This window comes from Fragaria vesca, unplaced genomic scaffold (genome assembly GCF_000184155.1).
Source record: "Fragaria vesca subsp. vesca unplaced genomic scaffold, FraVesHawaii_1.0 scf0512956, whole genome shotgun sequence".
NCBI lineage: Eukaryota > Viridiplantae > Streptophyta > Magnoliopsida > Rosales > Rosaceae > Fragaria > Fragaria vesca.
Window position 1 is genome coordinate 37,291 of NW_004443397.1, and position 68,394 is coordinate 105,684.

At 38.7% G+C, this 68,394-nt stretch overlaps 11 protein-coding genes across 11 annotated transcripts in view; 3 read left to right on the forward strand and 8 right to left on the reverse strand.

Annotated features, from left to right (window-relative positions):
- Positions 1-2,853: 2,853 nt before the first annotated feature.
- On the reverse strand, positions 2,854-5,763 carry LOC101313666 (calnexin homolog 1-like). The gene is made up of 6 exons (XM_004309439.1): positions 5,624-5,763; positions 5,456-5,525; positions 3,752-4,881; positions 3,580-3,651; positions 3,382-3,495; positions 2,854-3,288 (listed from the first exon to the last, which is right to left on the reverse strand). Exons 1-6 carry the CDS (start codon positions 5,711-5,713, stop codon positions 3,133-3,135), a joined length of 1,632 nt encoding a protein of 543 aa, XP_004309487.1. The 5' UTR covers positions 5,714-5,763; the 3' UTR covers positions 2,854-3,132.
- A 2,096-nt stretch (positions 5,764-7,859) lies between these two features.
- On the reverse strand, positions 7,860-13,921 carry LOC101313948 (staphylococcal nuclease domain-containing protein 1-like). The gene is made up of 17 exons (XM_004309440.1): positions 13,782-13,921; positions 13,238-13,427; positions 12,978-13,052; positions 12,761-12,874; positions 12,542-12,664; positions 12,232-12,438; positions 11,905-12,123; positions 11,719-11,826; positions 11,346-11,516; positions 11,022-11,219; positions 10,559-10,918; positions 10,195-10,425; positions 9,927-10,115; positions 9,747-9,824; positions 9,450-9,644; positions 8,738-9,109; positions 7,860-8,329 (listed from the first exon to the last, which is right to left on the reverse strand). Exons 2-17 carry the CDS (start codon positions 13,394-13,396, stop codon positions 8,141-8,143), a joined length of 2,988 nt encoding a protein of 995 aa, XP_004309488.1. The 5' UTR covers positions 13,397-13,427; positions 13,782-13,921; the 3' UTR covers positions 7,860-8,140.
- Positions 13,922-16,450: 2,529 nt separating this feature from the next.
- On the reverse strand, positions 16,451-19,549 carry LOC101309694 (glutamyl-tRNA(Gln) amidotransferase subunit A-like). Its single transcript, XM_004309507.1, has 12 exons — positions 19,503-19,549; positions 19,311-19,407; positions 19,000-19,224; positions 18,823-18,905; positions 18,644-18,744; positions 18,401-18,524; positions 18,141-18,295; positions 17,809-17,945; positions 17,545-17,715; positions 17,199-17,420; positions 16,648-16,881; positions 16,451-16,564 (listed from the first exon to the last, which is right to left on the reverse strand). Exons 1-12 carry the CDS (start codon positions 19,547-19,549, stop codon positions 16,451-16,453), a joined length of 1,710 nt encoding a protein of 569 aa, XP_004309555.1.
- A 497-nt stretch (positions 19,550-20,046) lies between these two features.
- Positions 20,047-23,384, reverse strand: LOC101314239 (glutamyl-tRNA(Gln) amidotransferase subunit A-like). Its single transcript, XM_004309441.1, has 12 exons — positions 23,183-23,384; positions 23,013-23,093; positions 22,707-22,931; positions 22,428-22,510; positions 22,234-22,334; positions 22,022-22,145; positions 21,678-21,832; positions 21,391-21,527; positions 21,138-21,308; positions 20,822-21,046; positions 20,505-20,738; positions 20,047-20,416 (listed from the first exon to the last, which is right to left on the reverse strand). Exons 1-12 carry the CDS (start codon positions 23,267-23,269, stop codon positions 20,282-20,284), a joined length of 1,758 nt encoding a protein of 585 aa, XP_004309489.1. The 5' UTR covers positions 23,270-23,384; the 3' UTR covers positions 20,047-20,281.
- Positions 23,385-23,667: 283 nt separating this feature from the next.
- Positions 23,668-25,839, forward strand: LOC101314526 (inositol polyphosphate multikinase beta-like). The gene is made up of 2 exons (XM_004309442.1): positions 23,668-23,706; positions 24,798-25,839. The coding sequence occupies exon 2, from the start codon at positions 24,801-24,803 to the stop codon at positions 25,647-25,649; it is 849 nt and encodes a 282-aa protein (XP_004309490.1). The 5' UTR covers positions 23,668-23,706; positions 24,798-24,800; the 3' UTR covers positions 25,650-25,839.
- A 580-nt stretch (positions 25,840-26,419) lies between these two features.
- Positions 26,420-27,082, forward strand: LOC101309989 (germin-like protein subfamily 3 member 4-like). The gene has a single exon (XM_004309508.1). It carries the CDS (start codon positions 26,420-26,422, stop codon positions 27,080-27,082), a length of 663 nt encoding a protein of 220 aa, XP_004309556.1.
- A 1,001-nt stretch (positions 27,083-28,083) lies between these two features.
- Positions 28,084-32,862, forward strand: LOC101314812. The gene is made up of 12 exons (XM_004309443.1): positions 28,084-28,152; positions 28,271-28,396; positions 28,472-28,601; positions 28,664-28,797; positions 28,893-29,037; positions 29,247-29,425; positions 29,917-30,157; positions 30,359-30,457; positions 30,684-30,829; positions 31,068-31,175; positions 31,505-31,593; positions 32,312-32,862. Exons 1-12 carry the CDS (start codon positions 28,084-28,086, stop codon positions 32,826-32,828), a joined length of 1,983 nt encoding a protein of 660 aa, XP_004309491.1. The 3' UTR covers positions 32,829-32,862.
- A 171-nt stretch (positions 32,863-33,033) lies between these two features.
- LOC101310280 (respiratory burst oxidase homolog protein C-like) lies at positions 33,034-38,637 on the reverse strand. Its single transcript, XM_004309509.1, has 11 exons — positions 37,889-38,637; positions 37,642-37,690; positions 37,390-37,503; positions 36,893-37,321; positions 36,383-36,769; positions 36,201-36,296; positions 35,992-36,107; positions 35,734-35,836; positions 35,281-35,351; positions 34,199-34,728; positions 33,034-33,647 (listed from the first exon to the last, which is right to left on the reverse strand). Exons 1-11 carry the CDS (start codon positions 38,635-38,637, stop codon positions 33,538-33,540), a joined length of 2,754 nt encoding a protein of 917 aa, XP_004309557.1. The 3' UTR covers positions 33,034-33,537.
- A 2,029-nt stretch (positions 38,638-40,666) lies between these two features.
- LOC101315108 (chaperone protein ClpD, chloroplastic-like) lies at positions 40,667-45,587 on the reverse strand. Its single transcript, XM_004309444.1, has 12 exons — positions 44,889-45,587; positions 44,215-44,357; positions 43,906-44,135; positions 43,703-43,811; positions 43,499-43,629; positions 43,265-43,366; positions 42,893-43,174; positions 42,711-42,805; positions 42,307-42,601; positions 41,691-41,924; positions 41,331-41,564; positions 40,667-41,205 (listed from the first exon to the last, which is right to left on the reverse strand). The coding sequence occupies exons 1-12, from the start codon at positions 45,560-45,562 to the stop codon at positions 40,879-40,881; spliced, it is 2,856 nt and encodes a 951-aa protein (XP_004309492.1). The 5' UTR covers positions 45,563-45,587; the 3' UTR covers positions 40,667-40,878.
- Positions 45,588-46,323: 736 nt separating this feature from the next.
- LOC101310569 lies at positions 46,324-53,325 on the reverse strand. The gene is made up of 12 exons (XM_004309510.1): positions 52,055-53,325; positions 51,733-51,867; positions 51,448-51,592; positions 51,018-51,333; positions 50,425-50,661; positions 50,067-50,206; positions 49,792-49,902; positions 49,594-49,645; positions 49,366-49,469; positions 49,153-49,281; positions 48,452-48,541; positions 46,324-47,503 (listed from the first exon to the last, which is right to left on the reverse strand). The coding sequence occupies exons 1-12, from the start codon at positions 53,323-53,325 to the stop codon at positions 46,958-46,960; spliced, it is 3,276 nt and encodes a 1,091-aa protein (XP_004309558.1). The 3' UTR covers positions 46,324-46,957.
- A 13,054-nt stretch (positions 53,326-66,379) lies between these two features.
- Positions 66,380-68,394, reverse strand: part of LOC101315397 (probable aquaporin NIP5-1-like) — a 5,536-nt gene continuing 3,521 nt past the window's right edge. Inside the window, exons 2-3 of the mRNA XM_004309445.1 lie at positions 68,011-68,394; positions 66,380-67,129 (exon numbers count right to left, since the gene is read on the reverse strand). The exon at positions 68,011-68,394 is cut by the window's right edge and continues 98 nt beyond it. Coding sequence (XP_004309493.1) covers positions 66,931-67,129; positions 68,011-68,394 — 583 coding nt within the window. The 3' untranslated portion in view covers positions 66,380-66,930. The remainder of the gene's footprint in view (positions 67,130-68,010) is intronic.

Sequence of the window (68,394 nt, forward strand, 5' to 3'; positions counted from 1 at the left end):
CCTCTTGCAAATTATCGGCAAAAGAGAATCGAGGGTTTCTTTTATAGTGAGATTAGCATTTGATCAGTGATTAAGGGGCGAGGAATTACAAATAAGCCCTCGTTTTACCTATTTAAGATTGGATTAAGGCAAACCCATTGGCCCATTAAACGTGGCACGTGATTTGCTCGTGGAAAGTTGGAAACTAAATAGTAAAATACAATCAAATATTTGCACTCCAGTCCACAATTCCACAAATATACATTCCAGGCCACAAAACAAAACCAAAAAGCAAATAACCATATATGCATCAAGACATATGGTAGTCCTCTGTGTTCTAGAGACCTTCTGCCCTCTGTTGTATATCAACCAGAATACAGATGCAATGTCCTTTCATTTGCAGCACATTTGAGAGATCAGCCTTCCCCATTTGTCGGAACATCAAGATAGGAGACTGTAATTAGAACATGGCAGTGATATGTCAGCTAGACAGCAACTCAGCATAAAATGGAAATAAAATCCACTATACAAGCGAGAGTTGTTGTCACTTCCATTTATCGATCAAGTCTTTGAAATACCTGTTACCCAAAGCTATATAACATGTATTACATTTTGTATGTTCAACTGTCAGCTCCAAATGGCAAATGTGTCTACATGAACAGTATGGCCTAGTAGCTTCACTAGCACGTTATCCAGGTAAAAAATATAAAAAGTTTGAATCAATAATGAAATAGTTTAAGAATGGAAATGAAGCTGACCTTACTCGTGTTCAAATTGGTTTCTTGCTCTACGCAAGTTTCACACTACATGGAACCATGTTGATTCAGCCTCAGGCACTCAAGCTACCTTGTGGGTTTATTGTCACACAAATTTGATAACTGCATATAAAACATTTGAAATTTCAGGTTCAAGAAGACCACAACATTAAACACTGGTATACCGGGACTATGGCAAATCATGCATCATATTAAGTATATTGTTTGAACATCTATTTTTGAAATGCAGAGACAGTAGCAAAAACCATCAGGCAAATTGAGCAGTCACTAGCTTATTGTGTTTCTAGTCAGGGTTTCCTTTTTGGTTCAGGCTTTCTATAGAGAACTGTGTGTTATGGATGCATGGATTTCTATATTTGTCCTCAATTGAATACTTAGAATCCTTGATTCCCTCATAGAGGTCCTCAGCCTTTTCAGTCAATTTTGCTGCAGCATAGCAGTGAAGGAGAGCAGTATATGTCTCACTAGTTTTTGCATTAGGAGGTAAACCTTCAAAGTACCGTTCTGCAGCATCAATACCAAAGACTTTTGCCATCAAGACAAGGTGGACTGCATAATCCGAATCTAATAACTCAAACTCATTATGGGCGAGCATCCACTCAGATACCTGCAACATCTGTATTAATTACAAAACAGAAATTCACTTATTTTTTAGGAAAATTTTGATTGCTACTGTAAATTGAAAGAGACATATGATGATTACAGTTACTATTCCAATTTTGATCATCGTTTGAAAAGAAACAAAACAAAAGACAAAAAAAGGAGATAAAATTTTTGTTTCCGAAAACATAGTTTGAATTATGAAAACTCCTGCACACTATGAAACTGCAAAGCAAAACCAATTGCTCAATGCCTCGGGTCAATACTGGACATGTCCTTCATGGAGGCTCCCCATGTAATGGTGCTGGCATTTTTTTTCCGAAAAGATATGAAAACAACAAACCTCTAGTTCCAGAATTTTTCGAATCTTTTGCAAACTTTAAGAGAATAAATAAAAAATCAAAAACAGAATACAAGAATGAAGCATAACTAAATATAACAATGAGAGTTACAAGGTAAACATCCGTGTAGGTTTTCGGAGACATTTAGGTTCATAGTTTAGGAGAGATGCCATTATCAATATCATTACTAATTCCTTGAAAGTAACTCATGTACATAAAAACAAAGTACATCAATTCCTAATGAATCCATTTCCTAGAAACACAGAAAATTCACAATATTTCACATAAGACATCGATTATTACCTGATACCCAAGACATTGGGGGTCGTCACCAAAGAGAAGGGTCTTGTAGTCCTAGACCTTGAGCTCATGGTGGAACCAGGTTCTTCTGAGTACCTGAAAAGGAAAGCCTAAACCCAAACCATCAAGCATATAGATGGGATAAAGTCCTCATGCCATCTTCAGTCATATTGAATAGGCCTAACCCCTCAAACCCACTTTTTGTTTGAATGAATGTGACTATCCATGCAATCATTCAAGTCCAAGTCACCAAATTTCACATTTTATCAAAGAGGAAATGCATCCCAGCAATCCCCTTGAATCGTCTCACAAACATTTTCACAAGCACTTGGAGTGCATGTTCCAATGGCTTTACAAAACCAACACAACTGAACCGAGTTCAACGCTTTGCGATGAGGTTGAATTGAATGAAGCAAATGAAGGTTTTAACGTCAGGTTTAACCCTTCTGGGCAAGCATGAGAAACGAACGCAGAAACGAAAAACGACGTTGCATTGGCGGAGCGAGAGAGAAAGGGTACCCAGCTCTGAAAAGTCAAGGCCTAGAACCTTCTCTAAAATATAAAAATATGAGGCGTGTCCACCTAATATTGTGGATTTTAGCACTCCAAATTTCGTTGGGAGCATTTCCTTTGTTCTTTTTTTTTTTTGGTTACGAGCATTTCCTTACTTGGAAGAGATTTTGTTGAACAACTAAACAACATCCCAATTCCAGCTTGGGTTTATAGAGAAATCGCCAACACCTAAACGAATTCAATTGTCAATGGAGAAAGAACAGTTCTAGGGTGTCGACTGCGATTTCCATCTGCTTTGCTCGATACTTTCATGTTTCAGAAACTAATCACTATCATTCTGGGTGGGGAAGAAGTATCAGACTACTACATTTCCAATTTGTGGCCATTCATAATAAACTTCTAGACGGTACATAAAAGAATCAAACTGTCGGAAGTAAATGTTTTACTTGGTCACTCGAAAGGAACTATAACAGCAATGTCATTTACACTCCTGATGCATATTACTGTCTCAACAGAAAAGGCTAAAAAAAACAAACCAACAGCCAAGAATGACCTACAAAAACACAGCTAAGCTCAAAATTTCATGTAATCAGTAGTAGCTAGCTTTTCCTCTCTCTTTTCACTCAGTTTTCACGTCTGGGTCCTGTCCTCCGACGAGGAGCAGCACCGGTCTCCTTCTCGTTCTCACCAGAAGAACCTTCCTTCTCACTCTCTTCTTTCTTCTCTGCACCACTTCCAGAAGCCTCAGCGGCAACAGCGGGTTTCTTCTCAACCTTGGCCTGCACAAGACAAACCAACATTTAGCAACAGTAACAACATCAACAACCAGAACAGAAAAGAGGTTGGCACTTATGAGGTTATTCGAGACTCACGGGTTTCTTTCCACCAAAAAGGATCATGAAAAGTGCTGTTAAGATGATCACACCAATGGAGCCGATCACACCAAGCGTGATATTGGGTTGTTCCTCTGCCTTCTCAATGAGATCCTGCAAAAGAAGCTTGGATATTAGGACACACTACACAAATTCATCATCAAAATGAATTGAAGAAACAATGGACTAATGACTTACAACTATCTTAGTCTTGTAAGCAGCTAAGAAGGGAACATCTGCAACCTTGTATAGAATGTCAAATATCTTCTTCTGCAGGAAGTTGACAATAACATATTACTCACTGTACGAGGCAACCATAATATCTTTTGGCATAAAAAATGTATCACTTAAAAGCTAAGAAACCACGTACCTGGACAGTGGCTAATAGACCTTCTGAACTAGGAACATCTTCCTCAGCCTTCTCTTTCTCCTTCTCAACTTCATATTTTGGCTTCCACAGGGTATCTCTGTATGAACTGGCAACTTTCTCATCTTTAGTAATCAAAATGTTGTCAAACAATATACCATCTTGCATGGTCCAGATCTCAATTCCGATGGCGGCAATGGGCTCAAAGTTGGGTTTCTCGAGCTCAAAGTAACTAGGGTTTGGAATCTCCTGAGGCTTCCAGATACCCTTGTAACTGGGGTTATCGATGAGTGGTGCGTGCCATTTTCCCTTGTAAGCTGGATTCCTCTTCATTGGCCTCTTCCATTCACCACAACCAGGGGCAGTCACACACTTGGGATTGTCAATCTTTGGGGCCTCCCACTCACCATCCTCCTCGTCATCCCAATCCTCTGGCTTTGTGGCTTCAGGATCCTCTACCTCCTCAGGTTCATCATCCAACCATCCTTCAGGTTTCTCTGCTTCCTCATCTTCAATTTCCATGGGTGCATCCTCATCCCAATCATCAGGTTTAACTGCATTAGGATCCGGAATTTTGGCTCTCTCATCCCAATCCTCAGGCTTCTTATCTTCTGGATCAGGAATTGTCTTGGTAGGGATAAGTGGAGGCATAAAATCATCAGCTGATAAGAAGTTGGCCTTCTTCTTCTCCTCCCCGTCGACCAGAATTATCAACTCGTTATCAGGTTTGATGATGGCAGTGTACACATGAGAAAGTTTGTCAGCTGGAACAGAGGGTGGGGTGGTAAGATGGTGTTCAACATACTCTCCACTCTTGGGATTCTTATGCTTAAAGATGAAGTGAACCTTGTTTGTAAGCCCACACTTGTCAGGTCCAAACATGATAGAATACGGAGACTCATTGTCGAATATCTTAGGTTCCCATCCAGCCTCCTGGGGTCGAAGGTACTTCAGATAGGCACCACCACATTCAAGCCCATTCTGGAGACGAGTCTCAAATTGGAGGACAACAGTCCCATCCTTGAGGCTCACAGGCTCATCAACCTCCGTAACTATTGCATACTTCTTGGCCTTCTCACTCACAAGAAGCCCAAAATCCTCATGGCCCTCACTCTTTGAGTGCTTCCAAACACCTAAACAAAAATAATAATAAAAATATAAATACTCGATCATGAAACATAGGTTCACAGTCTGCAAAAGAACAATGCAATAGTCCGGAAACATTTTCCTAACGAAAGAAAGTTTAAATCATTGGATCAGCAAACATTCCACTATATAAACCCCCATTCTATCACTACATCTATATAAAATCAGACAGACATGACAGACATTTGAAAGTATATCAAGTGTGGCATTATCATAGAGACTCAAGGCATGTGATTGGGTTCAAGCAATGACCAACACTCCCAATGTTTCATCACACAAGTATTAAACCTAATTCGAAATTGAGTTGTTGCAGTCAATTACTACTAGTCACACTGTGGATCATTCTTATCAACACAACTTGGATCTCATCTCTCTAAACAATGCCTAATAGCTCATTCCTAAATCAATCTAATAACTAGACTCCACGACTAAACAAATAGTAAAAGCTGCTACAGCTAAACGCAATGTTTGAGTTCGATATCCACAGATCATTCAGATCAATCATAACAGGATCCAACACGATTCAAAATCACCGATCTTTAAAGTGAAGGAAACACTGACCTTGATATTCGTCTTTGCCAGACACGGTCCATCGCCCCTCAAATGATTCGTCGAACGAATCGTAAAACACCTACAAACCAAAACCAAATCCATAAGCAACTGAAATTTGAATCTGAGAACTACAGATTCAAATCGGAAACAACTACTAAGAAGAAGAAGAATCAGTACCGTATCGTCGGAAGCAGAAAGGTGCTGGAAAGCGAAGCAGGCAAAGAGCACGAAGAGCACCGAAACGACGCCGGAGCGAATCCCAGCCATCTCTCTCTCTCTCTCTCTCTCTCTCTATTTCTCTCTGGTTCTCTCTCTCTGAGATGTTCAGATCTTTTTCTCGGGTCAGTTGTTCATATAGATCTGTAACGACACTGCTTTCGAGTAGCTTCGGCCAATCATATTACGCGCCACGTTCAGCGCGCCAATGCCGTGCCGCCACGTCAAACACTTGACGCATCGATTCTATTACTGTTGTTTGGACCGGCCTAAAGCCCAATTGACTATCGGGTCGGCTGTTTGTTATTTTAGTTTTTTCTTTTTATGGGGAAACTTCTATTTAATACAAATTATCTTCATTTTCAGACTTAAAACGGCAAAAAAAAAAAAAAAGAGAGAGAGCAAGTCTTTCATTTGAATAGTCCCACTATTGTTTTCTTCGTCGCCAAATAAAATTCTTATGTATCAAAAGTCTAGTCATTCTGTTTTACAAAAAAAAAAGTCTAGTCATTCTATGTAAAAAAAAGAAAAATAGTGAAGTTATATGAGAGGTGAGGTCAAAATTTTGTAGTTCAAAAAATAGAATCACAAATTTTTAGTTTATTTAACATTATTTAATGACTAAGAAGACATGACAATAGGTTAGTATGAGAATTTCAACCCTTGTTGTATAGAGCAAGATTTAGGGAGCAAAATTAGCTATAGGTAACATAGTTCGTCCAGGCATTTACTTAGGTTTTTGACCTCACCGACCTCATGAGGTCATCACCGGACGAGTATTCATGTAAGACGTCTATGAACCTAACTAGAGGTGGGATTTTTTTTTTTTTTTAAGGTCTGACCTAGAGGTGGTTCTTTATAACCTCTCACTTGGTTACTCACTCTCTCGATCCAATTGATCATTTATCTTATTAATTTAATGTCCTACTTAGTTATAATTTATAAACCTTTATAGTTAAGAGGCTCGGTATAACACAAGTATTTCATTTGTAATACATTTGTCTACAATAAGTAAGTTTATAACATAACCTATTAGCATATTGAAAATTCGAAGGTTATCCTCATCCATTTGATAATAGCTAGGAAACATTGTAAGAGCTTCTTCGGTAGAGCCTTGTAGAATACAATACAAGTTCATAATGTTTCGAGACCATACTATACTATAGTATTGATGAATTAAAATGACTTATAATCTATGACATTCTTCGTCTATCCTCAATTCTTTCAGGCTCTGACCAGAGATAAAGAGGTGCCTTCCACAATGCCAGCAGCCCACAAATAGGAACGATCATCAAGAACAACATCATTACCCTCATACGACATTTGTAGTGCCTTGTTTTCAATATCCACATGATAGAACACAAGATAACCTTTCAAGGTGCCCACAGTGACATCTTCATCGACCACCAACTCCAAGGAACGATCGTCGGCTACCTTGATTGTGACTGCTATTTTCTTAACCACGATGAGGACGGAACCATTAGCAATGCCGCAATGTTGCACACTCATTTCATCACTTAACAAGGCCCCGTTTTCCAGGTACAGGTCTTGCCTATCGGCAGCGATTGCGATTCTATCTATTCTTTGCCAAATCAAGACCTTCAGTTGCATAATGGTGGTGGAAGCTGGAATCGTCAGAGGGAGTTCTTCTTCTTCCCAACGAACCATGATCAAAATGCTCTATCAAACACGAATCCCAGCAATTTGTTAACAAAAGCGTTATTAGTAACTATAGTCTAAAAAAAATGAAATGATCAGTAATTTGAAAGACGAATTCAGCTTGTGGAGAGCTCTTACCGGGGAATTGTTCATTCGAGGATCCATTTTTGTATGGTAGATCGACAATTTTGTAGATAAGTGCTTGTAATACTTCTGTTCATGGCATTAGCATGAGCTGCTTGAATGTGTTCTATGTGATCGCTATAGGATTCCTCCTTCATACAACTTTTGTTCCAAGTCACACTGGGGAAAACCAAAAATGAGATTTTGGCTAATATGGCAATTGCGTACTAACATAACTATTTATTTTGGGGATTTTCTGTATGAGGTTTAGGGTTTAGGTTCAGGCACCTTCAAAGCCTAGACTTCAAATACCGGCGAAGCACACAAAACTGTATCAATATTCCACTTTCAATTTAAATGAAGATTGGAGCAAGCCTTACCGAAATCCATATTAGAATGTAAAGCACAGAATCCAAGCTTTTAGTCGGCAGACAAAATTGTCTATGCTGGCCTCAAAAAGGAGACTTACCACATACATGGGCAGAGTTCACAACTTATTAGAAATGTATAGAAATAATAGTTTCCTCTTCTAACAGAAAAACACAATCCGCATACTGAAAACAAAACTTAACCAAGTCTAGCTGCAACATTTTCCTTTTCTCTTTTTCTCTTGCTCTAAAAGCTGTGTATAACTTAACTCATTTTCGGTGACAGGGTTGCCTGTAACCTTAGTTTTTCACCACTAGTATTCTATGTTCATCGCTTGCCAACACCCTTTTTGACAGGAGGAACAATTTCCTCTTCTTCGGAATCATAATGTCCATACTGCCAGTTCCCTCGTCGATTAGTCTGTGCTTCTTCCTGGAACTTCTCCAAGTTGTCGAGTGCCGCCTTGCGATCCTTGGTGTCAAATTTCTTCTTCTTCTCTAGCCTAGCAAGTCCCTCCTGAAAATTACACAACATGAAGAAGAAAACAATGAGATTCTGTAGAACACTCCTATATGATCAGGATACTGATTGATTGAGAATGAGCAACATCAGAGCGAAAGGCAGTGTGATAGTAAAACTAGACTATGTAACAAAAGAAAAGTAACAGGCACCTTGAGCATAATGTGTGAAGTTCCCACAATACATCTTAAACCTTCCTATGATTTTTAAATATGAAGATGGCGAATATAAGTATCCAATCTTCATCAAGTGAGAGATAATATTTTCTTTTATGGATGCTTTTACAGGTTCTTTTTATGACGATGTGCATATGATGTGTAACAACAAAATAGTAGGTATTGTCAAACAAAAGATTACAAGAGACAAGCTTTACAAGTTACTCAAAAGAGGACTAGAAATTCATACCTGGAGCATGGCAGCATTTATACTGATCTCTTCATTAGCAGCAACTAGAGTTACCAAAAGAACAGGTCCAGTTCCCTGGCCTTTAACTTTGCCTCCTGTCAAGTCCCGGTCCTCAATCATGGCCGAAAACTCTTTGGATAATGTGTACTCACTCAAAAACTCTGCTGCTTCTTCACCATGGTCCTGGGTCAAGGTGGGGACCTTAAGATATGCAAGGCTGCAAAGTTGGGCAAGACCAGGTGTTGCGGAAACAGAAGAATCAAGAGGCCGTAACTGACTGTACGGGACAAACTCTTGATTACCATAATCTATGTAGAACACTTCAAAGTTGTCTTTAGCGGATTCCACTGGTCCTCGAGGACCATTGACAATCTTTGCATATCAATTAAAAAGCTTGTAAGACTTGGTCCAAATAAACCACAGATATTAATATATATATATATATATATATATATATATATATTTAAGAAAAGCAGGAATCTGCTCTGATAATATATGATATGAGAGATTTAAATCTAATTAAAAAGACTGAAAATAAATCTTCATAGTAATTCCTAGGGATTCAAAGTTACACGTTTAATATATGCTTAAAATTGATAATGTTTTGAAACTAGAGAAACAGAAAGGGAAAGAACAGATATACAACCACAAGATTTGAATTTTCATTTTAATAACTGAAAACTAAGACTGATGTATTACTGATGTAACTCACCATTGCTCGGTTCCAGGAATTATCTGCACTAAATTGAGCAAGGACAACATCACCCTTCTTTGGATTAAAAGCACCAATTAAAGGAGCTTCTTGAAGGTTCAAAGAAGCAAGCTGTTGCTGAATAGAAGATATCTTCTGGTCCCCAACTGTCTGAACATAAAATTTACCACCCTCCAGGACTTCTGTAACTACTACCTGAAAATTCAGAACAGGACAGATGATGCAATTATATTTTAACACGTTACACCACATGGAAAAAATGTGAAAATGTGTGCTAAACTCGGAGCAACCCCATACCTTAAGCACTTCCTTCTGTTTGGTATCAGTTGGTTTACCATTTGGAACTTCCTCTCCCTCAACATAGTTCTCCCAAATCTGCAAGAAAACGTATGCCAGCATCATAAACAGGAAGACAGCATTATAAAGTCTATCCCTATTTAAAAAATAATAATGAAACTAATATGCTGGTTCACATACTTTCAGTTTCTTATTTTTTGCATTTTTCTCAGCTTGTTCAAGCAGGTGGGCATCTGGGATCCTGTCACTGCCTGCAAAGGATGTATATTTTGCAAGACCAGCTTCAACGAGGGCAATCGCCATATTTGTCCTCGATTCCCATAAAGATCCCAAGAAAGTTCCAGTTCTATCAACAGTTTCCACCTCAATCTGCATAGTGATAACAATCTCAGAAAGTAAATATAGAGCAAAGAGGAAAGCCAATATATGAATGCTAAATAAGACTTACCTCAACATCTCTCTGCATTATTCTTCGCCTCATTAGTGCAATTGCTTCATTCGAATAGGGCTCATCACGACCAGGACATCTTACACCAGAGAACGAGAAAGCAATGCTACATGTTTCCTTAGGAACCAATAGTTTAAATCGATGACCACTGAGCACATATTCCACAACAGCAGGGATTCTCCTACTTCGATGTAAGAATGGCAAGAAATCTCTGGCCTTCTTGGCCGATGCCTGACACAGAGAGAGAGAGAGAGAGAGAGAGAGAGAGAGAGAGAGAGACATCAATCAAGGAACGACCGAGAGATGTTTACTAAATTACACGGAAAACATGGATTACTTTTAAAAATTATATTGTATTTCTCACCGTTGTTAGGTCTGTTATGTGCATGGCTGGGGGTTCCTTGGAAGAATGCATTCCTTTCTTGCCAGCAGTAGCACGTGCCTCCGCAGAAAGAAGGGCATCATAATAGCTTGATCTCTCCTCAAAATCTCGATGTCTAATAACACTACCAAAGCCACGTGCAACCACAAGCTCAGCAACATTCACCCCAGACTGCTGGCTGGCTGATGAAGCAGGAGTTGCTGCATCATCTCCCTCAGCTTTACTAGGGGTTGCAAGGAAGACTGATCCAAAATCCATTATCCTGGAATCTGTAGGTCCATTAGCAACTGTAGCTCCATCTGCTGGGCTGACCTTTCTCGAGTACTCCATTTGGACATTGACCTGGAAAAAATAGAAAAATAAAAATATAAGAATATACCACCAAAGATTAAGATTTTTAATATTATATCACCAAGGAAGAATATATCCAAAGTGCCTCTCATACTTGGCGTCCAATAAGGCGTGTTCTAAGGAACTCCTTTGCTTCACGGGCATATGCAGCTGGCTTTTCCTCTTTACGAGGATTACCCATTTTTGGACACCTAATACTCGAAAGATTTACTCTCCTCTCTGCTAGGGGACTACCATATGGAATAGAATCATCGGCCACAATAACACAGTCACCACTTACAACCTCCACAACCTGGAAGAAACCAAAAACCATTACACGTGTATATATGAAGAAGGGGCTGATTGATATACATAAGCATGCATTTGAAAGAGGATAATAAATACATAACTTTCCACACAATAAATTTTACGATATTACCTTTCCTGTAAAGTTCTGGTTATGAATTGGCTTCGAATTTGTTGCCGGAGGTACATAGTTTGTCCAAATCTTCAACTTGCTTTTCTTAGCTTGAAGCTCTGCAGTCTTCAGCCGCTTCTTTGGTTCTTCCTCCATCATGTTTGCGCTCCATTCAACATATTTTGCATAACCCTATAACACAAAATTCAAGCATTAACAGCATGCCTCTAGGAGAACTTACATAAGTTAACTGTCTGGTCTGAGAGAATATAAAAGGTCTACAAGATAAAATAAATGCACCAACAATTGAAAGCAAGCATCCTACAAATTCCAGTAATATGTACAAAATTATCATTGCTTATGTGAAATAAAACTCTACAGTTTATGTTCTTACATGTTCCACAAGCTCCAGCGCCAAGTCTTTTGCGGAGTCCCCATCAGGGTAGTATACTGACCCGATCAAATTGCTGAATTTGTCAACGCCTTCCAGAACAATGCGAACCTGTATATCCAGTAAAATATTCAGAAATTGAAATAAACTCGATGCGAAAAAGATAAAATTTATCATAAATCTGCTTACGTCTCTATTCAACACACGAATTTCCGTAAAGTATTTAGCTTCTAGTGCAAATGGATCCGCAACAGTTTCCGTGGTCGATACTGTTGAAGCTGCAATCCTTTGTGCAGAGGTAAGAGGGGCTCGAGGTTCAGCAGAGACATCTTCATTTGTTTTATCTGAGGTCGTTTCTGCTTCAGGGACGGTTTCTGTTGGGATAGATCTCCTTCCCACTGATGGGGCCTGATTTGGAAAAAAAAAAAAAAAATACATATGTTAAAGATTCATCCTAATATTAGAAAACGAAAGAGAAAAACCAGAATTTGAAGACGTCTGAATATTAATCCATACCTGAATTCCGGCTACAAATACTTGGACGAACTGAAACTCAGGAAGCAAGTAGACCCGGACTGTACTGCCATCACGAACCTGCTCAACAATAGCTTCCATGGGCTTGCCCTTGTTTGCATTTAACAGACTCATGGCATCTAATTTGCTAGGATCGCCAATAGCAGAGGGAGGTAGATTCCTAATAGATTCCTCAGCAGCACCTGGAACCTGCAATTCAGAACACAATGATCATGCTTTCGCTGTCATTCATTGCAAATTTTAAACTACGGATTAAGAGCACTAAAATGTGAATGTGTTAAAAAATGAAAACCTTGCTCCAGCGACCAAGGCCCTGGGTCTTTGCCTGCTCTTCGAGTTGGAGCAGTTCTGCAATGAAAGGACTGGCTTCTATTTTCTGTTGCCCCTGTTTCGGTTGGTTAGGTTGCTCCCGGACCTGCACAAGATTCAGTATATACTCAGATAAAAGGCAAACATTACATAAAAACTTAGCAGCATCTAACTTAAAAGAAAATTAAAAAGATCAACACACCTTTGCCCAGCCTTGAGAAACAACAAGCATGGCAACATTTTTGTCACCAAGGAAAACAGAGCCAAAATCACGCCCTATGGATGATACCGTATAGTCCACCTTGAAAGTCACCTCCTGTTGGAAACAATACAGAGAGTTGGATGCATTAGGTTATCACAGTCGAATGGATATGAATCATAGTACAGGAGGCAACAAGTGGATGATAAAAAATAGGTACCTTTCCTATGCAGAGCTTCCTCAGGTACTCTCTGCTCTCCCATGCAAATGGCTCATCAATGCCGCCTCTACGGGCCTAGCAATAACACACAACAAAACACACAAATCTCAGCAACCAAAACCACAAGCGATCAATGCAGAAACAATTAAGCAATTCAAATCCACAGTTGCACATAATCATAATAATTCACAAAAACCGAGCCATCACGAGAAAACATAAACATAAAACCGAAATTGCAAGAGAAAGACATGAATTGTTACCAGCTTGGGAGCCATAAGCGATGAGAGCGTGATGGTTTTTTCAGGTGGTGGTCCGGGCTTGCTAGAGGTAAGAGCCATGATGACAAGGCAATCGCCGGACGTAACGGCCTTCACCCTCCCTCTCAACCACCCCGTGGACCCAGCTGTTGACGATGCCATCTCAACAGCTTCTTATATTATTGATAGAGATCTACACCACACCAAACCAAAACACAATCCAATCATAAATCAAAAACAACATCACTATCTCCACCACAACATGCAGAGCCACACCTATCAAATCATCAACATCACAGATCCAATTGCATGCAAATCAATACGACAATGACATGCTCAATACGACACTACTCTGAATCACTATCTCTATCGAATTACAATCCAATCCATAACAGCTCGCCGGAGCGAGGAGTTTTCCGGTCAAAGACCTCGCAATTGCGTAACAAAAAACAACGAAATTCCGATGAGTGATCGGAGAAGACAGACAGATACATATAGAGAGAGAAGAGATAGAGAGAGATCTGAAAATGTGAGAGAGAAGGAATACCAAGCAGGATCGGATCCGGTGGGCCTGGCTGTCAGTTCCTGGTTCGGATCTAATCCAGGCGGATTTTGGATCCTCAGTTCGTGCAAATGCGTCGTCGGAGCGGCGGATCACAGCGGCGAGAGAGCGAGAGAATGAGAGAGATAAACACAGAGAGACTTCGTTATGGCTTCGGAGTTTCACATTATATAGTAGACGATGACGAGCTGAAGCCAGCCAGGGCCTTATTTTTATACCTCCGTTTTCGCTACTAATTACCCAAAATACCATTGTGATGTGAAAATGCCCACACGAAATTGCTTTCCTTTTCTGGAATTTCATCATTTATTACGCTGTGATTTAATGCGAATTACCCAAACAGCCCGTCGGCAACTAAATACTAATCCTGCATTCTAATCCCTAAATATATTCTGACAAGGATTGAGACAAATTAACCGGCCTGTTTTATGATGTCATATTTTTGCTAAATGCTAAACCTTGATTTCCTCCCCTCCACGGCTCATCGATGAATAAAGACGTCATCAAACTGCCCAACAAACACTATTAAGTTGGTCTTCTGCCCATATAAATGCTCAACAGGTAAAAAAAAAAAAAAAACATATTATGAGAAAGTAAAAATAAAGATTGTAGTAGACGGAAAAGGGGAAAAAAATGATCACCGCGTAATAAAATGGAGTAAAAAGTGAATTGTATATATGATCTTGCATATGCATGATTGGGCATTACTGCATACCTTATTTATGAATATAGATACGTAAGTGGTCTAAATTGGCATAAAAACTGCATTATAGAATCATATCTATGAACAAATTATGAGTACCCAAGTCAAACGTGCAGTAAAAATGCTTGATCAAAGTTATATAATTGAACACACGTGATTTGTGTCAACAAAACAAAATTTATTAATAATTGAAGATAAATGTAACGATCGAATGAAGTTACAACAAAACGTAGGTGGTTTATAACGCCTAAAACAACAAATTTGTGCATGTTATTTACTCGATGACTAAACTATACAATCTTTCACTTGTATGATTTAACAATAGCCGACAAAAAGTTTCGCATTGATTAACAACAAAAACTGTAATGATCATTCGGTCTGAAAAGACGAACCGAGATTAAATACAAGACACGTGTAGTAAATTGATATAAGAGGTGAACTACATGATCTTGGACATTAAGCATTGATTGATGAAACAATCATCGTTAACTAGAATAAAGATAAGTGTAACGGTTGAATGATCTTAGTAACCACATAAATCAAATCGACAAAACCAGTACGCGTTACTCAAAAAGTAACGAAAAAGTATGCGTCAGATTTGATTTAGTATTTGACTAAAAAGTATCATATTGACTTACAACGATATCTCTAAGGATTAAAACTATCTATCTAAAAAGACAAATTGAGATAACATACAAAACACATGAGAGAAATTAGCGTAAGGAGCGCTCTTGTGTATACATGATTTAGCATTGATAGAAGGAACGATCACTATGAATGAAATAAAGACAATTGCAACGGTCAGTCAAGTAGCCTAAGTCAAACAAGTTGATCAAATTAGCTAAAACACAAAAACTTTCACATTGACATAAGAGATTGAATCATGCCATAGAGTGGACGTACTTTAAAATTTAGAATCAATTATGAAAATACAATATTAAGTAATTACAATCTGCATATGCATAAGGATTTAATTGTCCACACCAAACAGTATAACATTTTGACATTCAACCCCTATTGATATTATGATTGACGTAATAACTATCATTTTATAATTTATACCAAAGACCAAATGAGAGAAAAAAGTAAGAATGATAATTTTTTTGTTGGGTCCAAAATTAAATGTGTCCGTTGTTTTAACCGAATTTCAGAATCCATAAATACTGACACAAAATAAATTTTCTAACGACATGAGATTAATGAAGATTTTCTTATGTGCTTTATTCTTTTTCAAGTAATCACGCTTTTAGACAACAGTGACATTTCACATATCTATGCAGGATGTGGCAGGAGCTCTTTTTTACCATTTCGGGTAAAAAAATCTGACCACGAGTAAAAGACAAAACTCAGAGTCTGAGTGAGGAAGAAGAAACCCGTGACAGTGCAACTGGTACTCTTCCAAAAACTGAACCGACTTGCTTTGCGTAACCGAAACAAGAACAGAGAAACGGCAAAGTACGCGTTACACTCACTTTCTTGTTGCTGTTCTTCTCTTTGCAGACAACCATGAATCTATGATTTTTTTAATTTCTGGGTGATTTGTTTTTTTTTGTTTTCGTTTGATTTTCGGGGTTGTTTGGAGTAATTTTTGGGAGGAGGAACCCTAATGAACCAATGTTTGGAATCAACACTCTTGCTGCTACACATTGAAGTGATTAAACGAAGATTCTGTGTTTTAAACTTAACATGGCTTTGATATTAACTATTCCTAGAAAAATAATAACCAAAACACCAACACATTCGATTAAAATAAGAAGCTACATGTCTTAAGCAACACAATAATTTCGTCACATAAAGGATTAGGCAAACAACACACACTTTACAGCATGGAACCTCTTCTATATAATAAGAGTTGTAAAGTACAAAATTAGCTTTAGCATCGAACATTTCCCAACAAGTGCAAGCGGCAGTTACATTGCTTTTGAAGATGCACTAGCGTGCGAGCTAGTGCTTAACAAACTCTCGGTCGCTTTTGGCTCAAGTCATTTGGTCCGAGATCATCAATGGGAGGTCTTTGCTTGTGGTGATCAGTCGCCGACTGGTATGCCATTGCCAATGCCAGGGCCTGCACAAGGAGTTTTACTTTTTAGTTCTTACTAGTTGGACTTGTTATTGCTAAGAATGTAATGTAAAACAAAGTAGACTCACAATGTGATCATGGTGAGGGGGAGCATAAATTCCGGTGGTGATTGTGGCTCTTCGACGACAGTCGTTGCAAGGCGGATCAGACACCTTGGGGAATCCAGATGGAACAACGATTACGGGCATCCCTACCAGGTTTCCCATACAAACTCTCTCCCAATCAGTGGCATTGCCAATGAATGCGTCAACAGTGAAGCCCTCTCTTACTTCTCGAATTAACTTCCCCCTTGCTCTCTGAGCCTGTAGATTATGAAACGAGTAATTAAATCTGTTATGAACGATGATCTTGAATGTTGACGAGCCTAACAGACAAAATTATGAGCAAGTACACTGGACGGCTAACTTGGCAAAAAAGTTGGCTAATAAAAGTTGACTATAAGGTTGTTTGGACCACTGTTTTCAATAAAAGATCTCAACTTTGGTATCTTCATTGAGTTCATTCTGGCTAAACAACTAACCTGACCAGACCACTAGAATGCCACTATAAAGGTCAAAAGAGCTCATCCACAGGATACACCAGAACGAGGTTTGTCATGACATGTAGATAAGCAACAAACCTGGACATAGTCCACTGCTGGAAAAATGCGTGCACGACGCAGCTCAGGAGGCCATTGATCTTGTGACTCAAAATCATCATCCTTCCCTGACCGCTGCCACTCATCAAAGTGAGCCAATGTATCCACATCCATAGTAAAGCTGGCAATACCAACTGAATCAACCTCATATTTCAGTTTAAAAGGGACCATATTAACACCTTTCGTTGCTAGAACATGAACAACCTGGCATAAGCATAGAGAGGAGGTTCAACAAGATTATTCCAAAGCTCAATAATGCCAAAACGTCTATTGATCATCTTGCCTCAGCCATAAATTAAAACAATAAAAATGTCAACAGACCCCATACCTCCTGCTCAGCGTCGTCGACATATCCAACAGTAAGCTTTGTTATGTCAACCAGGAAAGGATCCTCAAACGCAATGTCTCTTGATGAAAGATCATCTGGATCCTTTCCTCTAATAGCATCCAGAATTATAGCACAATCTGCGGCAGTTCTGGAGACAGGACCAAGCTTATCCTACATCAAACACATACAAAGAAGATCAGAACATAAGATTAAGATCACACATATCATTGGTACTGCAGAAGAACAAGAAGATCAAAACTGTACCAAGCTTTCTGATAGGCTCATAACACCGGTTCGACCCACACACCCAAATGTTGGACGCAATGCTGTCACCCCACAACGTGCAGCAGGTAGAGTCATGGAACCAACCGTTTCTGATCCAATCGAAAATGGTACCATACCTGTAAAAAACTCTTCTTAAGCAGCAACTACTACTAAAAGACTTCTCCTATATACACATACATCTATAAAGCTCATATAGATACCAGATAAGCACTTGAATAAGCTAGCAAAAGATTAGTTATCGATCGAAACAAAAAAGTTCAAGAGAAACAGAAGTAAATGACAATGCTGATCAGCTTGTATTTGGAAAACACCTGCTGAGGTGCAAGCAGCAGGTCCAGATGATGAACCAGTAGTGAATTCCTTGATATTCCATGGGTTCCTTGTCCTACCCCCAAACCAGATGTCATCATAAGCTAATGATCCAGAAGCAAGCTTCGCAACAAGAACTGCTCCTGCAGACTTCAGCCTACGTGTACACATATGAATGATAAAACATTCTTAGATACTAGAAAATAAAGTTTCCACTTGACCAAAATATGTAGCTGTTATTAATTTTTGAGAGATTTAGGACCTCTTGTAAACCCAGGCCTCCATGTCAAGAACTTGATCCTTGTAAGTTTTTGAACCCCATGTTGTTTTGTAGTGGGGAACTGATATTATATCCTTTAGTCCATAAGGAATCCCATGGAGAGGACCTAAAAACAAATGTGTATAATTAAGGCGAAGGTAAGCAAATCAGCATAGATTACTATAACAATTTCAAGGGCAATAAAGTGTGACGGTTTATCCGGTTATAATCAGAAAAGAAATGTACCCAAATACACCCCTTGGGCGAGCAATCCATCAGCCTCTTTTGCTTGCTGGTTAGCTAACTCTTCAGTGTAGGTAACCACTGCGTCAAGAACAGGATTGTGCCTATGTTTCCACAATGTATCAAGTCTCACATACATGATCACACATAAGAAACTCGTGTTTGTTACAACTCACACTTACCTCTTCAATCTTTGCATGAATATTTGAGTAAGCTCCTGGGATGTAATTTGTTTTGTCCTTATAAGCTCGCCCAATTCCAGAACCTGAAACTCACTCAAAAAGTATATATCAACCAATGTTGCGTGAATAGGCTCGCAATTAATTGTGACACAAAGAGCATGAGAGCCTTTAACTTACACTCATAAAGGCAATGTCATCATCACCATGTGGTCTTTGAATCCCAGAGAGAGAAGAACATTTGAACCTTTTGCTTGGGTTTTGTGCTTTGTCAATGCCCCAATCCGGAACAAAGACCAAACAAGACGGGTCATTCAACCCTCCATTAACAGAAGCAACAAGCTTTCGGTTGGCTCTGATTGTAGGGATATTGAACTTTTTTGCACCCTTCACAAGCTCTAGCAACTAAAGTTGATAAAAACAGAACACAATTATGAAAAATCTCAACATTTGTCAGCAGAACGAAAACTAAAAGCTTATGATCAAATCACCTTCTCATCACTAAAGAAGTTGGCATCTATTAACCCAAGCACCCTTTTGAGGGACGCAACATCTGTGATATTTTCAGGTGACTCACCGTTTTTCTCACTGTCCTGATCAACGAAACAGAATAAGAAACTTGCAATGAATCTCAAATGGGATTAGTACTTGAATGTCTTTGCCATTTTGACTGATACTTTTACCTGAACATATGCTTAGGCAAATGAGCTTTAACTTTCTGGGAGACCATTTTCCATACATTTTTAAAAGTTCTCACCTGTTTTGCATATGTTCATTAGGCTACAATCTATGATGTTACATTTTCAATGACGCTGAAAATAAGCTACAACATTCTACAATCTTCACAAGTTTGGCCTAAACTTCAGCAATCAGTTTCTACTCAAAAGTAATTGTCCGAGATTAAGAAAGCATTCTTACTTGACGAGGTGACAGAAAAACTGGAACTTGCTGATACACTAAATAGAAAGATAGAGAGCGAGTTAGACAATTACCATATTTAGAAAAGCTTTGGCCAGAGCGAAAGGTTGGTGACGCAGTCGAACAGGGAAGAAGTGGAGTTTACTGGAATTCATAGGAAGAAGGGTTTGGAGTACTGGTTGTAGGTTGTAACTGCTTCAGGATTAAGGAAATTAACTGCCCCAATTGACACATGTCACACCTCTAGTTTATAAGGATGGGACACCTGGTAGTTCTGCATGACTTCTAAACTGCCTTTTTCTTTTATTTTCTGTCCTTAATTACACTGATTAGCTAAACCTTAAGCAATAATGGATGCCCAATTGCCCGATTGATTATGATACTAATCATTTTTGTTTTGACAAACTATGAGACCTAATCACAAATCATTACACAGTGGTGTTCATACATTTTGGTGTTACATTGTTCCATACATAATAGTTGTTTTGCTGCTGCTTTGTTGTCCTAACGTGCTTGAAGTTTAAATATCTAATGACATAACATGTCAAGCTAGAGGTTGGATCATCTTGGTAACTGAAGGTGGATTTGGGATTACGTCATCTGGTCCAAGATCATCGATAGGAGGACGCTGCTTATGGTGATCGGTGACTGATTGGAAAGCCATAGCTAATGCTAGAGCCTGCACAAGAAAACCGTTGTAATAATACATTAACATTTCTTGACATAGTCCCTTGTAACAAGTATCAAGTTAACTGGGTTGAGCTTACAATGTGGTCTTTCTCAGGAGGGGCATAAATGCCTGTGGTGATAGTAGTCCTTCTCCTACTGTTGCTAGGATGTGGCTGTGATATGTTCTTAAAACCTGTGGGGACAACGATCACAGGGATGCCGACAAGGTTTCCAAGGCAAACTCTCTCCCAATCAGTCGCATTTCCGATGAATGCATCAACAGTAAAACTCTCCCTCACTTCCCGGATTAACTTTCCCCTTGCTCTTTGTGCCTGCACATTAAGTTTAGAGCCATGTAACTTATGCTGCACATCTGACATGTTATGTTCGTGCGTGACACTAGAAATGTGATTACCTGCACATAGTCTACTGCTGGAATTACGCGTGCACGACGCAGTTCAGTAGGCCACTGTTCTTGAGCTTCATAAACCTCATCCTGCCCCGAGCGCTGCCACTCGTCAAAGTGAGCCAACATATCCACATCCATGGTAAAGTTCAGAATACCTTGAACAGATTCAACTGTGTAATTTAGTTTGAAAGGGATCATTTTTACACCTTTCGCGGCTAGAACATGAACTACCTGTGAGAAAAGCAAGTCTGTCTTAAGCTCCACATATGAAATAGGATCCTAAATAAGTGTTAAGGTCTTCAGATGTTAATGCCTAACTAACCTCCATCTCGGCGTCTTCTAGATATCCGACAGTAAGTTTTGTGATATCAACTGAAAATGGATCATCAAAGGGAATGTCTCTTGATGATAGATCATCCGGGTCCTTCCCTCTAATAGCATCCAGAATAATTGCACAATCTATGGCACTTCTACAGAAAGGACCAAGCTTATCCTGTTATAGCAGTAAAGCTATAAATTCTAACATGTACTGCATCACAAAATAGGGGCATGAAAAATGAAGACTGAAGGAGTACCAAGCTTTCTGATATGCTCATTACACCTGTTCGGCCAGTGGTGCCAAATGTTGGCCGCAATGCAGTCACTCCACAGCGCGCAGCAGGATACGTCACAGAGCCAGCTGTTTCTGATCCAATTGCAAATGGCACCATACCTGTGAAAGATGTCTTGTTTAGAATGAGGTGGATTTTGAAGAGCAACATAGGACAATTGTTTCAACTTTTGAGTCAAGATAAGACCCCAAAAAGGAAAAAACCAAGTTTGATGGATTAAACCAAGATAAGACTACTAGTCTACTACAAACCTGCTGAGGTGCAGGCAGCAGGTCCAGCTGATGAACCGGTAGAGAACTCTTCAATATTCCATGGATTCCTTGTTCTACCGCCGAACCAGATGTCATCGTATGCCAGGGATCCTGAAACAAGCTTTGCAACAAGGACTGCCCCAGCAGACTTCAATCTGTTTATAGCAAGATCAACCATCAAGAAATATGTAAAAATGAATCTAGCTAGAGGTAAAAAAACGTTTCGCCATGCAAACTGAGCTTGTCACTAGTCAAAACAAACTATATGAAAATCTCTGAGGGTTAAGCAGATCCCAATAAGCCAAAGATTAATTAGAGTAAAAAATCAAAAAATTGTTTAGAACCTTTTGTAAACCCAAGCTTCAATATTGAGAACTTGATTTTTGAAGCTTTTGGAACCCCAAGTTGTTCTGTAGTGGGGTACTGCAATTATATCCTTCAAACCATAAGGAATCCCATGTAGAGGACCTAAAAACAAAGTCAATACGTAAATGTTAACAATTTATTTACTATAGCTGAGGAGTTGAAAGACACATCAATAAAAAAAGAGATGTACCCAGATACACTCCTCTTGCAAGCATATTATCAGCCTCTTTTGCTTGCTTGTATGCTAATTCTTCAGTATAAGTCACAACTGCCTCAAGAGCATGATTATACCTGCTATTTCAACAAGGCATCAGGTTCATATTAGCATGATAGGTCCTGGATATTAACGAAAATAGAAAACCAAGGAACTATTTGCACCATTACCTTTTAAGTCTTTTCAGGAAAATTTCTGTAAGCTCCAGAGATGTGATTTGCTTTGTCTTGATCAGTTCTCCCAATTCAAGAATCTGATGAACACCCAACAAAGATTTATGTTTTAAAGTCTCAATGAGACTCGCGACAATCAAAATTCTATAATTATCACCTTGTTAATCACATCTCTTAGACCTAATGAGGATATAAATTTATATGGTCTAGACATGAGTTAGTCATACAAATGTAAAAGAACACATAGATTAGATAAGAGTGAAGCAACTAACTTACACTCAGGTAGGCAATATCTTCTTCACTTGTCGGTTTGTGTATGCCGGAAAGAGATGGATAAGAGAATCTTCTTGTCACATTTTGTGCTTGTTCTTTCCCCCACCCAGAATTAAACACCAAAGAAGAGGGGTCACTCAACCCTCCATTCACTGAAGCAACCAACTCTCTGTTAGCTCTAATGATAGGGGTGTTGAACTCCTTCTCACCCTTTACAATTTCCAGCATCTAAAGCACACAATAAGTTAGTCTGATGAAACTTAACTATTCAATGGTGAATCTGAAGCATAGTGTTGTATTTAAAGTCACCTCTGTATCATTGAAGAAGGTGGAGTCAAACAACTCAAATGCACAATTAAGAGGCGAGAGTTGATGAACTCTAGTCCAGCACTGATCAAATATCACAAACAAAACCACATCAACACCAAGAAACTCTTAACAAACATAGATTTATGGGTTTGGAAAGAGAAACAATTTACCAAAATTTTAGCTTCAGAAGTAAAAACTGGGCAGCTGAACACTGCTATGATTGTGAAATAGGTGAAACCAGTCATGGTGATCCACATTAGTTATGAAGAAAGAGGAAGACGATTGTGTTTAAGCATGGGTAGTAGTTCTGGAACGGTAAGATCTCTCTCTTTTTTGAAATTGAAACAGCATCTTTCTCTTGTTCTGCTGCCCATTTGCAGAGCTTAGAGTCAAACTAGCTTTGTCTTGGAGTCGTTGTTGACCGGTATGCCACGTAGGACATGGTCAAACAATGACTAGAGCCAGAGACCTTGTCCTTAAAAAAGTAATTCTTTTCGCGGTAATATTCTCCCTGAAACGTAATTCTTTTTGCGGTAATATTCTCACTGCTTTACGTGATGGGGCCACGTGACGTGGCCGCAAATGCGTAGTTTACTGGGATTCAAACAAATATAAGACAGCCTCTGCCTCCTCCGCTCGTAGCTTCTCTGCGCGCGAAGATAGGGTTTTGCTTTTTGATCTCCAAAATTTCCAGGTACGTCGTCCCTGGCTTTCATTCTCGATTCACCGCTTTTCCGTTTCGCAAGTTTGGTTTTCGCTTTGCGTGCCATGAATGAATAGGAGATCTGATAACATTGGGGGCGATTCATACGAGGCTACGCAATTGTACTGTTAGAAATATGACGGATTTTCTAATATATGCGATTAGACTATGCAGCTGTAGCGTAATGTAGTTCGAATCTTCCTTTCGTTTGTCTTTTTTCTTTGGATAAAAAGTGTGCCTTTTGCTTTGCCCATTATTAGATCCAATGTCCCAGTTTCTGTTTTGATTTTAATATGGAATCTTTTTGGTAAATTTTGGGGATTCGATGTGATTCCTGTTTTACTGTTTGCGATGGCATCTTAGGCTCAAGCTAGTAGAGATTTGCACAATCAGCCTTTCGAATTTCAAAAACAAACTTAGAATGATTTATTAATAGAAGTAAAAGTTTCTAATTTGCTGGTAATGACTTTAGTTTACATTATTCGAAGTGTTTACAATGAGAAACTTAAACAATAACTTGTTCGTAGTCTTTCCTAGTTGTCTATGAAAGCTCTAGCTTTTGTATCTGCGTAGTTTTGCATCCGGATTGACCCCGTGTACATCAGGTATCATATAGGAATCTACTTTTATCTAGCAAATTTTGATGTGAAACTTTACGAGGAACCAAGGAAGTGCGCTATTTATCTTTGAGTTGAATGTGCTAGGTAGGGGAGTGTTAATGTGTCTGGAAACCTCTGTATATATGGTTAATGTGTTGTGGTCCTTTAAACTGGTTAAGAGCTAAAGCTACTAATTTAGTTTGTTTTGATGAGTCCATTGGTGTCGACTGCTGTTTGGAAAAGATTCTGAGCACCTTTGTCATCTCACTTCTTGAAAACAGGATGGCTAATGTTTAGTTCACTCTAATTGTTTGTACATTCCCAATGAAACATAAAGTCTTGGATTTTTAAGGGAACTATATTAATTCTTTATGGTGAACTTTTCAAAATATTCAGATCTTAGATTGTGTGCTACCTGCAAGAAAAACACAGGGAACTATCTATTGTCTAGCTAAATCTGATCATTCACTTTGTGTATTCCAGACAATGTTTAAGGTTCCAGACCATCAAGTTGCTGGCCACAAGGCCGGTGCTGGAGTTCTTGGCCCTCTTGTTGATGATGCAGGGAACTTTTACAAGCCTCTTCAAAGTGGTGACCGTGGAGCCAAAGAAGTGGCATTCTATACCGAATTTTCAACTGAAACTAGGATTCCAGACGAAATTCGCAAGCTCTTCCCTGCCTTTCATGGTACCCGGGAATTGGAGGCATCTGATGGTTCCGGCATGCATCCTCACCTTGTCTTGGAAGATATTGTCTCAAGCCGAACCAATCCATCTATATTAGACGTTAAAATGGGTTCGAGCACATGGTACCCTGAAGCTTCTGAACAGTATATTGCCAAGTGCCTTAAGAAAGATAGAGATGGCACGAGCCTGACATTGGGATTTAGAATATGTGGACTTCAGTTCTATGGAAACAAAGAAACTGGATATTGGAAGCCGGATAAGAAGCTAGTTAATGCTTTTACTCATGATGACGTTCGGTCAACTTTTAGGAAGTTTGTTTCTTCTAACTCGCCTTTAGCTTCAGATGCTGAACCAGATTGTGCTTATGCATCAACTGTCTATGGTGGACCTGATGGGATCTTGTCACAATTGTTGAAACTGAAGTCATGGTTTGAGGATCAGACCATTTACCATTTCTATTCTTGCTCAATTATGATGGTGTATGATAAGGAGTCAATACTGAAAGGGGAGAATCCAAACCCTCAAATCAAACTTGTTGATTTTGCACATGTCGTCGAAGGCAAGGGTATTATTGACCATAATTTTCTGGGGGGCCTCTGTTCCTTGATAAAGTTCGTGAATGATGTCTTGAACAATCCTAACAAGTAAATAACCGAACCAGAAGTCATCTACAGCTGTGGGAGAAGATCTCATAGCAGCCAAGTTGAAATTGAATGGACCAGGAGTAGCCTTAAAAAGTTAAGGCGGGTTTTAGTATTTAACATCCTGCATGTTCAATTTGTTTTCCCCTTATAACTCATTTCATTACTACTAAAATAAGAGACTGCCTGATGTTTGCAATTTGCTTATGTTTCTGAACCTGTTGGGAGAACAACAACAATTAAAACTATATGCTAGATGACTATTGAAAATACTTCCTTCAATTGCCTCCATACAGCACTGTTACTATGATCGTAGACAAGGATTACCTCATATTCTAGAATTCAGATGTCCCTTTCCTTAAACACTTTTATCAGTGTCGATAGCGATATTGCTTCTCTGAATTGTAATAAGAGTAAAGCAAAAGTCTTAGGCATGGTATTGCTGTATTGGCTGCAATAGTCATAGTCTGCAGCTATTTTCTTTCCTGTAATGGCAAGAATGGTGGTCTAGGGTCCATATGGAGACCCGAGAGCTGAAAAGCAAAATTCTAATACCGGGTTTCAATCCCATTTAGACTAATCAAAGCTAATATGGCTTCTAAGCAATGCACTTGTTATACTATAATCTATCCATTTCAGACCCATGCAGTAGGCCAGTAGTGAATTCCAAGCTTAAGAAATTACTTCCATTTCTTCCAACCTCATAGACATTACCTATATATACATGTTAAAACATAATCTCTTGATTACTACTCAACAAACACAACAGCCCCCAAGATGCATATTCCATCTTTTGCTTGCTGCATTGTCTTTCTATCTGTGATCTTCTGTTTCTGCACTAAAATCTCCTTATCGGATTCCGATAATCTCCAGGACACATGTCCTACCTCCCTAGGAAAACAAACCTTCTTCATCAATGGCTTCCCTTGCAAGAACCCAAACAACATCAGCGCCCCAGATTTCAAGACTTCCAAACTGACCCAACCGGGCGACATAGACAACTTCTTTGGCTCTGCAGTTACCCTTGTCACTGCCGCAGAGTTTCCAGGCCTAAACACACTTGGCCTCTCAGTTGCAAGAACTGACTTGAGAGTTGATGGTCTGGTGAGGCTTCACTCCCACCCAAGAGCTTCGGAAATGTTCTTTGTCAGCAAAGGCATTGTGCTAGTGGGGTTCATCGACACACTAAACCAGCCATTCCAGACGATTCTCAAGGAAGGAGATGTGTTCGTGTTCCCCAGGGGTCTGCTTCACTTTTGTCTGAATGCTGGTTATGACATTGCCACTGGTTTATCAGTGTTCAATAGCCAGAATCCAGGGGTGGTGAGCATTTCTGATGCCATGTTCGAGCCTAAGCCGGATGTGATAAAGAAGCTTACAGAGGGCTTTGTCACTAGTCACCTTAGAAATGCCACTTTAAGTGGATTTTCAAGTTTTTGACATGCAGTAATTCATAATTGTTTGATGAAAGCTAATTTATGGTTGCATAATGTCTTACTGTGTCAACTGTCAATACTCAATACTTCAATAGTGTGATGAGTTTGTGAGCTAAGAGCAAGAGTGGTCATATATTAGCCTCATGTAGTGTAAAGGCTTGTGGCTTGTATCATAGCAGATTGTATATTGCACAACCGTATGTATACTATTGTAAACTATTACAAAATGTTTAGTAAACTTTATGAAAATAACTAATGGTGTTTATTGTTTAAGATAGCGGGAAGTCATGACACAAAAGAACAATAGTAAAGATGAAGATCAATGTTACAATCCAAACAACTACATATGATATGTAGTTTAAGTCTTTGGAAGCTTGTCTATGATCCGAGATGTTAAAACTCTTGCCGATTCTTTTGTCAGCATCACTTTCTCCATATTTTTTGGAGATTCATAATATTCATCCAAACTTTTTTGCGGATGCTCTTGCTTCTGTTGGCCACTCTCTTTCCTTGCCGATGTGTTGGTTTGATCCTTCTCAAACTCAAATGACTATTTTGTTTGATTCTTCTTGTATTAGTCGTTTATGAGTTCTTTTTTTTGTAATTTTTTTTTCAAAGAAAAAATTATGTAACATTATATGTTATCAATCGTGAAATGAAATTAGTTTCATGATTATCATCTCTGCTGTTCAATTCTGAAGAACTGCAGTCTTCTTCCGATCAGAAGAATAATTTTCTTAAAAAAAAAAAGGCATGGAGAAATGAACTTTTGCGGGCTAGGCGGATTCTAGTTTGACTGGGCCCAGGCAGGTTTGTTGGTCCACTTAAAAAAACCGAGTCCACAACACAGTTTTTTGGGGGCAAAATTTCCAATTCTGAACCATTTAGCGCCAAACCAGTGAGCTCTTCTGATACTCGAGAGTCAGAGAGAGACCGAGAAGAAGAGGAACAACTTTTCGCCGGTGTTAGCTTTTCCGATAGCGATTAAGAAGGAGAAGAAGCTCAATGGTAGAGCTGTGCTTTGTTCTCGATCTTCGGAGCTTGCCGCCTCCATTTCTCAGAGACTTAAAGCTGGTAATCCAACTCTAACTGTTCATTTCAAATCAATCACACGATTCGTTCTTCAATTTATTCCTAAATCGAAACAAAATCACGATCCGTGCGCGTTTGCCCGCTCAATTTTTCGTCACAGTCGCTGTTGCAGCTCGCTAATCTCTACGCGATCTCGCCGTCGCCGGCTTGGCGCAGATCGGAGTCGCTCCGGGATCGGATAGGCCTGTGCTTCGTGTTCAAGAATCCGATGACCTCTTCCGATCAGGTACTCAAATCTTGCACAGAACGTGTTTGATTTATTGTCTCTGAGAGTCTGAAACTGACATGTCGTTTTTTGCAGCTGAAGATTGTGTACACGCCTAGTCCAAGCGGCAGCTTCAGCCTAAGGGACTTCCACCACGCCGTGAATGCCTTGCCGGAGAATGCATTCCAGCCTCAGATGGACGATTCCGGTGCTCTCCTTGTCACTGGCCTCTGATTTATTTTCGCATTTTGTTAGCTGCTTTTGTTGATTTTTTATAATTCATTGCAGATTTGAAGCTTTCGAGTGTTATCAATGATGAAGTGTTGTACCACTGGGGAGGTAGAGATATCATGAGGAAAGTGATTGTGATCACCTCCTGCTTGCCTCGAGATGTGGACTTTAGCATGCAAAAGACTCTCACTGTGAGCCTTTCGTTACCGTTTTCCATGTTTTGTGTCACCTGTTTGCTTATGTTGCTTAGTGTTCAGGGACTTATGTTGGCTTCTCTTGCATGCAGGCTGCCGCGGATAAGTGTGTTTCTGTTGAGTTTCTGTTGTTTGAGCAAAAATCAGCCCATCTCAGCAATGCAAAAGAGAATATCAAGAGTTTCATAACTTGCATCTCTGAGCTTGATAATTGTTCATTCCAAACATGTCTCCCAGGTGAACGACTACCTTCCTCTCTGTGTAGGACAGTAGGAAAGTATGGCACATCAAAATATTTCATGTAGTATGTTAGCTTAAACAGATAGCAGTAATTGCTCAACTCATTTGCAGTAGTACTTGGGCTGTTTTATGGTTTCAATGGTTAGAGTTTCTTACTCCAATGCAAAATTGAGCTTGTTACTGAACTTGAGTCAGTAAATTTGCAGATCCCAGAGTATTGCATGGCCTGGTAAACCGATGGTTACGGGATTTAAAGGATGACATTGAGGAACCGATGCAAGCTCGTTTTAACTTCAAGCAGAATCTTGTGGGCTCTGTGAACCAGATATCTTGCAACTTGTACGTATCTGTCAACCAGATTGTTGATGGTTTCTATCCCTGTGAGGTACATTATATGTAATGCTAATTGTCCACTTCATTGCTTTTTACTTATGAATCATTAATGTTGCCTAAACTATAGATACCAATACCATAGTCACTTTGTGGACCATGGAACTTATGGTGATACTTTGTGAGCTAAGTATGACTTTATGAAATCTTATACTGTGGTATTTGGCATTGAATTGTAGAAGTTTTAGAGATATTACAAAATCAGCCCTTAACTCAAGGCACTTTAATGTCCAATAACCTTATCACAAGCACTTTAATGTCCCATATTATAAGTGTCCAGACCAAAACCTAACTGAAATATCCAATGTGATTGATTCAGAGAAATGCTTCCAATATATATATATTAGGTTGATAATGTGACAATTGTTGCTTCAAGAACATTATGTGGTAATATTGAACCATAATCTTGGTTCAATTAGCTCTGTATTTTGCTTTCACACCTCAAGTCTATGAAGAAGATTTTGATTGTAGGGTTACTGCTTATAGACATGCAGATGTCATGCCATTTCTCTGGAAGATGCTGTTTTAGTAAAAATGGAGGAACCTTGTTGTCCAGTCACAGGGCGTAATATCGAAAGATCTGATGTCATAGGAAATTCTGTGAAAGTTGGAGAAAGAACAATCCTGTTGCTTCCCTCATTCAAGAGCCCTGTTAAGCTCAAGCGTGCTTCTTCACCAATTGATTTCAGTGTCATTGAGAGGACTAACTTGGGTGCCCTAAGTGAAGGTAAATGATAATAACTAGCCTTGTGATTAAGTAGTACATATATATTTTGGACAATACGGATCAATAAGATGAATATGCATTAGAGGATTAGAATCATGGCATTACAGCACTTCCTTTTCAAAATTATTGACAACACAGAACTTTTGTGTTTTATGTCAACATTGACAGTTACCTACCCCTTTTTATGGCATTTCCCCACAGGTGTTCTAATGGGAGCTTCATATGTTGTCATTCCATCAAGTTTCCAGGAAATGGAAACTGCTTCAGATGAGATCGATCAGTCAGATGTGAATACTGAGAGTATGTCGGAGGCCTTCCTCTTGTTTTCTGGTTTGGGTTGCATATGACTAAGAGTTACTTACACATTAATCAAGGACAATCAGATTTAGAGAGTTGTGTATGTCTAATTAGAGGCCTTACATGCAGCCTCTAAGTTCCATTTAGTCCTGATTGGCTGATTAATATGTCAGCTACCCTATAAATTCACTGCTGTTTCATTTTCTTAATCAGGCTACTCATGTTGCAGTTTTCCGAGGGATTTGCAGTGCTCTACATTCAATGGACCAGGGTTTGGTGTGTTCTTCAAATTGTAATATAGAAACTATGACCGAGGCCACTTTGCAATGCTATTATATTCTCCAACCTTCAAACAATGGGCCAATGCTTCTCAGGGTAAACATTAACATTTTCATACAGTGTATTAATTGCTATTTCATATGTTTAACATCAAAAGTTATCTTTTCATGTATGTGTTGTTCATTTTTGTACTCTTATCTTGGTCTCATTTTAATTCCACATGCTTGTGTTGTGTATCAGCATGCATGATGCCTTGGCTTATGTTTTTCGCATTTGTTTCTCAAGTGTGTTGTGTGACTTGTATGTATGTTAATCATTGTTATAATATTTGCAGCACATTGCAGGATCAGAGGAACTTTTGCACATTCCTAACCTCAATCAGTTAACTGTTTCCTCAGTGAGGAAGGACTTTGAGGATTCTGTTAAAGACTGCTTGTCAAGGGTATGCTCATCTTCTATTTGTGTATAATGTGAATAAAAAGTCTGGTGATAGCTATTTGACAAGCTTATCCAGCTACCCTATTGGATCTGGACAGATAGGGCAAATTGCTTGTAGTTCTTCATTGTTTAATATCTTAAATTTCTCTGTACATAGTTTGATTGTCCGAATAATATACTGTTCCAAATTCTTATTAGAGTTGCATGTGTGACTTTGCTATCAGAAAACACCAACAAACCAAGTTTTTATTGTGAAGTGACTTTAAGTAATATTAGATGAGACCTTGTCCAATGATGGTCTGACTGGCCTTTCCTTTTCTGACTTTCTTGCAGATTGACATAAGAGACTATAATCCAATGCTGCATGAGAGGGGCTTCCATCAGAAATTAAACTTGCTTGTGAAGGAGAGCTTACTCCTTGGGTAATTATTCTCTTAATCCAGATAAAGGAAGGCTGAGTGAGTAAGTGAATAGGAACAGAAACATAGAAACAAACTCAAAAGAAAGTTAAGATATTGAGAACCAATAAGTTATTTATGTTGCAGGCTTTCGACCCTGAAAGTCTCCCTCTCTCTTCTTTTTTTCCTTTTCTTTTTCAAAAAAAGAAAAAGAAAAAAGAAAGAATGCTCACTTGGGTTTTTATTTTTTTAGACCTGATTAATCTATTTGGAGTAGAGCTTCCAAAACTATTAGTTGGCTGAAAGAGATTTTCCTTTTCCATGCAATCCGTGTTGAATATAGGATCATTCGCAATATGTAGCACATAAGCTGGAACCAAATTTTCCGTAAGGCAACGCTTATATTCCTGACAGAAATTCTTCTTAAATAGTTCTAGTAGAAAGCAACCATCAAGTTTCATCATTTCTATCAAGTCATTTAGACTAAGATGATCAAATAGTTCTGCAAAAAATGCACATTTAAGTTTTCTATATTTCTTTTAATCTGCTATGATTTAGTTAGTCTATTGCAGCATTCAAATTGACTGTGTTCCTTTGCCATGAATGTCCATGTCTTATTTGTCTTCGTTGTCAATTGAAACATTTCTGTGTTGCCTAATTAAGTCATGTATCTACATACCTGTATTTGAACTCATGGTGAAAGCTTCCTCTAATGGTTGCTATCTTAATGTGAATATTTCAGGTCACTATCCCCAATCATGGAAGAGGAAATATATGAATCGAAGGCAACCCAAACAAAATTTTCAGAAGTGATAGGGCAGTCTGATCCAACAATAGATATTGAAGCCATCCAAGAGGAACCCTCAATGTTGGTGGATCTGACAGAGGAAGAAGACAAAACATCAACTTGCATTACAGAAGAGTGGGAGCAGCTGGTTGTGAATGATGTCTCCAAGTTACGTTCTCCACTTTGCACTTCCAAACCTAAGCCAGATCAGTCAGTTCAATCACCACCAGATGGTACCCGCCAACTTGATGCAAAGACATCAAGGATTTTAGAGAGACTTGAGGTGCCAAGACAGTTCAGAAGAGAATCACTTTTGCCAAATCTAACTAGCAAAGGTGTGATGAATTCACATGGTCAGGTAAAAAAGCCTTTGCTCCCTTACAAGCCTACTTGTGCCCCGGACCAAAGTATTGTGACTAGTTCCCAACTAATAAAACCAAACTTCCAGAGGCTAAAAAGGAAATTCAAATAAAAAAGAATTCTTCTCTGAGTGAAGTAATATAGTAAAGCTAGTTTCTTCTTAGTTCTCACCAGGATTAGCTTCAGGGACTCAACTCCATGTGAGAGTATATAATGTCTAATGTTTAGCTATAAGAGATATCAGAATGGTTCCTACTGTTTGGAAGTAAAGAGTGGTTCGATCATCATGTCCTCATGTCATGATCATTTCCAGAAATAATACATATCAGCAGTTTTATTAGGTTCTTTATTACATATATGTATATATTTTCGTTTAAATGTTGTCATACACAATTCTATATGTCAATATTACATAAAACTGAAAAATATGCACATATTGTGTCTTCACTCATTCTGCAACATGCTTTGCACAAGTCTGCCTGTCTTTCTCAGCTTGTAACTACTATTATAACAAACACTGTATATAGGCTACATCAGAATAGGGCATAATACACGAGGACCACGAGGCTTTAGTTACTGTCTTAACCACCATTTCAGCATTTCCTTTTGCCTGCTTTGCATATGTGTTAGTCTAGCTTCCGTTCATAAAAAGATAAGATAAAAAGATTGACCGATGCATATGCATATATAATTTACATAAAGCAGCAGTAGGAATCTCTTTCTTTCTGTGTGGAAATATATGACATGAGAAAGTGAAGGTGGGACTCTCAGAGACCTTGTTGTTGGTCTCTTTAGTTCTGGTCCTGCCCTTTGTGTTCATATCAGAAATTTTCTTTATGGAATTCAAATCTGGTGGAGGTTTTGTGGTTGAAATCCAGAGATAGCTGTCGTAGTTCTTCAGTTAGAGCAGGTGGCCCGCAGTAGAACACCCCTGCACGACACAAACTCACACACCATTAGATTATCTCTACCTCTAAATGAATGATTAGACCTGGAACATATATTTGTTTAGTGTTAATCATCTTTTATGTGCAGCGTGAGCCAAAGTACCACCCACTACTGGTTATAATATCGAAGCAGTGGCTTTCATAATCTTTTCTAAAGATAAATGTATCATTTTTAAGCAGAACATGCCAGAGAATTAGGAATATGCTATCGACTAATAACTAAAATCAAAGTATTTATAATATGTAATCATATGCTTCGAGATAGACATATAGTTTTAATAGTTGTATATAATATTAGAAAAGGAAATCCGACATTGATGGTTCACCGTAAAACTATATGCTGCATTATTCTGTTTTTACTAGACATGGTCAACTAGTGTGATGTAGATTCTATATGAACAGTATTATTTTGGTTTCGTTAAGTTTCTGATAGAGATCTGATACAGAGAATGAAAAATGAACAGTTTTGGTGATCACTGTATAGAGTGGAGGAAAAGAGTAGGAAAGGTTTGGTGGTAAAGGGAGGGGGACTCACCAACTTTGTCATTGGTGTGATCCAGCGCAATGCGCTTGTAGACCTCACGCCAGTTAGGCTTAGCAAAATGTGACTTCACCCGAGTACCCGACACAATATCGACCCCATTCTTGGCATGATTTAGTGACTGAAGCATAGCAATGAGGGCAGAACGTGCATCACCTTCCTCATAAACACTAGTGCAATAGTTGTGGAACTCTATCACTCTGTTATGGTCAAGCTCCGCCACCTCGTTCATGGCTCCTTTGAACCAGTCGAACGAACCTTGCTCTCGCGTCACCCAGTAGAAGTAGGCTCTCTTGGTCTTGAAGTTGCTGTGGAGGCTCACTGGGCTGCCAGAACCGGCCGTGCCGCTTTCTAGGGCGTTCTGTGATTCATCTTCTATGGCTTTGATGTTGTTCACTATGTCCTTGAGGATGCTTATCATTGGGGTTGCTCCTATTCCCAACCCTACAAGTAACACCACTTCATAGTTCTTGTAGTCTTGAGCTGGTGCTCCATAGGGTCCATCTATTAGCACTCTTGGAAAGCTGTTCACCATAATAAGTCGATTATTAGTCATTAGATCAATTATTGATTTCACCCCATCAACATTGGAGAAAAAGAAAATCCATTATGGACACAAAGCAACTTTCTCAAAAATTGAAGAAAGAAACAATTCTAAAGTCATCTTATCTTCTGCTTTAGTGAAAAATGATAATCATTTATCTGTTGCCCATCAAATCCCCTTTGGATGTTTGTTTAGAGGTCCCTGTCTAATATCTAACAAAGCACAATTATACGATCAACAACAAACAATTGCATCTACATTAGCTTCTTTTAGTTATCAGAACTATAAGATTATGATTTTCCGACGAATCACACGTACATCATCACATTATTGTAGTAACAACTAACAATTACTTGAAAGATCACTTTGCTATGTTTCTATTTATGTCTTCAGTCAGAATATTCATAAGTGGGCATTTTTCCTTTTTCTATACTTCTCATAGGTTCAAATAAAATTAGTATGAACTAAGTTCAAGTTTTTAGGTGTCGGATGAAAAGTAAAGGGTAAAGTTCTTTCACTAAGTTAAACTTACTTTAAGTCGTTGCTTTGCATACAGTCGGCTCTGAGGAGACCACTGTTCCCAGAAGGAGGTGGTTGGCATACCTAAAAAAAAAGAAGAAGAAGAATTAATAGAAGAAGATTAGCTAGCTCTAAGTATCAAGTACTCAAGTTGGTTTTAACTAAACTTGTTTTCTTAATCAACTAATTAAGTAAAACATACTCATATAAACGACAATTGTTCTTCTGTGATGGATAAGCTTTCTGTACCAAAACTTCTGCTGTTCCAACCATATTGGCTCTACACAACTTGGCTACTATTGATAATGCTAGATTATGCTTTTAAGACAACTTTTGTTTAGAGGAGTGGTTGGAGATTCATACCTAATTATATTTCCTAGTGCAAGCAAAATCTTCCTAAACTAAACTATACTATAACTTTTGTTTTTGTTAGGCCAAGAGGTAATGTAGTCACTCCAAGTCGTACCTGAGAAAACACCGTCTTAAGTTGTCGCGTCCAGTCGCCAAGAGTCCGGATATGAACACTGAGGTGGTCGTCTCCCGGCGCCGACGTGATCGAAAATGGGTGCCTATTTTGATATTAACCAAATTTATAATTAGCAAAATGAGAATATCCAAGCACCAAAAACTGAAACCGGGATTCTTGACCTAGTTTTAAGATACTATACATGAGAATAAATGGTGATTGCTTAACATGTTATATGTGTTTCATAGACGTGCTTACCATTCAAATGGGGAGACAGCAGCACAATTAACAAACATGTATTGCCCACTATGGTATCTGAAGCCCTGAGGCTTTGACATAAAAAGAGCCAACACATTTCCAGGATATAGAGCCACCTTCAACATTATTAAAGAGATGAATTGTGATTAGATACATCTCATTTGAATTTAAGAGTTAGTACAAATATAGGGTAGTATTGTTTTGTTTACCTTTACTATCTTAACCGGCTTGATGCTGGACCGGAGTGCCCGAACCAATCTTTCACCACCGTAGAGGAGAAGTGGAACAGCCAAGTACATCCAAGTCTGTCAATTCGGCACTAACATGTTTGAGATACAAATAAAAATGGCAATACTATTTACCATTAGTTTAGAAGGATGAAAGTTCTAACCGTTTTCTTGTACCATTCCTTGGTGAGGTAAAGGTATTCTCCATGGACAATGAGCAAGGTATAGACAATGACGAAGAGATGATGGGAGTACCAAAAGGCATTGAAGCCAGTGAGCCTTTTGAGAGGTTGGGGTAGGTTTTTGAGCTTACCTCTTCTAAAACATGGTGCTGCTAGTGTGAAGGCTATGGTCATCAACACTACCATTATAATGCCAGTTACACCTTCTACTGATTTCACAAAAAACCAATAGTTTGAAGGTTGTTCCCCAAAATATTGCCTCATCGGGGCGTATGTGACGCTGTCTGCTTTGATGAGACGAGGGAAATCGCACGCCAAATGGTAAATCGAGTGTATGCCAACTCCTACTGAAATTCCAATAGCTATCACCTAAGTTCACCAAAAAAAGTTGAATAAGATTTAGTTTTGTAATCGCCATATATGTAAAGAACAAAAATGAGCAACGTTATTCTGTCGCATCAGTTATGGAAATGTTGGTGATGAAATGCTTACCTTATGGAAATTGAGGTTATCATCAAAAGGAACGGCAACACCCAATTTGGTCTTGTTCCTTAGCAAAGTGATAGTGTTTCTACACACTGGAAGTAGAATAAGAGCCATGTTGAACTTGAGTGTCTCAGCTGCACCTTTGGCCATGGATACACAATGACCCATTACGTGATATGCAGCCCTATTTTTATACTGCACATACTTATAGGCAAACAGAGCAGCCATGATCCCAATCCACAATGCCATTACCCAAACTCTCTTCCAATTGTCTTCAAGAAAGTAGTTGGCTCTCCTATACCACCTTGTCAGAGGGTTGTCCTCCCTCACTGGCTTCAGCTTCTGGCTCAGCATTTTGCTCAAGTTCCGGCTCTCTTTTCCACGCGCCACCGTCTCCTCCGGTCCATACAGTAGGAGTGTCTCCAAGCTGTCTATCTGCTCAAAACTATGTCGTTTTAGACTCCTGTTTGAAATTAGTTTTCATATTAGTACAATTTCATTACCATGATGTATCCAAGATTGTCTGGATCCAACTCTTCCATGATCAATGCTGCATATTCCTGTGCTTGTGTCTGGATGTTTGATAGTTTATTGGCAGAAGCACTGAAGCTAATGATCTGCATTATTAATATAACAATGAATCAAACAATTCCATTATTTGGAAACTAATAATTCTGAAGAAAACTCACATGGTATAGCTAGCTAGAAATAGCATACATGCCATATTAGATCATATCATATGCCATATGCCATACCTCCTTGACTTCTTCCACACTGATTCTTCCATCCCCATCCTTATCAACCCTGAACAAACAAAACCAAGTTGCAGATGATCAATTACTTACCTTGGAAATAACCAAGCTCATCGGAGTTTTTTATATCGGATAACTAAATCAAATGCTACAACTAGTCTATCGTTATCGATTAAGATTAAGAAGATATTAGCTTAATTAGTCATTACTTACATAAGATTAAGAAGATATTAGCTTAGTTATTACTTACATGTCAAAGAAAATTTGCAGCCTGGAATTGAAGCCCTGCTCAGAAACTTGTGTCCACATCTCTTTCAACTCCTCCTTGTTGATCGAATCGCCTTTGATCCCATGCTTCCTGGCCAAAGCGTCGAACAGTTTTCCGGCGAACTCCTTGCAGTCTTTGTTCATCCCTATGCACTCCCCGAACGCAGCACGTGGCAGCATCCCGTTAGTCGAGCCTGTAAGCTTGTCGAACCTTTTCTCGACCGCCGGCCACTCAGCATTCCCGTCCGTTTTACTTATGAACTTGAGTCCCTTAAGAGCCGGAGCAGCCGCTGACTGCATCCGGTCGAAACGGCGCCGTTGCGGCAGCTGCTGCTTCGAGAACGACGTCAGCTTCTTCAGCTCCTGCTTGATCCGTACGGAGGCTGTACGTACGAACGACTGGTCGTTGTTGCTCTTCTGGGGCGGCTTGTCGCCGCCGAGAAGAGTGAGGGAGTCGTCTGTGTTGTTGGCGTCGCCACGTGGCAGGGGCTTGACGCTGCTTACGTCGACGGAGACGTCCTCGACGTAAGGCTCTTCTTCGTGGTTGTTGGTTCTCTTGCTGCCGGTTCTTTTGTTCAGAGTCCCGCTGAGACTGAGCGGAGCGGTGTAGCCGGCGCCGGACATTTTCTCGGGTGCGGGGAGCTCGTTGTCGGAGTGATACTGAAGTGGTGGTGCTACTCCGGCGGAAGTAGCAGCTTCTCCGATATGATCTTCTGGGGCTGTTTCCTTCATGGCTAGATTATATTGAGGATTCTCCGACAGAGAAGTTAATGCTGGAAAGCCGAGTCTGACCTAGATAGAACTTGTGCCGGTGTTTAATGTGTTCTAAATAACGAAATCTCTGTGAGTCTTAGTGGTCGGAGTGTAAGAGTACTGTAATGTCTCTTGCATTATCACCTTAATTCTTTATAGGTGATCATCTTAGAGAAAACCAAACGTAGCTTCCTGCTCAACAAATCATTCTTTTCTTTTTTGGGTTACACATCACTACATCAGACTATTTTTTTCACCCATCATTTTCGACATTTTTCACACCATTCTTTCAAAAGGCACACATAAGGTAAAATACAAAAAGCTTGGTAAGTTCAATTTAGAGTTGAACTTACTAAAGTGTTGAACTCGACGACTCACTGATTAAATGAAGTGTCATAAAATGTGTTTTAGATAATAGATGATTCGAACTTCGAAAGTAATGTAAAGTGGTGATCGATGAATATATGTATATTAAAAGCTCTTTCTTTGATTATTAGAAAACCGAATCCCACAAATAACTAAAACAATCTAGAATTGTCACCATTGTATTGGGCAAGTCTTTTGGCTGATGCGTCCTATCTTCCTTCTCCTTTCCGTTTTTCTTCATTTTTACTTCATACTTTTCCTTTATCACAAAGGAAAGCTAATGTAAATATCTAATACTACCAAACATACAATTTAACCAGCACACATGTATATGCAATCATGGACACCACTCCTCTTTACAGCAAATTTGCTGTCCCAAATAACAAAATTAAAAAAAAACAAAGTTGCAGAGTCCATGGACAGAGAAAATAGAAAAACACAACTAGCTAGGGGAGTTGGTTCTGGTTTATAATTTGGTATTTCGAAGAGGATGTTTCTGATTATAATTTATAAATGATTGATTGATATTTGATAGTGTCAAATGTGAAAGATGCAATGTATAGCCATAGCCATTACTCTTTCCCCATAACTAGACCAATCCCCAACTACTCTATGGCATTGGCTGCTGCCATAAAACCACTAAATAATGGAGTAATCTTGTGTAGAACATGGCAGAGAAAACATAGTAAGGATTAGCATTAGATATACTACTCAAATTTGTACAGAGTCAACACTAATATATAGTAGGTGCATAAAATAAGAACAACTCTATGTGACAATCTTCAAACCACATGGTTTTGAGGTTTTCTAATGTATATAAAGTTTATCTGCGTGATCATAGGGATCGATGTTTGGTGATTTTTTCACCTGTTCTGACCTTGACACGAATTTAACACGAGTTAAAAACCAGTACGTTAACAACCGGCAACTACTAATTTTGAACAAACACAGACTATTTTCAGTTTTAAAAAGTTACTGAATGTAACCCTGAGAATCAGCATTATGTGCAAAGTTATAACCAGGCAGTGGATTCAGTCCATCTCAAAACTCAGTGCTAGTTGTAGTGAAACACCTCATTTCAATACGTCCGGCATCACTCGATCATTTCCGACTTTGTATGAACTATGTTCAATTGTTCATACAATTCCAGCACATATCAAGCGAAGAAGGAAGATACGTATTCAGCATTGACATAAGTATTTTCAGTTCGACAAATAGGCGTAGACTTATATGCAACAGCGTAGACTATGTAAACAGTATGGTCTTTGTCAACGGCGTCTATTGCATCGCTGGAATATGCCGAGTATAAGCAGTGGATTGCACATCATAGAGGACGCTGGCCGGCACAGTTGGTTTTTGTACTAACCGGAAAAAGGCAATGATTTCTTCTCTTGAATTGTTCTTTTCTCTCTTGTGATCATTCAATCACGTTAAGCAATTATGCATGACCAATTATGTAAATGGAAAACAAACTCCATCCTAAGAGACAAATATCATCTCTAGCAAATTTGGGACCAATATAATCGAGCCTTTCATATCAGACACGACACAATTTTATTATCTGACCCACACTTCTCCCCGTTAACTTGACCTGATCTGTGGATATGTGTTTTAATCGGATATCAAAAGCAAATGAGGTACTGTCACACGGTGAAAATGCTGTAAATATATACTCATCATGTAAATTATGATGACTGATCCAGTTTATAAGTTACAACTCTCTGAAAGGGGTATCATATTTACTCAATGTTTCAAAGAATCATTGAAACTTATTACTTTATCTACAGTTAATGAATCAGATGCACTTTAACAAAACTATAGTGCATAACTATAAGAAATTATCAAGATTAGGGATTAATTACAAGATGGATGCTGTATACTGGTTTTAGAGAAAGGGGAACTACTCTGACCTGATCCATTACTTACAGAAGGGTTCCCAGAAGCATCTAAATCAATGACGGCAGTGTCACCAGGCTGGTAAACTCCAGAAAGGAGGGATTCACTCAATGGATCTTCAATTATTAATGTAATTGCTCGTCTAAGAGGGCGAGCACCATAAAACCGATCATAGCCTTCTTGGCATATGAGGTCCTTGACTGATTCAGACACGTCTAATCCAATTCCCAAAGACATTAGCCTCTGCTTCACTTCTTGTAGCATTATATTTACAATCTCCAGCATCTACAGTAAACGAAAGATATAAATTAATCAAAATTCTAGCATTACCAAGTCAAGAAAGCAAATGTCATTAACGAAAAACCTAGCGCTAGAGACATGATTATGTGAACTATGGGAAGATGGCAAACCTGAGACTTTTCAAGGGGATGGAATACAACTACTTCGTCTATCCTGTTGAGCAACTCCGGACGAAAATATGACTTGAGTTCTTCCATTACTGTTGCTTTTATCCCAGCATATGAACTAGACTCATCATCTGTAAGCACAAAACCAATGGAGCTTTGTCGACCCTTTGCAATGATAGTGGAACCCACATTGGATGTCATCACCACCAAAGCATTCTTAAATGATACTCTCCGTCCCTGTAAAACCCAAATATCAGATAAAATGAGACAATAATCTAAGATTATCTGATACAGAAGATGAAACAATGCAATCAGTTTCCTTGTCTTGGGCCAAGAGTAACTAAATGCCAAAAGACCACAAACCTGAGAATCAGTAAGGTGGCCATCTTCAAAGATTTGGAGAAGGATGTTGAATATATCTGGATGAGCCTTCTCGATTTCATCAAGCACAACTACTGTAAAAGGTCGTCTTCGGATAGCTTCTGTTAGAGTGCCTCCCTCTCCAAAGCCAACATAGCCTGGGGGTGACCCTATTAATTTGCTGACAGAATGCCGCTCCATATATTCACTCATGTCCAGTCGTACCATAGCTTCCTCCTGTAATAAAAATGTCAAGGGTCACGACATCTGAATAAGAATTTTGATGCATCAAACCACATGGAAACCGCAAATGTAACAAGTTAAAATCCACCAAAAAAAAGTAAAATGGGTGATAGCCTAATAGGGCCTCAAGCGGCAGCATAAACTTTAGCCTTCTAATCACCTCTCGTATATTCAATGTTATTCAAATGTTCATATCTTTGTCAACAGTGTCTGCTTACTCGGCCACTATATCTTTTTTAAGAAAGATTGATCCTTCCATTACATTAAATAAGTATGCCTAAGCCTCATTGTGTTCCTGACTGATTCAAGGATCCTTTCCGTTTTTAATATAGACTATTATTCAATGTAGAAATAGTATTGGATAGCTGAGACTTACAGATCCAAAATAAGATGCAGCCAAAGCTTTTGTCAGTTCAGTTTTACCAACTCCAGTAGGACCACAAAATAGCATTGTTGCCATTGGTCTACCTGGATCCTTCAATCCAACCCGAGACCTCCTAACAGCTCGGGAAATGGCTGCAACAGCCTCATCTTGACCAACAACTCGTCTTCTGAGCTTCTCATCAAGACCCACCAAAAGCAGTCGGTCATCAGCAGTGAGCTGCTGAAGAGGGACTCCTGACCATAGTGAGGCAACTGCTGCTATATCATTTGGTCCCACCACAGTAGGTCTGAAAAGTTTATTACCAAGAAATCCAGTTATATATCATTCAGGCCCTTGGGAAATTCAGGTGAAAAGCATTATCCTTTTAGACACATTTTCAGGGCAAGAAGTCATACTCATCATCTACTTTGGAAGATGAAACGGAGTCTAGAATATGTTCACTGGTATTGTCCACAGAAGCAGCTCCATATTTCAGTTCACTTGATAGGACCTGCTTATATTAATTATAAACACCAACATTAGTAGAAGAGAAATGAGCTAGGTAAGGTAGGATAGGAGTCGAGAGTAATGCTATTACCACTTCATGCATCGCCTGAACTGTACGAATTTCTTGCCAATAATCATCCGCTGACTTTGAAAGTATGCCAACCTGCTCTTCTTTTTTCTTCTTAAAGGCTTCCATACGAGCTCTACTTCCGGCCTCATCAAGGAGATCGATAGCTTTATCAGGAAGATATCTATCAGGAATATATCTTGCTGACAGGTACACAGCAGCACTAATGGCTTCTGGTGCATATATACAGTTGTGATGGGCCTCATATCTCTCACGCAGACCAAATAGAATCCTAACTGCATCCTCCTAGGAAATTTCAAACCATATCTAATTATGAACTGTACAGAAAATGACCAGTAGACACACAGTAAGATGAAAACACTTTTTGTAAGAGACCTGGCTTGGTTCATTAATCCAGACAGGTTGGAATCTTCGTCCAAATGCTTTATCCTTTTCAAGATGCATCCTGTATTCATCGGTAGTAGTGGATGCAATACACTGAAAAAAAAAATGTCCATGCAAACTGAGTTATGCTTTAAAGACTTAATAAACGAGAAGATTAAAAACACAGTAAGAACAGTTGCACAAATATTAAGAAACCTCTAATTTAAGAAAAATTAAAAAGATAACCTGTAATTTACCCCTCCCGAGTGCCGGTTTCATAATATTAGCAATGTCAAGACCAGACCCCTTATTTCCTCGTCCAACTGTGCCGGACTCAATAAGGGTATGAACTTCATCAATAAATAGAATAACATTTCCTGCAATGCAAGCGCATCTACAATCAGCCTAATGAATTTCTGTTCCCATAGAAATTCAAGAAGGTGTACTCACCTGATTTTTGTATATCACTTATTAAGGAGGTAACACGCGACTCCAACTCTCCCCTCTCCTTTGCACCAGCCATTAATAGTGCTACGTCCAAGGACATTACGCGTTTTGTCTGTGGAAACATAAATGCTAAACAATTTGTAAATATACAGCTTTTTCAAAGTGAATATAAGTAACTGCATTTGGATGAGATTGTGAGAACACACCAACAGATAAACAGGGACATCTGCCTGTGCAATACTAGTTGCGAGACCTTCAACAATGGCCGTCTTTCCAACCCCACTTTGACCGAGAAGAATTGGATTATTTTTAGTTCTGCGACAAAGTATCTGAATAATTCTCTGAACTTCAGTATCCCGTCCAATAACGGGATCAATGCGTCCCTCGCTAGCACGAGCAGTGAGATCCACACAGAACCGTTCCAAAGCGCTTTTTTCTGACAAGCACAATGTGTTAAACACCATTACCTTTGCCTATAATACTAAACAATAGAGATAAGCGAACTTACTTCTTACCTTTGGTTTTCCCAGACGATGCAGAAGACTTTTTAGAAAAGGTCTTTCGAGATCCCCCAGATGGCTCTCTGCCATCTTTGGCGAGCTCTATTTGAAGTCTGGAGGCTGCCTCAGCTAACAACTGGTTTACATTTACCCCCAGTCTGAAATCACATTAAAATAGCTGGCTTCAGAATACCATATTTGGCAAATTTTATATCCAACTTCAGATTCTGAATTCATCTACATGCAGCTCAAACAGATAGTAATGTGCTCTCTCAGGTCACAAAAACTTCATCACAAGCTACAGCAAAAAACAAGACTTCTTTGGCTACAACATTCATATATTACATGTTCTCTATCATGAACAAATATACTCCTTAAAAGTTTCTCTTTTTGTGACAAAACAAACGCAAATATGTAAATTGTGATGAAGATGAAACAATATGTAGTTCCTTACCCCCGAAACAACAATCAATCCTCATAATGCACATAACTAGATGAGAAGCCACTCCCATAGGATTACAAATAGTAGTACATTATATGCATATCATTATGAAATAGTTCATAGTGTTCTGAAGTCGAACCCGATTGACAGATGCAACTCATGGATAGAAAGTAGAAACTATAACCTGAAACCAAACTAAATGCAACAAAATAAACAAAGCGAAAAAAAATTGGGAAAAATGGGACACCTTTTAAGAACCTGACCAGCACTTCCATCATCAACAGTCAACAAACCGATCACAATGTGCTCCGGTGCAAGAAAATTATGAGCTCTACTCCTCGAATACTCCAGCGCAGCCTCCAGAACTCTCTTCGTGCTAATCGCAAACGACAGATCCGTAGCCGAACCCGAACCAGAGCCAGCAGAAGTACCTTGACTTTGACTTTGACTGCTTTTACTATTATGCCGCCAAATGCTCCGGACGGCGCGGCGGGCCTGGTCCAGGGTCATACCCGACCCGAGAAACCCGAGCGAATTCGGATGAAGATGGCGATGCTGCTCCTCCTCGGCGATCAAACCGAGCAGGAGGTGCTGAGTGAACACCATGTCCCTTCCCAAAGCCTTGGCTTCTCTCTGGGAAAAGATGACGGCTTTGATCGCGCGCTCCGTGAACCGCTCGAAGACGGCGGAGACGACTCGGAGCTTCGAGGTCTTTCTCCTCCGGCCGCCATGGAAGGGAGTAGCGAACAACGAGGAAGAAGAAGAAAATGGATTTACAAGGCGAATTGAAACGACGGCGTTTCTGCGTTCATAAGTAGTACTGGTGGAAGCAACGGCGGGAGTAAATGAAACGTGTTGAGATGGAGTTCTCCATCGAAGCGGAGATGATATCAGCACGGAGGATGATGACGACACATGCATTCTTCAGTTTCTGATGACTTTTTCAGGCGGAGGAAGAAGAAAGAGGGAGAGGTGGGAAGTGTGGTAGTTTTGGTTTTGCTGTGGTTTTCTTTTGAAATAGTATAATGAGAACAGTTAACGAAGCAACTTCATTTTTATATATACGTGTAGCTATCAGACAGTTAGAGCTGAAAATGAATGGAAATTGTGATTCTATTGTTAACCACGTCCAACTGTCCAAGCAAGATCACTTCGCAAGCAAACATCTCCTCTTACGGGGAATTACCTTCGGCTCAAATTTAAGTTCGTAAACGTAAAATGCTCTTAAACATTAGAGCTACAACGTCCGTCACAAATTAGTTACAAACGAAATATCTTAACTAATCTTTTATTCTAAAATAGAACATGGCACCATAATTAAGTAGCATATGATTGGAAAGAGGAGCAAAATGTCACATTGACCTGATTTGAATCTTGTCACATTTAACCTGGTTTGAATCTTCCTAGTGCTCTGTTTGATGTTCTCTTCTTCAGGAACAAAAAGGTACAAATTTGAAGTATAAGCCTTGAACTGCAAGGAAAGCAAGGAAGAAGAAAGAGAGACGAAAGGTATTGGGTAGAGTAGTACGACACGTCGACGCCAAGAACCCACAAAGTCAAAACTTTAGTCCAATCACAACGCTGCGTTTTGTACTCATCGCATATGTTTGTTTTTCTGTTCTACATTCTACTACTGTCTCTTTTGTCTTCATCAGAAAATAAGATGGCTTTTTGAACCAAGGCATAGGACGGCTGACTCGGTTCAGTTTGATACGCTACTCTTTCGTAACTATCAATTTGAGCCTCTAACCCAAAACGAAAATATCAATTTGAGTCCTATGAGAAAGTCTGGTTCAGCATGCAACCTTAACCTACATTCCTAATGTCTTGTACAATGTGATGCAAAAGGGGAAAGGGGGTACCAGTACTTTGAAGAAGCAGCACCAATTTCAACCGACTTTCCGGGACCTGCTGGCAGGCTAGCAGCTCTAGAGGACAATGACAGGACCACTCTGCCCAAACATTCTTTCATTTTTGCCTATAATGATCCAACACTTTCGAAGTAGTGGTAGGCATTGAGCAACTTGCCCCATTCTGTTAAGAGATCCCATTCAATCACATAAGGAAATTTCATCGACATCTCCATTCTCCACATAACATGGGACATTCCCTCACCTCGAGCCAATCCTGAACCCGAAGAGATCCCAGTGCAGTGTCCAATGCGACTGATCTGATAAGTTCTGAAACAACCTACTTCTTGCATTTAGCACACATCTTGCTGAGAGATGCACTTCCTATCTTCATAAAGAAGCATTTACACATTGCTTGTCAACTCTCTCTGCTTCTAGTATCAAGCATTTCGCTTCAGACAGGATTTCAACAGCTCTCAGATGATTGGCTCCAAAGAATCTCAGCGTAAGCCTTCTCATCTTCCTTCTCTTCAACAACAAAATCAGTTGCCTCGACATCTTCATCTTCATCTGGAATCTCTTCCATAACTTCTGCCTGAATCTCTTCCTCTCTATGTTTTTCTCTCTCTTTTTCAGTAAGTTCAGCTAATGCCTGCCACATAGCCAGCCTCGTTGCTGGCCTGTCTCCTCGCTTGTATTTTGGAGCAGGCACCACAAATGGCAAAACAACATCATCCAAGTTTGTGCTATTTTGATTGGCATTACTGTCTGTCTCTGTTTGGGGAAAGGTGAAAATGATCCCGAGTTCATAATTGCAAATATGTAGCATATGATCCGGAGATGAATTGACATTCCCTATTCCATTTGTTTTTAAACTAGATGGAGTGGAAATTGAACGTCCCCAGGCAGCTGCACTGAAGTTATGTGACCCGCAGTAAACCCAACCACATGAAGATGCATCTGTCCTAGACTGGAACCGTCTTCGGGCCACCTGCTTACAGATAAGAGGATACTGTTATAACCATATGGCAATGTATGACAAGATGTCAGATCCTTAAAGGAACAGATTAGCACACTGATGAGAAACATATGCAATAACTAAGCATACAAATTAAGATGGGGCGTACTAGATTCTATGGAAATACTTTCTACTTGGTGGAAAAGGAAAAGAAAAGGAGCATCTGAAAGAGAATATATGAATGGGGTATTTCTTCAAATAAGATTATAGTTCTAATTGATCAGTAAATATGTAGCCTAAAGAAGAGGCTTTTGTTGTCACAGTTGAAGGGGTTACTTAAGAAGCTTCAGGATTGACTAATTTAGAACACTCTCAATTCTTATGGCTCCAAGCACTTTCTATCTCAAACATCCTCTAATACTATACTTTTGATTTCTCTAACCTGTTTGGTTTTACTTTAAACCAACCTTTTCTGAGGATTATACAACCAAAAACCAGTTTCTCATTGATGAAAGCATATAAACCTTTTTCATAGTCGTACTATTTATCTTCTTTGCAGTTTGACATATAAATCAGATAAATTTTACTCTTAAATCTGTCACAATCAGCCCCGACCCGTTATTTGTTCTGCAATTCTGCACTATATCAGTCCTGCTCCTAACCATTTATGTATGCATCTTATCTCTAAGCCATGCAACAACTCCTGAAAGCATTAAATGCAAAGATGCAGGTTAATAGATCACTAGGGTTTCAAATACCTAAAAAGAGAAAAGAGCACAGGAAATCCAAATCAATAGCTCTGTATGTTACCAAGATGCTTAATAGCAAAAGCAGTATCATTATCAATGCTAATTGTAACTATTGTACACCGTAATCTGATAACTAGAAGAGCACTGCAAATCAATAGTTCCATATGATACCAAGAAATAAAAGGAAAGGGAATAGTTTTTCTACATATGTAAATCCACAAAAGTCCTAATTTTATAAAACAGGATCTCATACCTTGGTATGCATTGGATATCCCACTCTATCATAGGGATGAGGAATTGCATCATGAAGTATATCTACTGTCCTCAGCCTTTGCCATGTTTTCTGCAAACCAACGAAACAATAAGATATCGAAAGTAAACAATCAAATGAAAGAAATTCTTGAAAGAAGAAAACATTATCAATTGGTGACTGTTCATAATCATTTGATAACTTGAGACGACATGAAAATTTACAGTCAGTAGGAGGATTCTGTAACATTATTAATTTCTCATCTTACTCACCAGAATAGGTTTTCTATGAAATATGGAAAAGGAATAAGATTGGCAAATGCAGTTCAAGTGCTTTTTGTATGAGCATACTAACTAAAGCATGTGCTGTAAAATACCAAAGTATATACCACAATACAATGTATCTGCATCCATCCTAACCAAGAAACTAGAAATGTCTCTTAACCTGTGGTGAACAGGAAAAGACTTCCTGTCATCCATGAATAAAGGCAAAAATGTAATGGAATTTACACCTATTAGGTTAAACTGTAAATAACCAAGTGTTGAGGAAGGAAGCACAATCTATTATCTCCCTCTCAATCCACAGAATTCTTTACGAACATGGAAATAGCTCATTTTGGCCCTACTGACCCCACCAACTTCGACTTAAATTGCAGATAACAACCCACCATCGAGAACTATTACATAATGCTGAGAAGATCATACCTCAGAGAAGCAAAGAACACGTTTTGAAGGAAAAATTCCACTACGTGCATTCTTCACTCTTTCGATGGTTGGAAAAATGATTCTAATGGATGGATCCTTTGATTCATGACGAGCATTCCAACATCCCCACTGTTAAGACCATTCACTACTTGATGAATCAGTAAACATAAATTTTTTGAAAATTTCTATAAAAGCACAAGTGTGTTTAATCACCTCTGGATCAGACTCCTCAGAATCAAACTGAAATGATTTCTTTCCTGCAGCTGCTGAAAATTCGGCTAAAAATTTTGCATTGATTGACCCAATTGAAGATGCACCTTAGAGTGAAAAAAGAAAATAAAAAGAACAAAATTAATAACATGTCTTTGAAGCTCCTTGTTGTGACTAACAAAGAATATGTATTTACCAACTTTCTTGGATATATGTTAAAATTACACTCACCATAAACAAACTCAGACTCAAGCGATTCAGGCCATTTATATTGACCTAAAACCTAACAAGAAGAAAAGATTCATAAGACACTGAAAGTGACATCGAGAATAACTATTTATAAGAATTGGATTGATGAAGTGTATAAATAATCATGGATGCAAAAATATGTTACAGAAATTTGATGACAAAGAGTTTCACTGAGATTACCTCCTGCAAGCGCCAGAGGCCTGTACACCTTTCAATTGCTGCAACCAAAGAGCATAATGCAATAACATGTTGAGGTTGCATCATCTTTGATATATCCTGAAACTGTGGTCCCTGCAAACATTCAGCTCTCATCTTTATATATACCCACTCCAAATCTAAACATGTTAAGATTTAGAGTCTTAGACTATCTCCAGCCTACGCAACCTCAATATGTAAGTCATATCCAATAATCTAGGATATAATTGTACCTGTAACACATGCAGTCTCAGCCATACTTTCTTGTTGTTTCCTCCTAGAGCTGCTCCAACGGCTTCTTTAGGACATACGTAACCTGAGAATCTAAAAAACCCAATATCCCAGAGTGGAGAGATCCATTTTGCAATGTTTTTAGGCAAAAACCCAAGTTGAACGCAATCTACTACAAGAAAAAAGGGAATAAGACAATTTGGTGAGCTAGCAGCATAGACGGTCACACGATTAACAACTTAGAATCACATTTAAACTAACTGTGATACTTGAAGCAAGATCGAAAGAAATTTGCACAATTGTATGATTACATTCTGCCAAAACCAAAAATATAGAATAATATGAAAAACTATACACCAGTGAGGTGTTCTGGACCAAAACTTTTACCTCTCTCAGAGAACTTGTTAGGATTTGACACATGAATGCTCACTGCATTTGCATCAGCAGGTATATTTGTGTTTCTTGTTAAGACAATTGATAAATCTTTTGCTTCACAAGATTTCCTGAGAAATGAAGCCAGTTTCTTCAGCTTTGCACCATTTGCATCTGTTGCATTGTGAAAGAGGTAGCTTAGGCCGACCACAGATGTTTCAACTGATCCAAGGAATTTCATACCAGATGACCCTGATGGACCGCGATCAGCCTGACAAGAAACATAGTGAGAATTTTTTTTTATTGAGTTAATTTAACAAAATAATCCAAAAGACCTAGTTAATCAAGCAGCCATAAAAAGAAGCAAATGAAGTGTTCCCCCTCGTCACTGAAGAGATGCGACAACCAAAAAAGCGAGTTAAATCCTATCGAGAAACAGAAAAAGTTCAGTTTATACTTGAGAGGTCGGCCTTTACTGAACATTATACCCAGACAGAGAATAAAAGATGAAAGTCATGATTGACATTTGAGTCCTATGGAGCGTAAGTATTGAAGTGGTATTGACATTTGCACTTCAGCTTTCAATTCAACCAAAAAGATGCAGGGACTGAAAACACTTACACACACAGAGTTTCTGGATTCTATTATATAGGGAGTTTTATATGAATGGATTCCAGGTATAGAAGCAACCAAATGTCCCATTGCTCCTCCAAAATCATACTTTGCCAACTCAACAATCCACTGGGCCTGACTTGGTACATCGGTCAGTAGAGTTGCTAGAAATCCAGCCAGATATGAAGCAAAATCCGATTTTGAGTCTTGATTTACTTCCCTGCCGGGAAATTGAGTAAAAAGTGATGAATAATCAGGAGCACTTCTGCGAGGGAAATCTTGCCACCAGACGGTATTGGTTACCGCATTCCACTGCTTAGTTATAAGAAGCGTTAGTAATTTTGTAACGGATCATGATGGGAACTAAAACAGAATGTCAGATTGTTGAAAAGTTCATACACAGCTCATTTTAGTTTAGGTCATCACCTGTGTTGGCACTAAATTGGCAGAGGTAATGATAACACGAATACTATCATCTCTCTGTAAAACAAACAATTTTGGATGATGGCAACCAATGCCATGTCTTTTCAGGTCTTCACCAAAAGCTATGGCCTCAGGGAATGGGGGATACCTATTAGAATGAGAAATGAATAAAGAAGAATGAATAAACTTAAAAAGAAAGATACTCTGCCCCAGTTCAACATATATTAGTCTACTGTACACTACCAAACATGCCCAATTAATGAATGAGATGTATGGCAATATTCTTACACTACGATTAAGTTTGGAAATTCTGGGTAAGGCGCAGATGTTCTACTTTCAGTGCTTGAACTCCAACATCTCTCTGTACTATGGCAAGCAACTGTTACTGGCAGATGGCTGGGAATCTCACAGGTTGACAAAAACCTACAACCAATACACCACAATTAGACTTGGAAGAGAAACAAAGATGAACATCCTTGGTAAATATAATATAAGTAAATCACAAGAAAGATAACTCATATGGTATAAGCAACTACAAAGATGATACATAAACAAAATCCAAGATGAACATGCTACTAGAAAACAAGTAGGAAGAAAAATAATGCCCTACCATAAAATGTCACTTGTGAATGTTGCAATAAATATTTGTGATAAACTTTGAATAGGATGAAGAAGCTCTGGCAAGGAAATAACAGAATCATGACCTGAAGAGCTATGGTCCTCAAAAGCAAGGCGATTCAGGTAGAAGTTCTTGCCAGGTTGTAGACCAACACTCTTGCTGCAAGTTTTATGGTTAACAGCATCACCAACACAAGCAACATTATCCATACTCTTCAAATTGAAAGATGAAGTCCCAAGATTTCCATCAGCGACACGAGTGTCAGAAGGAACTTGGAGTTCATTGTCTTGCGGATCTAACACATCACCTTGCACACAAAGAACATCCAAGTCACTGTTCAATTCTAAAGCAACTACTCTTTCACATGGATGCATCACTGAAGTTGACTGCACTTTACTCTTCACATTGCAAGGTATCTGTGAGGTTTCACAAAGCGTTGATCCTTTCCTCTTTACTCCGGATCTACCAATATCACAACTCGAAGCTCGAATCACATTATCCATAATCAATCCATTGCCAAAAGTATATCTACAGTGTGTCCTAATGTAAGCTATAGGGTCCTCGCTACGCAAAATCCTTCTGCACTCACTCAAGAGAAAGCTTGCTCTTGTAATGAGGGAAGACGAATCGACGTGGGCTCTAGAAGCAAAAATCCTTTTACATCCCTTAGGATTTGATACAATTACAGATCCCTGGGAGTTATTTGATACATACATTTCCTCAAAAACAATCTTACGAATCACAAATCCAATCCTAACCGGATTACTACAACAATCTCCAGTTCCACAAGCAAACGAGACCTGGTCTCCGTCGGTCAACTCCACCGCCTCATTTCCCCTAACCCTAATCCCATTCACAAACACCCCATTCAACGAAGCCCTAACTACTCCGCCGCCGCCACCGCTCTGACTCCTAAATTGAGAAACCGAAACCAAAGCTCCATCGACAATAAAAAGTTTCCGATGAAAAGAATCGTAAAAAACCTGGCAATGCCGACTCCCGACGCGGCGGTCGGCGAAGACGAAATCGCAGCGGCGGGGGCTCCGGCCGATGACGTAACGCCGATCCGAGTGGAGACGGATGAAATTGACCGGAGAACCGGTCGCCGGGGACGTGAGAGGGACGTCGAGATGCTTCAACTCGAGTAGCGGCGCCGTCGTGCTCCGCGGCTTCTTACAAGGAATGAGGGAGGTTTGGCTCTGGGCTCTCTTCTTCTTGATACTGGAATTAGAGTCATGGCTATAAGAGGATGGATCTTTCATGATAGATGAGTATGAATCAAAGCGAATCTTGTGATGGAATTTTTACAGTTGGTGAAAATAATGTGAGGGGAAGAAGGAAGAGGAGGGAGACTAATCCCTCTTTTTGATTTCCCTCCAAATTTTCTTTCCGTTTTTGCGCGCTTGTGCCTTTAGAAAGGTATAGTCCGAGGCCCATTCTTTATATCCGGCCCATTTTTATTCTCAAATTTTCTATTTTTCTCAAAAGAAAAAGAGGGAATAATCGAAACAAAACCCTAAACCCAATAAACCCTAATTTATGTTAGGTCTTTTTTTTTGATCGGGTAAATAACTCAAAATGCTACAACCAGTCGTTCTTTCTTCCTCCAATAAACCCTAATTTATGTTCCTCTCTTGTTCACCCACCCTGAAATCTTTTGTGAGCTTGAGCAAGATCAATGGATATCGATTATTCTCTGGACGCAGTTAAAATCCAGAAAACAGGATTCTTCTATCAGGGTGAACGTAAAGTGATGTATTCGGAATTCAAGAAAATCAGCGATGTATGGCTCTTCACTCTTATCTTTGATTTTATGTGTTTCTTGGAAGTTGATTTTGATAATTTCTGATAGATGAAGAAATTTTCTCATTGTGTTAGGATACTTTTATTCTTTACTGACTTCAGTTGTTCATGTTTATTCATTTCTAACTTTCCAAACCCATTGTTTATTCAATAAGAAACTGAGGAGCCTTCGCGATGCATTACAATTTATTCTGGGTAACCTTCAACAATGAATTCGAATTTAGTTGCATTTTAACATTGATTAGCCATCTGTTCCTTAAAATTTGACATTTTGGCTCATTAATTTGCTGGCTCTTGCTTCAGAATTCGTAATTTATCCAGTTCTGTTTAGAACAATTTTAGATTGATATTTGGAGTTGAGTATCAATTTTAGTTGCTTTAGTTATTATCACCCTAGGCTCCTGTCTGTTTTGTTAAATGTTAACTACTGTATGTATATATATAACAACAATTAGTTTGTCTCGCAGGAAGCCCGGCATAAGACACATTGGCGGAATATTGTGAAGGATACACGCTCGTAAATATCATCTACGTACCTCCATCGATCTCTATATGTTTTCTGTCTTGCTCAGCCTTCAAAAATTGATGACAAATATGATATCTGATTTTGCAGCTGGGCCAATAAGTCGGCTAAGAAGCAATATGAGTTTTATTTGTGGCAGATGGCTCGGGATAACATGGAAGCAGTGAAATTTCAGTCTGAAGCACGAAATGCTGAATCGTTGGATCAGGAGACATTGGTGGGGATAATCTCTGGACCATATACACGAAATATATTGGAGGCGGTGAGAACTGGGGCGATTACAAGAAAAACGATCAGGGATGTTCTTTTTCAAGATTCTCTCAAGGTGAGATCAATTCCGTCTAGCTAATTAGTTACTAGCTAGCAGTTTAGTTGTGCTAAATCCTTCATTAATTTGAGCATATTTGTTGGTGTGTTTCTTTTTCCTTGCTCCTCTAACAGAGTAGATATGCATGCCTTTGTACTCTTAACTGTTTTGCAGAAGTTTGACAAAAATGTGGTGTATCGAGATGTTGCACATTTTCATCAACTTATGATGAAGAAACGACAATTTGGAAGCAAAAACCTCAGTGCTTCTGGGACAGGTGATAAAGAAACAGATTAAAGTCTGATCTTCATACCCTTATACAGGTAATAAGGAATAGGAAAATCTTGGTATTTACCTATATGCTATATATTAGGTATTTGATCAGAATATATGCTAGGTAGGTATCGATGTCATATGAGAGGTGTATAATGGTGGTTGGTATCTCTTCTACTATGCAGGTATGCTATGATGATAACAAAACGAACGGCTCCCGCACAATTAGAACTGCGTTTGCATAGTAATACGTTTTGGTAGAAAAATACCATTCACAAGGTTCATGTGCTCCATTAGAACGTCAAGTCAAGATTTGTAACAACAATCAGCTAGATTGCAAATTTACATCTTGCGTATAAGACCCTGCATGCGATTTTGCGGGTTGTTTTGCTTCCTTAATTCCATGAAACATTACTGGATATGATAGTTGAAGCTATGATACTTGAATGCTCTGAGACATGATATATAAATAAAATCGTTTTGTGTGTGTATAGGCTAGTGTTCTTAACACACCCATTTTGTGTATTCACACACCCCTCCTATTTGTTTTATTATTATTAATTCCGTTTTGATTTTGGGCTACCTAGACTACCTTCTTAGTTTTGTGGTTCGATTCTCCCCAAACGATTCCAAACCAGACTCAACCCAACTCACCCTCTTTCTCCCACCTCCTTATGTTCTTCCCATCCCCACCGCCAAACCTCGCCAGTCGCCACCCCACTCTCTCCCACACGACCACACCCCACACCCCACACCCCAATATTCCTCAATATTTCGGCCAATCACATCGATTCTTCCTCGGTTGGAAACCCAGATCTCACCGCTAGAGCTGACTTCGACGATGCCGAAGCTCAAACAATGGTTTGCACCAGCCTCTTTTAATTTATATCACTCATCACGCACCCCACATATCAATGACATCAACGTTGTTAATTAACCTACCTAACCAACCAGGTCGATCACAGCTCATCGACAAAGTTGATATTTCCAAAGTTAGATGTTCAAACCAAGGTAGTTGCCGGTGTAACCAGACATCAAGGGATCGGAATCTCCATATTATGGTAAGTAAGGAACTCTCACTCCAAAAAGACTCGATAATGTAGTACTTGATTATAACTAGCGTATAAGGCGATGCCGCTGGCTGTTTTATTCTTGAATAGAAACGTTATATAATTGTTTTCTGTTATATACATATATCAAAAGTTGATGTTCATCGAAAGTTGTACACTTGTAGTTGCATCTCTCGAAGAAAATCCGACAATCAGCCTAGCTGGGGCTTCAAACCAGACTTTCTATTTGGTCAAGTTGTCACTTATCTGGCTTCTCTTAGATTGGATTCCAAGAATGCTGTTTTTTTTTTTTCCTTTTTCTTTTTTCTTCACAAACCACTCCCAAGTCATCGTACTAGGAACTTAGAATTTAGACGATAACTTTAGCAACTCTGTATCCGGCTTCTCTTAGTGAACGCCTTTCAAATTGCATTTGTATTATACTCGATAAACACTCCCTTTCAGGAAATGATCAAAAGTTCTTACTACGGTAAATTTGAAGGAGATGAAACTACATTTTGATGCTCTTTAAAAAAGATTGGCCTTTCACTCTCGTCATGGACCTTCGTCTTCACTGACTTCATCTACATCATCTCTTTCTTCGGACGCATTACAAACAACCTCCTTGTCTCCTAGGACAGCCTCCCCTAAGTACCATAAAACAACACGAGGAATAATCTCATTGCGAATGGTTAACCTACACAAATATAATGAGGAGAAGAACAACACATTAACAAAGAGTTTTGTATTACAATAGGTCAAGCAGACCTCAATCATACTAGGGGTTAATGACTAAAGCCATCATATGTATAAAAAGAATTTTGGTCTTATTTAGTAATGAACAATATGAACACCACCCAATGTAACAATCTCTTTTCATCTCTTCTATGAGTCTGCACTGTTAAGATAAAGATAGAAGTCAAATAAGATAAAACTACGAGCCTGTTGAAAATATATATATATATATATATATATATATATATATATATATATTAATACTGAAAAATGTCTTACAGCCTTTTCATCAATTTGAATGGGATTGAAAAAGTGGAAGAAACTTTCAGATTCTATTGTCAAGCAGTTTCCGGGATACCATTCAATCTCTATCCTGCATAGCGCCAACTATGAGAGTCAAATTGTAGTCAATAGTAATACCAACAACCATGTCTTAAAGTAGGAGCCAAAGTTACCCTGTTGCTTTGTGTAGAAGGGTTTCATCTTGATCAAGAAACTGATATGTCTTGGTCAAGACGGAGTTTTTAAAGAAAGGGTTTTTGTCAAAGCAGAACTCAAGTATGAACCCCTTGAAGTTTTCTTTCCTCAGCCACTTGATGTCTGTAAGATACTTGAGAGCTTCTCCTTCAGAAATACTAATCTAATTCCGAAAGATTAGTGAATAAGTGAGTTTAAAAGCCTATTAAAACACAATAAACTAAACGATCGACATATTATTATGTTCCAACTCCTCACCTCCGTATCTAGCAAATCATGGTTTACCAAAGCATGGCGCCAGAAGTTAGGCACACCTTTCTCTTCCACAAGACACGACAAATTAATAATAACAATCAATAACTAGTAGTCTCTTATTTTCGCAAAGTGATATATATATATACACACACACACGTCAAGAGTGTACCTGCATCAACCTCTTGATTTACTACTCTAGAGTCTTGCTTGGTCAATTTTTCAGCTTCAACAAGACCATTTACAATCCCATATCGCTGGAAAGTAATAGCATAAAGTATAGTTTATAACTGAAGAAAGGAGGGGAACTTAAGCTTACCATTATCATGATAGCCTTCGACCAACTCTAGAAATGTGTTAAAGACTAGTTTTATACCTTGTTGTACATGTTAGTATACGCTTTCCGATAGTTAGCTTCAAGTTCTGCTCTTTCCCTGTAAAATTGTGCCTTTAATCCATCGTGATCTTTCTGCAAGTTGAGAAGGTCTTTGATTTAGTTTAGAAGTTGAAATAATACATGCAACCTTAAAAAATATACGTACTCATCGCATGAGGCCAAGGGCAATAGAACTATAGACTCCTATATAACTTACTCCAGTACAAATGAATGAGCTACTGTTTTGAGTATTCCGATATGCAAAAGGTTCTTTTAGCTACCTGAATTTTTATAAGAAGGTCAACTCGCTTTTGGACATCCTGTGATAGGTTATTAAGGAAAGATTCATGGCTTTCTAACATCTCTTCATACTGTTCTAGCCTAGCCTCTCCCGTAAACCATAAAACAGCACGAGGGATTATATCATCTCGAATACTTGACCTGCGGAAACATAATTCCAATAAGAGAATAGTCATCAAAGCAGGAAACTGATCACTAAGTTCTCAAATGTTTAGAGATAGCAAAGTTCAATAGACAAGTTAAGAGTATCTGACATCAAGTACATCCTAAACTCAACATATTAACAGGCTTCATATATGAACTCACCCAATTAAATAGTCTTCTTGCAACATATATTTGAGTTTTAGGTCCTATATATTGAAAAAGAAAAAAAAAGAAGATGGGGTAAAATTATAATACCAAAAAATAGTCAAAATCAATGAAATAATTCAAAGAAATAAATAAGGTCATCTTACTTTATAGTCATTGTGAACTTCAGGTGGACTAAAAAGATCAAAGAATATTCTACGGTTACCAGTTCTACGTTTCTTCAAGTGTCGACCTTCAGAAGACCACTCTATTTCAGTCCTACAAAGCGCGAGGTAAACAAAAATAGAGACAACATTGCACATAAATGAAAATAGAATGTTTACTAAACCTTGCACTAAGAGATATATGAACCAAACTTACCCTATTATTTTCTCCATAATGGATTCATCTTCATCAGTCATATGATATGTCAGGGTCAAAACAGAGTTTTTGAAGAAAGGGTTAGGACCAAAGTAGAACTCCAGTTTAAAACCCTTATGGTTATCTGTCCAAAGCCACTTGATGTCTTCAAGATACTTGAGAGCTCCTTCATCATAGGCATGAATCTAAATAAAATAATAATAATTTATAAGAAAACTATAGATTTCACATTCAACTTAAAACTACGTACGAACATATTAAAGATACAAATTATATATTGGTCTCACCATTTTGCTTGTCTCAGTTAAGCCTTTCATAGCAAAGAACCAAAATTCAGGAATCCCTTTGTCTGCAGAAGTACATAAGACAATTATGCCCAAAATAAAACTTGTGTGTGTGTGTATCACAAGGGGGAAGATTGAGCATTACCCTCTTGATTTGTTGTTGGTGATTCAGAACTAGTAGTTACTCCAATTCCGTTCACAATATTGTATCTCTGCAAAAAGAAATAATTTCAGCTGGTTGTTTTTCTTTAACTAATATTTTTTAATCCATTCTAGTCACAGTGATACCTTGTCGTACAGAGGCTGATAGAATACTTTCTCATATTTAGCTTCGAGTGCTCCTCGATCCTTGTAAAACTGTGCCTTTAACTCATCATGGTCTTTCTGCAAGGGATCACAAAGCTTCAAGGCTAGGGGTTTTCATATGAAAAAAAGAAAAGAAGCTATATTCTTATATTGATCAACAACTAATAACAATAATACTATTACCTGTATCTGTATAAGATGCTCAATGCGCCTTCTGGTATCCGGTGGGAACCTTTGGAGCTGCACCAAAAATGAAAATAAAAAAGAAATTAGAACAAAAGGCGTAAAGGTGAGATTCATTTACAGCTTTACTTGGGGTAAAGCAGGCAAGCTACTCACCTTGCTTGGATTAAGGGCTGGTTGATCATCTCCGTTCCCAACTGTGTTACAATAGGATTCATGCAAGAATGTGAAAAACCAATACCAGACTAAAATATCGTATCAGAAGACCAATAGGTGGATGATGGGAGACGGGAGTACCACAAGAGCCGAGATCAGACACGTGCATGTCGTTGCTCATTCTGATTGCCACGCAGAGGGAGAGGGCGAGAGAAGTAGAAGACTAGAAGGCGGCAAAACAAATTAAGAGTGTCAAACCCTAGCTTGCTCACATCTCCTTAAAAAACTTAACAACTGTAACACCCTGACCAGGTGTTAAAAAAAATAAATGAATAAAATAAATAAGGGAATCCTAAATTGAAAATGAGATAAGATCTCATAATCAAACAAAAACAACAAACAAACATTTTTGACGCGTTTGGAACCTAAATTTTTATTTTGTTAATTTGCGGCTGCACCCAACACTTAATCGGGCTGCCTACGTACCCTTTTAAAGGGATTAAGCCACTCGTAGTTCAACATAAAACAAGGAAGCATACTCAAACTTAAAAATAGTGTGCAAGATGCCGTCTTTGACATCAATTTCTACCCACTCAACTCCAACTAAAATTACTGAACCCTAGCCTATTTTAAAGATGGTACTACAAGCTTTAAATACATAGCTTGAGTTTTGAAAACAAAGCCCTGGATAGAAAGTTATGATCTTGCAAAGTTGGAGCAAAATCTGAAAATCCAGAAAACTCAGTTTTGCTGAGGCTGCTACTGTTTTTGACAAGCTATTTGTCACACCAAAAGGTAACCAAAACATGTGAAATTTATCACACTCAATGATGGATATATGAGCTTTACCAAGGTATTTTCAGATTTCAAAACAAAAGCCTGAGCTGAAAGATATCATGCCTCAAAGTAGGCAAGAAAATCAGCTTTTCTGCAGAATTCTGGAAATTTACAGCAAGAACGAGACTTGGTTTTGGAAGCTTTAATTCGACTTTTTGAAGTAACAAAACAAGTTCTAAAGCTTCAGAACAGAAAGCAACAGACTTCCAGAACACAAAATCATCTTAAACATAACAAACAAGGAATCAAAATGACCCAAAATTTACTCTAGACACCCAAACTCTGGACAGCAAAACAACAAGGTTCTTCCAACCCTCAATACCAAATTACACAGACTCGAATAACCAAATCTAACCATCCACTCGCTCTTTCCTACCCACACTTCTCATATAACTTGTCGTTACAAACAAAATGATCACACTACAACTACTATGGACACCCATAGTACCATCACACACCACAAAGCTTCTAATGAACCATGTCATGACCTCCACTCACACCACATATCAACTTAGAACTGATTCTACTTGCACCCACAACGGGTTGATTGTCAAACAAACCAATGATAGCACAAACACACCCATAGGCATGAAAGGTAGCACCAAAAATCACACAATAATTAAACATGCTTCCCAACGAATTCCCAAATTCACAACAACAAAATGTCCTTTTACCATTCTCACACAATCCACAACTCAAATTCGGCAAGCATGTTTACATCATTACAAAATCCATCAATCTCGCTATTCTTCATAACAACTACATAAGATGAATACATAACACGTATGTATTAACAACGACTTACATACTGCTATTGCTCCTTCATACTAACAGAACACAAAAGCACTCAACTTTCCAATTTCTGGAATTCAAGCACTCAAATCAATTCAATCTCAAGTTTGAATCCAAAAATGAATACAAGAACACTATTGTTCTTCATTCCAAACAACACAACACAATCCTTCTCCAATTCATCTAATTCCCACATATATAGCAGTCACAAACATGCTCAGAGATTCGTAACTACTGGAAATCATGAAACATAGAGGGAAACACTATCGCTGCCGCCGTTCCGCTGTGTGCACAATGACACACACGGCGGTCACTCCCTGCCAAAATTGCATGTAATTTATTACATTTATATACATGGATGTTATTCCATATCTATGACCGAGCAATTAAACATTCTCATCAACCATATTGGTTAAACATTTATTAGATTTTTGATATATAGGTGTTAAGTTTTTTAAGGAGATGTGAGCAAGCTAGGGTTTGACACTCTTAATTTGTTTTGCCGCCTTCTAGTCTTCTACTTCTCTCGCCCTCTCCCTCTGCGTGGCAATCAGAATGAGCAACGACATGCACGTGTCTGATCTCGGCTCTTGTGGTACTCCCGTCTCCCATCATCCACCTATTGGTCTTCTGATACGATATTTTAGTCTGGTATTGGTTTTTCACATTCTTGCATGAATCCTATTGTAACACAGTTGGGAACGGAGATGATCAACCAGCCCTTAATCCAAGCAAGGTGAGTAGCTTGCCTGCTTTACCCCAAGTAAAGCTGTAAATGAATCTCACCTTTACGCCTTTTGTTCTAATTTCTTTTTTATTTTCATTTTTGGTGCAGCTCCAAAGGTTCCCACCGGATACCAGCAGGCGCATTGAGCATCTTATACAGATACAGGTAATAGTATTATTGTTATTAGTTGTTGATCAATATAAGAATATATCTTCTTTTCTTTTTTTCATATGAAAAACCCTAGCCTTGAAGCTTTGTGATCCCTTGCAGAAAGACCATGATGAGTTAAAGGCACAGTTTTACAAGGATCGAGGAGCACTTGAAGCTAAATATGAGAAACTCTATCGGCCTTTCTACGAAAAGGTATCATATCGCTCAAACTAGCCTGGATTAAAAAACATAGTTGAAAAATTTATTTAAAATAAATTAAAACAAGTTGAAAATTTTTCTTGTTAGAGATACAATGTCGTGAACGGAATTGGAGAAACTACTGATTCTGAATCAGCAAGAACAAATCAAGAAGGTAATGCTCACTCTTCCACCTGACCTTGTTATATATGTTGTTTTATTTTGTGAACAAGTGTTTTATGTATTTCTGCAGAAAAAGGGATTCCCGAATTTTGGCTCTATGCTATGAACGCCATTTATGTGCTAGACAAAGAGGTGAGACCATATTTTGATTTGCATCTTAACTTGTATGTGAAATCAGTAGCTGCTCTAATATGTGATTTTTATTAGATTAAAGACTATGATCAAGGAGCTCTCAAACATCTTGTGGACATCAAGTGGCTAAGGACTAACCTTAAGGTTTTCAAACTCGAGTTCTACTTTCGTCCCAACCCCTTCTTCAAAAACTCTGTTCTGACCGTGACATATCATATGACTCATGAAGATGAATTCATTATAGAGAAAATAATAGGGTGAGTTTGGTTCATACTTCTTAGAATGCTAAACACTCTTATTTCGTTTATGTTCATGGTGGTGTGTATTTAAATCGACCACTGGTACCTGCTTAATTTATAGGACTGAAATTGAGTGGACTTCCAAAAATCGCTTGAAGAAACGTAGACCTGGAAATCGTAGAAGTTTCTTCGATATCTTTAGTCCACCCGAAGCCCATGATGACTGTAAAATAAGACAACCATTTTTGAAAGGTTTATTTCATTTTCATTTTGACTAATTGTTCGTGGTGTATTTTTATCTCATCTTCTTCTTTTTTTCTCAACAGGACCTAAAACTCAAAGATATATTGCAAGGAAACTATTTAATTGGGTGAGTTTATATATTACCGGTAATGAGGTTGCAATGAATTTTATTATTATTTTTTTAAAAAGAAAAAAAAAAGAACATGCACAAATGTCTAATCTGATCGTTTTAACTATTTTTTTTTTTGGTAAGATCATTAATTTTAATTTCTTAACATTTGAGGACTTAGGAATTAAGTACTTTGTTGACTATTCTGTTATTGGCATTATATATCTTTTTGCAGATCAATCATTCGGGATGATATAATCCCTCGTGCTGTTTCATGGTTTACGGGAGAGGCTATGCTAGAACAGTTTGAAGAGATGGCATCAGGGCATGAAGATTTCCTTAAGAGCCTATCACAGGATGTCCAAAAGCGAGTTGAACTTCTTAAAAGAATTCAGGTAGTTAACTCTCCTACCTTTTGCATATCGGATTACTCAAAACAGTAGCTCATTCATTATATGAGGGTATATATTTCTATTGCCCTTGGACTCATGCATGCGATCGATGAGTATATTACTTAACATTTCATGCATTATTTCAACATCTGAACTTAATCAAAGACTATCTCAACTTGCAGAAAGATCATGACAGATTAAAGGCACAGTTTTACAGGGTAACTCAACTTGCAGAAAGATCATGACAGATTAAAGGCACAGTTTTACAGGGTAAGAGCAGAACTTGAAGCCAACTATCAGAAAGCGTATAACAACATGTACAATGAGGTATCATGCTGCTTGTCTATATATGTGTGTTTGTGTGTGTGTGTGTGTGTGTATTTCTTGAGCTGGTACGACTATCATGAGAATGGTAAAGCTTACTTTCACCTAGCTCCTTTCTTTAATTATAAAAGATTCTTGATGTTTATCATTTTCCAGCGATACGGGATTGTAAATGGTGTTGTTGAAGCTGAAAATTCGGTCAAGGATTCTGAAGTAGTAAATCAAGAGGTTGATGCAGGTACATTCTTGACCTTAATATATGTCACTTACTTTGCGACAATAATAGACTACTAGTTATTGATTGCTATTATTTGTCATGTCTGATTGTGGCAGCTGAGAAAGGTGTGCCTAACTTCTGGCTCCATGCTTTGGCAAACCATGAGTTGCTAGATGCTGAGGTGAGGAGTTGGTGATTGTACATAATGTCACTCCTTTTAATGTGTTTTAACATGCTTGTTAAAATTACTTATTCTCTAATATTTCGGAAATAGATTAGTGTTCCTGATGGAGAGGCTCTCAAGTATCTTACAGACATCAAGTGGTTGAGGAAAGATGACTTTAAGGGGTTCATACTTCCTTTCTTTCAGAACCCTTTTCTGACCAAGACATATGAGTTTCTTGATCAATACGAAACCATTCTACAGAAAGCATCCGGGTAAGTTTGTCTCCTGCCTTAAGACATGGTTGTTGGTATTACTTCAATAAATTTGACTCAGAGTTGGCGCTATGCAGGATAGAGATTGAATGGTATCCCGGAAATTGCTTGACAAGAGAATATGATAGTTTCTTCAACTTTTTCAATCCCATTCCAATTGATGAAAATACTGTAAGATATTTTGCAGTAATTTTTTTTTTTTTTTTGCAAGAGGCTCGCAGTTTTATCTTATTCGACTTCTATCTTTATCTTAACAGTACAGACTCATAGAAGAGATGAAACGAGATTATTACATTGGGTGAGTTTTCATAGTGTTTATTACTTAATGAGACCAATATTCTACTATAATGGTTTTAGTCATCAACCCCTCTAGTATGATTGAGGTCTGCTTGACCTATTGTAATACAGAACTCTTTGTTAATGTGTTGTTTTTCTCATTATTTTTGTGTAGGTCATTCGTGATGAGATTATCCCTCGTGCTGTTTTATGGTATTTAGGGGAGGCTGTCCAGGGAGACAAGGAGGTTGGTTCAAAAGAATCCGAAGAAAGTGATGAAAATGTCGATGAAGTTAGTGAAGATGAAGTGAGTGAAGACGAAGTGAGTGAAGACACAACAAGAATATAGAGCAAAGGCCACACAAGAAGTGTGGCCTTTAGAGGTGTTGCATTATTCATTATGTGTGGCAAGTGTGGGTTAATGTGAAGATGAGGAGAAAATTGCCACACAAGAGTGGATTGCAACACCTCTAAAGGCCACACTCTTTGTGTGGTCTTTGCTCCATATTCTTGTTGTGAGATAAAGAGAATGAAGATGAAGTGTTGTGTGAAGACGAAGAGAATGAAGATGAAGTGAGTGAAGGCCAAGAGAACGAAGATGAAGTGAGTGAAGACGAAGAGAATGAAGATGAAGAGGAAGGTCAATAACAAGAGTGAAAGGCCAATCTTTCTTAAAGAACTAGATTAATTGGCTTATTTTCTTGTGTTAAGAATATCTCTCAGTCCATTATGTCCTAAAACCATGTAAATGGAGTTGTCAATTAGCTCGAATAGACTATAGGGTTTATTGAAACGTTTGAGGCACAGTACTACCCCAGTTATGACCAGTTTTCTCAACATCTCCAACCACATTGACTGATATAGATTTCGGAACATAGATCAAACTATCAGCGACATTGAGCTTGTTGAACCAATTTCACCGGGGAAGTAGCAGTATCCCTGCACCCGACGGCGTCTGAACCTTCTCCTGGGAGGAGAGAGAGAGAGAGAGAGATGAAAAAGTTGAACATTTTGCTAGTGCGAATAGACTCTAAGAGCATACAGGGTTGATGGAATTTTAGAATCAGATTTTGCTTTTGAAAATATTTTGATCGGATTTTAGAATCGGATTATGTTTGTGGGAAAAATATCTTCACATTTTGGGCTAATGGACATTTTCTGTTTATTTTATTTTATTGGGCAAAAGAGTGATCTCTCATTCCATTATGTCCTAAAACCATGTAAATGGAGTTGTCAATTAGCTCGAATAGACTAATACGTTCTGTTACTTCTGTCATCATTTATCTTTTATTCAAACAACGATAAATGGAAGCAGATATATGATATATCATAGCCAAAACTAGCTACAAGGAAGAAGGAACATGCATGCATCAAATCATTCTGCAGTTTATTAATGAAAGCATTATCAATACAACAAAGCCAAAATCCAAAGTCTACTCACGGGGTCCCCGGACAAACACTTACCATCCAAATTTTCAAAGAAGACGTTCCATCGTCGACAAAGGACCTTTTCTGAGATGATGGACATAGATAGGCTACAAGCACACCAACACTGATTGAGCACAAGCACATATATAAATACATATAGCTTTACAGAGTTACAGCAATGAGAATCAAAGGGCCCAAAGCATAGACTACTTTGCGTCACATCCTTCTATTGCATTGCCCCCTGCCCTTATTGTAAAGTCTATAGTTCAAATCTCTCACATCACAACATAAAATCGTCTAGCATACACACCACACTATGATCATTATTATGGAACCAGAAATTCTCGCATACCATCGTTGCATATCATCTTATGAAACTCGAGGCTCGTCGGATGAACTTGGGGGGCACGCGACGGCCGGAATGCCAAGAGAGTTAATGTACGATGTTGTATATCTATACACAAGGTTTCTGGTGTTCGCCCTGATTAGTTAGCGGCGAAAGCTTCTGACCTCACGAGCCGGAGCTCCTATTTCATCGCCCTGAAGCTTCACGGCAGTGTAGGTTCCGGCTCCGGCCAGTGCACCGAGTGTGGGGGCTACCAGGTATATCCACAATGCCCTATAGTTTCCGGCGGCCACGGCAGGGCCTAAAGTTCGCACAGGGTTCATCGAACCGCCGCTTGATGGCCTGTCACATTATAATTATACATCATTTCGGCGCAGTAAAATATGAAAGTGAAAGAGCAAGGAATTTATATAACACATGAGTGACATGACCAAGTAGCTAGCTAAGTAAGGTGAATTCAGATGTCCAGAAGTAATATAGATAGTACCAAAATGATAATGTTCATCTGTCCGGAATCTTTTCTTGTTTCAGTGTAGGAGTAAGAGGCCAAAACCCTAAATGTTAAAAATGATAAGAAAACCAACAACTAACCCTGATATGTGACGTGTTGACAGCATGGAGTCACAACCCTGATAATTGCCTAGCTTGCTAGGGTTCAAGGCTTCATGACAACTAACCCCAACAAATCCAAATTTACGACAAGCTTTCGTTTGGTTGTGTTAGGCATTATGCATACTCCAGATGTGATTCTATTGGGCATTATACAAGAAATTGTCACAGCTTTAGATTTGTCATCATAAGAGGTTGTCTTCAAACCATTATTACATTTCATAAACTAAGATAAAGCACACTCATGCATCCACCAACCCACAATTATATTTTAACCAACAACAATTAAAAATCCAAGATGCCAACTTTTGAAATACAAGTTATAGATCAAGAATTACACCATGTTCTAAGTACTTATGACATTTAACTTAAATTTCATTGTCAAAGACAGTAACTTGGAGACGAAGTTCTTATTTCAAGATTTTTGTGCTATTGAATGAAAACTTAAGAATATATTGGAATGGATTATGGATGTAAGCTGTAAGTTATGATCAAGACACGTAAGGTGTGCTAGTGGGGTAAGTCTATCTAATACATTTGAAAGAAAATTACGTAAGAGATACGATGAATAAGTAGAAAGAGATAGAGAAATGTAGAGATAGAGAGAGACTAACCCAGCTATGAGAATGTTTAGCATCACAGTCGCCCCAACAGCTAAACCAGCCAACTCTCCCACCGCACGAGTATCAGTGGCAACAGCAGTGACAACGAACAGGAGATTGAAGGTGATGATGAACTCAAGAGCAAAAGCCTGGCCGTCGCTCACAGAAGGCACCGTGACTCCGCCAGACATGTACGGATGGTAGACACCCTTGAGAGCAAAACAAGCACAGATGGACGCCGAGACCTGGGCGGCTATGTAGGCAGGGACTTGAGTCCATGGGAAGTGACGCAGGCACGCGAAGGCAATGGTGAGAGAAGGGTTGAGGTGAGCGCCAGAGATGTGGCCCGTAGAAAGAATCACGATCATCACTCCGAGTCCGGCGCATGCTGCATTT

Excerpts from the sequence above, each read along its gene's own strand:
- LOC101313666 (XM_004309439.1), bottom strand. The coding sequence starts at position 5,713 with ATGGCTGGGATTCGCTCCGGCGTCGTTTCGGTGCTCTTCGTGCTCTTT. Across the intron at positions 3,652-3,751 it reads GTCTATTAGCCACTGTCCAG|AAGAAGATATTTGACATTCT; the intron begins GTACGTGGTTTC and ends AACTTCCTGCAG. Across the intron at positions 3,496-3,579 it reads CTTACAAGACTAAGATAGTT|GATCTCATTGAGAAGGCAGA; the intron begins GTAAGTCATTAG and ends CTTCTTTTGCAG.
- LOC101313948 (XM_004309440.1), bottom strand. The coding sequence starts at position 13,396 with ATGGCATCGTCAACAGCTGGGTCCACGGGGTGGTTGAGAGGGAGGGTG. Across the intron at positions 12,439-12,541 it reads GCCTTGGTCGCTGGAGCAAG|GTTCCAGGTGCTGCTGAGGA; the intron begins GTTTTCATTTTT and ends TCTGAATTGCAG. Across the intron at positions 9,645-9,746 it reads AACAGAAGGAAGTGCTTAAG|GTAGTAGTTACAGAAGTCCT; the intron begins GTATGGGGTTGC and ends CTGAATTTTCAG.
- LOC101309694 (XM_004309507.1), bottom strand. The coding sequence starts at position 19,549 with ATGGTCTCCCAGAAAGTTAAAGCTCATTTGCCTAAGCATATGTTCAG. Across the intron at positions 18,906-18,999 it reads ATGACATTGCCTTTATGAGT|GTTCTGGAATTGGGCGAGCT; the intron begins GTAAGTTAAAGG and ends AGTGAGTTTCAG. Across the intron at positions 18,745-18,822 it reads TTCATGCAAAGATTGAAGAG|GCACAATCCTGTTCTTGACG; the intron begins GTAAGTGTGAGT and ends GTGGAAACATAG.
- LOC101314239 (XM_004309441.1), bottom strand. The coding sequence starts at position 23,269 with ATGTGGATCACCATGACTGGTTTCACCTATTTCACAATCATAGCAGTG. Across the intron at positions 22,932-23,012 it reads CCTTCTTCAATGATACAGAG|ATGCTGGAAATTGTAAAGGG; the intron begins GTGACTTTAAAT and ends TGTGTGCTTTAG. Across the intron at positions 21,528-21,677 it reads TGCTGCCTGCACCTCAGCAG|GTATGGTGCCATTTGCAATT; the intron begins GTTTGTAGTAGA and ends CATCTTTCACAG.
- LOC101314526 (XM_004309442.1), top strand. The coding sequence starts at position 24,801 with ATGTTTAAGGTTCCAGACCATCAAGTTGCTGGCCACAAGGCCGGTGCT.
- LOC101309989 (XM_004309508.1), top strand. The coding sequence starts at position 26,420 with ATGCATATTCCATCTTTTGCTTGCTGCATTGTCTTTCTATCTGTGATC.
- LOC101314812 (XM_004309443.1), top strand. The coding sequence starts at position 28,084 with ATGGTAGAGCTGTGCTTTGTTCTCGATCTTCGGAGCTTGCCGCCTCCA. Across the intron at positions 28,153-28,270 it reads TTCTCAGAGACTTAAAGCTG|TCGCTGTTGCAGCTCGCTAA; the intron begins GTAATCCAACTC and ends TTTTCGTCACAG. Across the intron at positions 30,830-31,067 it reads ATGGGCCAATGCTTCTCAGG|CACATTGCAGGATCAGAGGA; the intron begins GTAAACATTAAC and ends TAATATTTGCAG.
- LOC101310280 (XM_004309509.1), bottom strand. The coding sequence starts at position 38,637 with ATGAAGGAAACAGCCCCAGAAGATCATATCGGAGAAGCTGCTACTTCC. Across the intron at positions 37,691-37,888 it reads CTGCAAATTTTCTTTGACAT|GGTTGATAAGGATGGGGATG; the intron begins GTAAGTAATAAC and ends TTGTTTGTTCAG. Across the intron at positions 37,322-37,389 it reads ACAATCTTGGATACATCATG|ATAGACAGCTTGGAGACACT; the intron begins GTAATGAAATTG and ends AGTTTTGAGCAG.
- LOC101315108 (XM_004309444.1), bottom strand. The coding sequence starts at position 45,562 with ATGCATGTGTCGTCATCATCCTCCGTGCTGATATCATCTCCGCTTCGA. Across the intron at positions 44,136-44,214 it reads ATCGTCTGGGAAAACCAAAG|AAAAAAGCGCTTTGGAACGG; the intron begins GTAAGAAGTAAG and ends TGTGCTTGTCAG. Across the intron at positions 41,565-41,690 it reads GCCACCTTACTGATTCTCAG|GGACGGAGAGTATCATTTAA; the intron begins GTTTGTGGTCTT and ends TGGGTTTTACAG.
- LOC101310569 (XM_004309510.1), bottom strand. The coding sequence starts at position 53,325 with ATGAAAGATCCATCCTCTTATAGCCATGACTCTAATTCCAGTATCAAG. Across the intron at positions 51,334-51,447 it reads CCAATTTAGTGCCAACACAG|TGGAATGCGGTAACCAATAC; the intron begins GTGATGACCTAA and ends ATAACTAAGCAG. Across the intron at positions 49,282-49,365 it reads CTGAGGAGTCTGATCCAGAG|TGGGGATGTTGGAATGCTCG; the intron begins GTGATTAAACAC and ends TGGTCTTAACAG.